This window comes from Callorhinchus milii, unplaced genomic scaffold (assembly GCF_018977255.1).
Source record: "Callorhinchus milii isolate IMCB2004 unplaced genomic scaffold, IMCB_Cmil_1.0 Scaffold18, whole genome shotgun sequence".
Lineage (NCBI taxonomy): Eukaryota > Metazoa > Chordata > Chondrichthyes > Chimaeriformes > Callorhinchidae > Callorhinchus > Callorhinchus milii.
The window spans coordinates 7,586,268-7,658,356 of NW_024704759.1; the positions used below are offsets into that span (position 1 = coordinate 7,586,268).

A 72,089-nucleotide genomic window follows, 5' to 3' on the forward strand; every position below is an offset into this window, starting at 1 on the left:
GCCATCAGAGGCGCTTCCCCAAACGGGCGAAACAGACATGTCCAAAGTGTCTGAAACCTACGTTCAGGAATGTCCCGGTTTACGTGATGGAGACGTGTCTTGTGCCTCGCAACTCGGTCTCTCACAGCAGCTCTCAGAGCCGGGCTAGCGGGAGACAGGCCGAGCCGAAGCCCGGCACTGACCCATGTTTCGGGTCCCCGCGATCGGACTCGGAAATATTCTGCGTTCCCCTGAAACCCGCTAAGACCATCCCAAATCCCAGTGCGACGGTGTTGTGTAGCTCCCCTCAACCCAGTGTGATGAGGTTCCGCAAATCTCCTGAACCCGGTGTGGTGACTTTCTGCACCACCGCAGATCCCAGTTCGGCGGTCTTCTGCGCCGCTGCTAAACAACCGAGTACATCCACCATCTTCATCTCCCCGGAGATGTGTCCTTTCACTCCGAACCCCACTGCAGAACCTCCCAGCACTTCAGGTGATAATTACTCCAGAACATGTCAAATCTAAGGTACAAACTGCCACCAGAACATTGGGCATCTGCTCTGAACCTGACCTCAACTCAGAAGACACATGTTGGATGAAACCCGGGACAACATAATGACTTGATCAGAACAAGGCTTCCTCTGGAAGGAAGGGAGATATGTCAAAAAAGCAAGCGTTAAGCCTACCTCACCGTGGGACAAGGCTCACATGTATGCCATAGTTCCGAGAAAGATGGTCTTTTTGGTACTTGGATTGCACTGAAGGAAGCAGGCAATTTCTGAAATTACTGGCAAAAATTACATTAATTTGGAACTGGAATTAAAAAAAAATCAGAAACTCGTCAATTGAGCCATCAAAATAAAAAGCAAGCTTGAAGTTTATATCGGTTATTCAAAATGAGTTCATATTTATTTACTTATTCGCTTCTCCCCTCTTTTACCTGCAAACCCAATCGGAAGAAAAAAAACCTAATGCAATGCACGACTGTGGGCATAACACTTGCGATGTTCAAATCAAGTTCAAGTTCTGTTAAATGTAAGAGTTAAGTTCTTAAAGTGCGCTCCTTGTTGCGCATTTTACAATCCTTCTGTACCACGCGGCTCAATATAAATGAAACAACCTATTTTTTTCAACCCTTGTCTGTTTTGCCCTGGATAATGTGTACGCTACATTCAGACATGTATTATTCTTGCTGTTTGCTATAAAAAGGTTTTCTGGTTTTATAAATATGTTCTTAATCCAATAATAAGCCAAATGCCCTGATCTCAGTTGCCAGTGTCAAGTGCTCTGGGTGCTAACCTGCATGATGGGTGCTATATAAAAGCAAGTTATTGTGGTTATTCATAAGGTCTACGGTCAGTTAAAATATTGATAAATAAAAGGGCACCAAAATTAAAATCAATTTACAAAATTCTCCAAGAGAGCCAGAGAAATTAATACTTTCAAATTAAATTAATTAAAACAAATGAAACAAAATGAAGGATAAACGATTGGGAATTCAGCGGAACATTAAACTGTGATTTGTTTAAAAAACAAAACAAAAAAAAGCACATAACCCTTCAGCCTACCTTGTGCCCACTCATTGGATTGATGTGCGTTTCTCATTAGTGATGTACACTACAATGTCCTCCTCGCCGGTCTCCCCAGCTCCACTATGCCAAAAATCCAATTAATCCAAAACTTCTGCATTCTCACCCACACTAAACTCTGTACCCCCATCACACCAGTTCCAGCCACCGGCTTCCTGTCACCGAATGGATTGATTTCAAGATCCTCACACAAATCCCTTCCTATCCTGGCACCTCCCTACCTCTACGACTGATTTTCTCTTCAACCCACTGCCCGCAGCCTCCGCTCAACTGGCTTCGGTCTCTGGCTTATCCCTCATACCCTCCGTCCCACCATTGGTGGTTGTTAGTTCAACCACTACCCCCCGAAACTCTGGAATAATCTTCCTCTATCCCTCTGCCTTGTCCCCTCCTTCCCCATTATCAGGTTGTACCTGAAAACCTTCCTCGTTGTCCATGCCCAGGGTCACCCCACGCCCCCCCAACCACCCCCCCCCCCCACCCCGGCTCGGTTTGGGGGTTCTGCATTTATCAAGTGCTCTGGGACTGTACCCTACAATAAGGGGCAGCTGCATAAATGCAAGTTGTTGTTGCTAAGGATGACAAGTCAGTTAAACTATTCATAAATAAAAAAGGCACAGACGTTAAAACTGCTTTCCAAAACCCTCCGAGAAAACGAGAAGTAACGCTTTCAAATGACACTGATTAAAACAAGCGATCGGTTTCAGTAGCCGTTCGCATTATAACTCTCTGAACGTAATTTGCGGGTTGAAAAATTGCTTTAAATTGATCATCTCAGTGACTGTCATCACAGAGGTCTATGAGGCGTATGTGACTTCACCTTTACAAACCCGTGTCGTAAAGAAAAGGCTTTGCCCCTCTCTTGCCCTCCTCCTTTCAGAAAGCCATGAACCTGTGACTAAGTGTAAAGTGGGTGAACTATGCATGATGATGATTCCAAGATCTTCTTCGGCAGGGACTTTTCCATTTTGGCGGACAACGAAACTCTCCAACCCAAACACCCAAACCCAAACGGTGGGAGGGAAAACTATCGGCTGTGTTTGCACCTGGGAGACATTGGGGCGGAAAATGTGAAAATGTCTGTGCAGAACAGCGTGGTGACAGTGGCCGGGCATCTGTCGGAGATCAACGAGGACGACGATGGAATGATCAGGGAAAGCTTCCACGGGTTCTCCAACGAATTCCTTCTCCCTTGCGGCGTGAATCCGGATACTCTGACCGCCAACGTGATGGACAACCAGACCCTGGAGATCGAAGCCAGCTACTTTGCCCCCGTTTGCAATCGTCCGGATAACTCGTGCGGCGTCGCTGGAGGACAGAACCAAACCGGTATGGATTTCAGCGCACTCCCAGCGGAGGCTTGTGGCTTGCAACTCCAACCCATGGCCAAGGGATGCAAAAGAAAGCCGGGAAACCTCACCATCAACCCCAGTTGCCCGCTCAACCCCTGTCAGCGCAATTCTGCCGCACAACCGTGCGCTCAGGGAGCTTCCATGAACACCTCCAGTTGTCCACTCAGTCCCTGTCAACGCAGCGCCTTGGCTCCACCGTGCGGTCAGCTGAACACATCCAGCTGCCCAATGAACACATCCAGTTGCCCAATGAACACATCTAGCTGCCCAGTCAAACCCTGTCAACGCAATGCCTTGGCTCCACCGTGCGCTCAGGGAGCTTCTTCAATGAACACATCCAGTTGCCCACTGAACACATCCAGCTGCCCAGTCAACCCCTGTCAACGCAGTGCCTTGGCTCCACCTGGCAACCAAGGAACCTCCATGAACACCTCCAGCGGTCCTCGCAGTCCTTGTCCCTGCAGTCCTGCAGCAAACAGGACTTTAATGAACACCTCCAGCTGCCCACTCAGCCCCTGTCAGCGCAATGCCATCACGGCTCAACCAGGCAACCAAGGAAGCGCCATGAACACCTCCAGCGGCTCCCGCACTCCTTGTCCCTGCAGTCCTGCAGCACAGGGGGCTGCAATGAACACGTCCAGCTACCCACTCAGCCTCTGCCAGCGCAGCGCCATGGCACAACAATACAGCCAAGCAGCCACTCAAAACACCACGAGCTGTCCGCTCAATCCCTGCCAGCGTAATGCCATGACTCAACCAGGCACCACCATCATCGGTGGAGCCCCCACCAACTGCAGCTCCTATCCGCGCAATCCATTTAACGACCAAAGTGGTCTGGGAAGCTCATTGTCCAAGCTCAACTCCTCAGTTATCCAGAGATCACGAAGCGGCATGGGATCTATTTTTAACAACTCCGCTCCTTCACTCGATTTCCTTTCGCTTGGTCGACCAGAAGGACAAATCAACCAGACCGCCTCTCTACATGGCAACCCTTACACAAGGGACCAGCCAGCTGTCCCTCTGAATCAGAGCTTGGTACTTGGGCCTTTGTTATCCGAGTTCACTGTTTCACCTCGATCCATGTTGAAACCTGGCACACGCTGCCATAGCCCTAACACTGCTTGCGCCCCACTGGTTAACTACAAGATACCTGGTACACGTTGTGTGCCTGCAGCACACAATGCGGATAGCTGCAAATTAGGAAACCAAGCACGTTCCCATTCGTATCATGGAGGCATTAGCAGTGTAGACGCCCCCGTTAATTGAAGCGAAGGTCTGCCTCTACGGAGGCTAAGCCCATCTGCGAGCTGCAAGATGTTATGCACTTCAATTGCTCTGAATGAATGAGCTTTCGTAATTCATGAAATAGCTTGACAAGGTAGAATGGTTGCTCAGCGGTGATTTCAAACCAGAAGCAAAGTATATCTTCCAATTGTTGTCAACGGGGCAGATAGCTTGGTTTGACCTAGAAAAAAACGAGCTTTACATTAATTTAGAACTTGAAGTGGAAACTCCTCCAATTTACAGCTGTGGAATAAAGTTCAGGCTTGACGCTTTGTATCAGATCTCCAAATCAATGCACAATCAATGCATAATTTTATTACTCTAATGAGCACAGTAAGAATATGGTGTAATGAAAAGAAAATGCATGCTAGGCATTCAGTGCTTATCCAGAAGTTTCCCCTCTCAAATAGTAAGAAAGTAGGAGTAGATTGTATAAACACATCCAATGTTCCATTCAAGCTATTGGGTTTTTCAAATACAATGTATGTATTTATTCAAAAATTTACAACATAATAATGGATTTACCACACATTGCATCATAATAAGCAAACCATGTTATCTATTATTGGTAATTTATTTCAAACTCTCAACACTTTCTTTATATCAGCATTCACTTAATACAAAATGCAGTATTGTAGTTTTAAGCCTGACTGAGTATTTCATTCCTCACATAGTTTACGTACACACAGGATTGAACAAATTTTATTTTCTGTTTAAAACAGAAATTGAAAACAGTTTCTAAGCTAACAAGCCAGAAACACAGATGCAGCTTTAATCCTATGAAAATTATATACCACATTATTGTCAAGCAGACAGATTCCTTTTTTTTCGTTTTGTGAAATTTTGGGTTCAAGCGTTTGTCAGAAACCACACCAAGGATATTATTATAATGTTTTATTAGCAATTATAAAACTACACAAGCATAAACAACACAATACACCCGACGCATTATCATTACTCGCCGCGCTTAAATGACTACTAAAGCACTATCTGAACAAGATACGTTACTAAAGCACAATCTTAACAAGACACACTCAATACTAAAATTCTAAACATATATAAAAAAATGATGTGATGTATGAAATGTGCCTAAATCATCTCTAACTGTTTTGTATGTATGTTGGGTGCGTGTTTTAGTAAGTAGGAGAGATACTACCAAGCAGGCAGGAAATCGTGCCGAAATTCTAAGGCTGGCACAAAAATTAAACACTGTCCCTGGTGAGCTGTTGGCTGCAAACGTCTCTGGCTTGCTTCTAGCTGCAAACATCTAAGGCTGAACTTGTCCTCTTTGCGGTCCACTCCGGCGAGAGCTGGACTTATCCTCTGTCCGGTCCACTCCCTCCTCTCTCTCCCTTTCTCCTCTTTCTACCTTTCTCCTCAGAGGCTCCACAGAGGCTCCTTAAGAGACTCTCCTCTTATTCCATCTTATCTAGCCTGACCAAACCACGTGACTATGTCCCTGAAGTTTCAGTCCTTTTTTCTAACTCTGTCCATGGGACCTGTTCACTTTAAGTTTTCCCTGTTTTAATTACTAGTTTGTATCCCATCCATTCTCTTGGTCCAATTATCCCAGGTTCCTATCTCTCCTGCCTGTAAGTCACATGTCCTTGTAAGCGCAGTTGGCCTACCATCCGTTCTCTAGATCCAGCTATCCTTATCTTCCCTGGCCATGGGATACATTCCTGTAGCTCAGTGGTTAGAGCACTCGCTTTGCAAGCGAGAGACCTGAGTTCAATTCCAAGCAGATCAGGGCGAAACCTTGGGCAAGTTTCCTTACTCCACACGCCTAATAATAATCCCTCCAAAAACCAAAAACAATAATAAAATTGGTCATTTTCAATCTACGACTGTTTGTGGGAAATTGCTGTGCACAATTGGCTGCTGCGTTCGCCCATAAATACACACTTTACAGTGTGTTCTGTGAAGCGCTTTGGGACGTCCTCCCGACGTGAAAAGCGCTATATCAAATGCAAGGATTATTAATATTATTATTATTCCAGTGTACTCCCTAGCTCGGTGCCTCTTTAGTAGGACTGTGTGTGTGTGTGTTGCATGGCAGTTTTTATTTCTTTAATTCATTCTACTTAATTCATCTATTCACTAAATGATCAATGCTAATAATTCTTATACTATAATCCCAACTATTTATACTTTTAAACTTTTGCATTAAATTGCAGAGAGACATCAGTGGAAAATTGATGCAAGCTGTGTGGTATTAACTGGCGAGACTTCAACAGTGCCCCAATGCACACTCCGGAGTCCTCAAGCTTTGGTTCTTATCAGCCTGTGCTTAGTCTCCATGGAATTAGGTCATGAGGAATATATTGCTTCAGAAGATAGTATGCATTCTATTGCAATACATAAGAATTTCCACTTGTAGGTGAAGGCATGGACACACCCAGAATGTGCGTTGGGTTATTGCTGGAGTTTAACCTGTAAAAATTGCATAGTTTGCCACTAAAATCACTACCTGCCAAGATTTCCCACCGCTCATCCAGCTCGGACCACCCAATCCATTCAGGTTTGGGATTATAGAGTTAGCAGGAGCTGAGTTGGAAGAATCCCTGTCTGCAGTGACTGGTCTGCCCCTCCAAGTACCAACTAATGAGCCAGACTGGGCTGAGATCAGAAGTGCCGTGAAGCTCCTGGTCCTCACCTTCAAAGCCCTCCATGGTCTTGCTCCCCCTTACCTCTGCGACCTCATAACCCCCTATCATCGTGCTCGCTCCTTCCTCTCAGTGGACTCTGGCCTGCTTCACGTCCCCCGCCTCGCTCGCCCCACTATCGGTGGGTGGGCGGGCCTTCAGTTACTCTGCCCCCACCCTCTGGAACGCCATCCTGCAGTCCCTCCACCTTGCCCCTTCCTTGCCACCTCCAAGACCCATCTCAAGACCCTTCTCTTTGACCGTGCTTTCGATCTCCCTGCTTCCCCCCGCTTCCACCCTCCCCAATCCCGACCCCCAGCTCGGGTCCGAAACTCTGTCTGTCCAGCGCCTTGGAACATCTTCCTGACGTGAAAGGCTCTTTCCAAATGTAATTTTGTTGTTGTTGCCCTGGAATACTGAGGACCTGGCAGGCCCAGGAACCGAACTGAAAGCATTACAGAGGGTTGATTCAATTCCGACATTCCGTTTCCAGTTCAGCCCCAAGGAAACCCCCAATCTTGTTTCGGTCTTGTCACCTTCTGGAATCCTCTGGTATCATGCTACCCACTCATGCTACCTGTATGAAGATTGCTATATAAATGCATTTTGTTATTGTTGTCATCTGATAACTGTGCATCTTGCTCCAAATAATATAATGTTTGCAAGAGAAAAGAAAACGCTCAGAAGAAAGTTTCCATATCCCCAAACTATCAATGTATATGCTGGTAAGATTTATTAAGACTTCATTTTGGTTTTATTGCTTTTAGTTTGTTGTCCTACTATTCTCACTGGGGTCGTCATAGAATCATAGAATCCTGCAGCACAGAAGGAGGCCATTCGGCCCATTATGCCTGCGCTGGCTCTTTGAAAGAGCTACCAACCAATCCCACTCCCACCCTCCTACTCCACAGCTCTGCAAATGTTTCACTCATGAATTATACTATAATAATAATAATCCTTGCATTTGGTATAGCGCTTTTCATGTCCACAGAATGTACTGTAAAGTGAATGAACTGTATATTTGTGGGCGAAACGCGGCAGCCAATTGGGCACAATAGTGTCCCACAAACAGTCCTGGCTGGAGTGACTAAAATATAATTATTTTTCTTGAGGGATTATTATCAGGCATGTGGAGTAAGGAAATTTGTCCAAGGTTTCGCCCTGCCGGGAATTGAACCCAGGTCCCTTGCTTGCAAGGCAAAGTGCTCTAACTACTGAGCTGTAGGACTCCACCAGTCAAAGACTCATTGGGATTACTACACCCGTGCATTTCTGCACTAAAATCCTTGATCAGTAAGTTAGCATTTAACTTTGTAATTAAAACATTATATTTTCCTTCGCAGTTATGTTATAATTGATAGATAATGGAACTCGATATTGAATTAAATGTAACAGAAGACTATTGAAGGTGTTAATATTCAGCTTCAAGCACTCTGCGATGCTACTGTGCATGAAGGGCAAAATAAATGCAAGTTGTTGTTTGGGCCAACATAAAAACTGGCATGAAAACTCATGATCGATGGTCTGCTCATTCATACTTCCAAATTGCTTATCAAAATAAGTTAATAATAGCAATAATCCTTGCATTTAATATAGAGCCCTTTTCATAAAGAAACCCAAATGAAGTTTGGAAAAGGTGAGCAAACATTTATTTTATTGCCATATCTCAGTGTAATAAGGAAGCCTTTTCTGCACTGAGATGCAATGACAGCAATTAAACAACCCACCGTGACATAAAGATCTGCAAAGGGAATGACCTCCTGATATTCATCTAATACTATGCTGCCAACGGTGTAGTAACAATATTAATAAAGGAGAATAACCTCCTACTGGGTCGTGATGTGTTCAGAATACACGGCTCACACAATGTTCAGATCAATTAATCCTGGCTAAACTTGCCTGGGCACTAATAAAACACTTGTATGTGTGTGTGTGTGTGTGTGTGTGGGGGGGGGGGGGGGGTCTTTTTAAGTGAAATTGGCCAATGTTCTTAACCGACCTCGTGGGTTTCAAATAATAAGCGGATCAGTCACTGGTGGGAAGCTCAGTGCAACGTAAGCAATTATAAACGTGCAGCCACACAGCAGTGTTAATTGAAGGCCGGCAGCTTCGCCAAAGGAAGCTTCGGTGTGCAGTCTTAAATAACCATCAGAAGTAATCAGCCTTCAAGTCCAGTTAGCAGAGTTTTACGCACATGCTTTAGCTGCATTGCGCAAAGCTCTTCTCCGGGCCACGGATAGACCGCAGGGATCGGGAAAGATGTTGCTGTGACCCCTCAGAGAATATCGCTGTTAGAACCGATAGCAGAAGACTAACCAACTGGGCAAGCGCACAGCCAGCTATCCGTATTCGGAGACAGACGGTCTTTCCCCCATTAAGAGTCAATGGGTTAACGAGAAGTCTTACTGTGGAGTCCTGTAGCTCAGTGGTTAGAGCACTCGCTTTGCAAGCGAGAGACCCGGGTTCAATCCCAGGCCGGTCAGGGCCAAACCTCGGGCAAGTTTCCTTACCCCACACGGAGCCTGACAATAACCCCTCCAAAAAACCCCCCCAAAACAATAACAAATCGGTCATTTTCAATCCACGACTGCCTGCGGGGACACCGCTGCCCGCGATCGGCCGCCGCGTTCGCCCGCAAACACACGCGCGGCCGATTCGCTTGACCGCGCGTTCCCGCGAAGCGCCTTCGGGACGTCCTCCCGACGGGAAAAGCGCTGTACCAAATGCGAGGATTATCATCATCATCATCATCATCATCATCATTATTATTATTATTATTTGTTCCTGACCCCCCCGGGGGTTCAAACCGCTTGAAAATTCACGAGGGCCGTATGTGATCTCACGCCTACACACCGGCCACGTACTTGCCCCCCACCCCCACCCCCCCACCCCACCCCCCGCACCCACACCCGCAAACCTTGCGTACCCCTTTTTTTTTGGGTTGGGAGTCGAGAGCCAAAAAGTCGGGGACGTTTCGTGGAACAGAACAGAAAAAAAAAAGTCGGGGATCGGAACCTCAATCGACGTCTCTCTCTATATACAATAATATATATATTATTATTATTATTTTTTTTTTTAATTTTTTTTTTTGGGGGGGGAGGAGGAGGAGGGGGGTGGGGGGTGGGGTGGGGGGGGAAGGTATGAACGAACATGGATCGGCCCCGTACAAGTTTTACATCTGCCTGAACCTGGGCAACATCTCCCCGGAGAACGTTCAGGCGTTCATCACCGACCGGATCGTGGACATCGTCGGGAAGAGCGAGCAGGTGACCGAGGAGGCGGACGGGATGATCCGGAGGAACTACCACGGCTTCTCCAACAAGTTCGGTCTCCCCCCGGGGGTGGACCCCGACACTCTGCTGCTCACGGTACCGGACGGCAGGACTCTGATCATCGAAGCCGACTACGTGAAGTACGAGGACTCCCTCCTCCATCACCACCGCCGACACCATCACCATCAGCAGCAGCAGCAGCAGCAGCAGCACCGGGTCCACCCGCCCCCGTCCCGAGTGGGCACCGACGTGCCGGTGTCGTACTGCCCCGCGCCCCGCGTATCCGCGCACCTCCCCGCACACCCCACCGCACCCACCGCACCCACCGCACCCGCCGCCGCCGAGAGCTGGAGCTTCGCGGCGTCCGGGGTCCCCCCCTCGTTCCACCCGGTGCCGGTGCCCCGCCAGAGCCTCCCGCCGGCCCCCGAGTGGTGGTACCACACGTCCACTCCGGTCCAGTCCAGGACCCGGTCCAAGAGGCGGCGCCACCACTCCTACCACGAAGGAGGGGCGGCGGCGGCGGCGATGGGGATGGGGATGGGGATGGGGTGCGACAACCCACCGCCCAACATGAACCAAACGTTTTAAATAAACCCCTCACTTCACCCCCCACACCCCCCACCCCCACCCCCACACCCCCCGGAAAAAAACACAGACAGAAAGAGAAAAAAAGGAAAAGAAAAGAAAAAAGAAAAAGGAAAGACTGCAGTGGGGATGGATGGAGAGGATGGAGAGGATGGAGAGGATGGAGGGGATGGAGGGAGGACACAGCCTTTGGTCACACAGAGAAAACACGGCTCCTCTGCTAAGCGACTTGGAGAGAGGACCACCTCTGGCGGTGGTGGTGGTGGTGGTGGTTTTTTTTTTGCAGAAGATAAATAAAAAGAAACGTTTCTGAAATGTTGCTTCGAGCGTAAAAGAGAATATAGGTTTTTTTTTTCTCCACTGAACATCTCTCTCTCTCTCTCTCTCACTCTCTCACTCTATCACTCTCTCTCCATCCATCCCCCCCTCCGTGTGTGTGTGTGTGTGTGTGGAAATAACTCTCTCTCTCTCTGTAAAACTTTTGGTTCGATTAAACAAAACCAAACCAAACCAAACCAAACCCCCAAAAAAACCCAAGAAGACCAAAAAAATGCTGCATTTGCATTGATTCGAACCCTTCCCCGAAAGCGGCCGCTGTCGAGGTGCAACTGTTCGATAAAATTCAGCCCAGATTTGTGCTGCGGGTGGTTTTAAATCGATTGCCATCCCGGAGGCAATGCATCCGCCTACCATCAGAGCTTTGAGAAACAGTCACTAGTGTTTTTGTGGAGTCCTGTAGCTCTCAGTGCTTAGAGCATTGCAAGCGAGAGACCTGAGTTCAATCCCAGGCCGGTCAGGGCCAAACCTTGGGCAAGTTTCCTTACTCCACACAGAGCCTAATCATAATCCCTCCAAAAAAACCAAAAACAATAATAAATTGGTCATTTTCAATCCACGACCATTTGTGGGACATCGCTGCGCGTAATCGGCTGCCGCGTTCGCCCACAAACATAGTCGATTCACTTTACAGTGTGATCTGTGAAGCGCTTTGGGACGTCCTCCCGACGTGAAAAGCACTATATCAAATGCAAGGATTATTATTATTATTATTATTAAAAGGTTTGGTAACCGAGGGTTTTTGCAATCAGTTGTTCACCAAACATGAGCTGGAATAGATTATTGTTGTTTTTTTTAACGTGGTATTTATAACACAGCACATTCTGATAGAGCGTTTGTAGTATATAGTGCGGTTGGAAACGTGGGTGAGTCCTGGGTGACAGCTGTCAGTCTCCACCCAGCAGTGTTCTGGCTCACTTGAGGGTTCATGAAATAACACGCCTCATCAACTTGAAACACTTAAAAAAAAATCCCTTTACAGTAATTACAGTCAAGTGTCGCGACTGTGTTTTGTGAGAAAACACGACAACAATTTAGCACCAACAAGGTCTCTACTCCTGTAGTAATAATGGGTAAAGGTGTCACTTTTTGTAGCTCACTAATTCTTCAACTTTGTTGGACGCACAGTTCACCCAAAAAGTAAAGGGACTTTGCAACAAGGGGGAAACATCTCCTGCTGAATTGCTCAATAATCCCTAACATCTATATAGAGAGACACTTACCAGTATTGCCTTCCCATTTTATATTTTAGAACAGCTGCTCAGATGGCTGTCTAGAAGTAGATATTTTGCACGGAGATTCACTTCACATGACATCATGAACCTTTTTGCGTGACATTGTCAAGGATCACAGCGAATTAGTTGATCAAGATAACCGTGTGTTCACATTTTTCGTGCGTCTTCATATCTTTTTTCGTGTTTTCTGGTTGATCTTTTGATGACTGTGGCATTATCCAATGATAAAAGAACTAACTTTCCTTGGGAGAACAACCAATTTCGTTGCATTGCCAATCTGTTCATATACTTGGTTGCAAATGCAAAGATTGTCATTAGCATACTTGACGCTTAGTGTTATTTCACTACTCGTTGAATTGTTTTCTTCGTAGAGCCTTCTGCAAGTGGTCACAAGTGACAAATGTACCTCGTAAGGGGGAGATGTATCCTTGTAGGATTCTGTCCCGTATTACAGAAGAGAGATACCAGGAAAACCTCAGTCACTCCTTCGTCCCTGCTTTAAAAAACTGCTGACTCGAGGCAGTTTAGGAACAACAACAGCAACAACAAGGTTCCATTTATAGGACGTCCCAAGGCGCTGGACAGTTGGGTCAGGAGCCGAGCAGGGGGGAAATGGTCAGGGCGAGGGGAGGGAAGGGAGGGAGCGAGGAGGGGGTAGAGAGTCGAGAGGGGAGCTGAAGGCACGGTCAAAGAGAAAGGTCTTGAGACAGGAACACCGGCTTTGAACAGAATCCCCCACCAGTGACACTGTGAGGTTCTGCACCAGTGACGTCATGAATGAGAATACTACCTCCAATCCATTGTTTAATTCATGACATATGGGTTCACAGCTTCACAAAATCTGCTTCCGCTGTGCCTCTAACAATCACTTTTTTAGCAGGGAATCAAGAAGTGACTGCAAAAACAATTGGTAAGTGTAAAGATATCTCCCCATCAAAACGAAATATCCAACCTACAGAATGTCGACCCTACTGTACTCCCAAAGAGGTGATAAGGCGCTATATCAAATGCAACGATTATTATTATTATTATTATTATTACAGCATCAAAGTGTCTCTAAAATTCTGACATCCTGGCCTCAACCACCCTTCCTGGATTTAATAAATAATAATAATAATCCTTGCATTTGATATAGCGCTTTTCACGTCGGGAGGACGTCCCAAAGCGCTTCACAGAACACACTGTAAAGTGAATTGACTGTATATTTGTGGGCGAAAGCGGCAGCCAATTGCGCACAGTAATGTCCCACAAGCAGTCGTAGATTGAAAATGACCAATTTTTATTGTTGTTTTTGGTTTTGGAGGGATTATTATTAGGCTCTGTGTGGAGTAAGGAAACTTGCCCAAGGTTTCGCCCCCTGCCTGGAATTGAACTCAGGTCTCTTGCTTTCTTTCCAAATGACTGATGAATTGTGTGAACAGGAGATGACAAACAGACCTGGTGGAACACTGCTTGTCAGGTTCTCTTGAATGTTTTTCTGCCCAACTAAAAGGCTCCACTATATTATTTTATTTTTATATACTCGAAAGCAATTTTAAAACCAATTTGTGCTTTTAGATCCTTTCAAGTTTTTATTACCACTACAGATATTTTAAAAGAAAGAACTCACATTCTGCAGTTGTATTGCATGGAAACATCCCATTCAATCAATTACATCAATTTTTATCAGATAGCAATTTGTAGCTTCGTTTGGCGGCCGTGTTTTTGACCAGCAATCCTGATTTTAAAATGTGTATTTACAATCCAAGTGTAGAGACTAACAATGTTGCTACAACATTCACCTGGTTTAAGTTGTTGTAGCAAGGAGAGTGAAGCAAACTGGGGTATAAAATTTTAAAGTTTCCCACTGCCCCCCCAACCCCAGCCCCCACCACCAAACAAGAATGAAAATGACAACTTCAGCAATATATATTCATCTCCCAGTGAGAAATATCTAAAATACACATGTCATCTTTTTTCATATGCCATTTGCTTTCAGGAAAATGAACCTGTGAATGATGCAAAGTTTTTCTGCAAAAGTTGCTTCGGAATCCGGCCCAAGATCAGGCGTTCAGACTGAAGGCATAAAGAAAGATAAAGAGGAGATAAAGGGAAGTGCAGAGCAGGCTGCAGCACCATGTGGGATGTCGCAAGAGCCATTTTCCTTCTCTACCAGTCTCCAGGGAGTTTCTCCAGAGAAGGTGGTGGTGAAGGTTAAGGACAGGCAGGTGTCCGTCTGTGGAGAACACATTGAGAGGAAAGAAGCTGATGGAATAATCAAATATACCTTTCATGGCTTTTCAACCATATTTGACCTCCCACTGGAAGTAGATCCGAATTCTCTAACTGTCACTGTATCAGATGGTGCAACTTTGAAGATTGTTTCCCAGCAAGTCACATCATATGACACCAACAGCAATGGAAATGATGCTGATGCTATGACCAGTTGCTCTGCAACTCTTTCTTTGGATGTAAACCCCCCAATAACCACTGCAGATTCAGAAATTATCCAAGTATCTGCCAAAGAAACAAACATCACAGCACAAAATGAGCTTGAGGCAAAACGTATCCCGATATCAGTTCAAGAGGCACAGATCCCTAAAGGCACACTCCCTAACCCGTTACCTGCCACAGAAGAACCTTACCCCCACACACCTTCCATTGAAACAGTTATAGTACCCACTCTGCAGACACACACTACTACAACACAAACTGTGGACACATTACTCACCCCAGCACGAGCCACAAACATAAGCACCATCCCAATGTCTGCTGTGGAACTGCGCACCAAAATGGTGAGTGAACCTGAAATACTTACCAGTCTCATTCTTAACTTGCGGGCACTGTTATCCTCTTCTCCTGAGTCACAAAGGAACATTGCACCATCCATCCTTGAAGCAGATATCAATGCACCCATTCCTGAAGTCCATACTATCTCAGTAACTACCCAGGACCCATCCCCTACCCACGTATCTAACTCAGAAATGCACAACATCCTGCTATGTTTTTCTGAGGTTGTCCCAGGTGATGCTCCTGAGACACTTACCTACCCTAAATCACATATCAACCAAGCAAGTCATCCTGAGACTTACAGAAATACTCTGACACATATGAATGAGACAGGTATAACAGTAGGCATCCCTGAGATGCATACTGATACAAAACTAACTCTTAGAACCCACGATACCAAACCATTGCTACCCTCCGAGGCATCCACCACCGCAATACCTCTCCCAAGGAAACGGAACATCAAAACAGCAACTGCTCCTGAGACAAGCACCTCGCTTTTAGCCGTCCCCAGGAACCAAGATCCGTCCCTGGTGCCCACCTTTGAGAAACGCACAGCTCCTATACCTGCCCCAAGGAAATACAGTATCTCCCCAGCATACACTTGTGAGAAACAAATGTTACCGATACCTGCTCCCAAGAGATATAGTGTCTACCCCGCATACACTCCCGAGACACGCACTTCTCCCAAACCTGCCCCAAGACGGTACAGCATCACAGCAGTATCCACTGCTGAGGGAATAACAATTCCTGTACCTCACCCAATGAATGATGAAGCTCCCCTATTAGCCACTCATGATACAAGCATTGCTTCTATATCTAACCCTGAGAAATGTAGCTCCTCATTACCTACTCCTGAATCTAGCATCTCTGATTTACATATTCCCACAAAACAGTGCACTTCCCCAACACCACCTTCAGAGTCTCACCCGTCTATATCTGCCCCAAGGAGAAACATCTACCCAGCAACCACTCCTGTTCCTGCTCCGAGGAAATATATCAGCTCCCCAGCATATGTTCCTGAGATACTCACTCTGCTTGCAACTCACTCAGGGAAACATGAAGGATCCACTCCTGATATGCATATCTCTCAAAAGCAAGCCCCAAAGAAGCACAGTTCCTGCACAGCATCCACTCCTGAGAGATACACCTTTCACGCATATACTCCAAGAAAATACTCCAACTCCCCAGGACCCAGTGCTGAGTTACAAACCTCTCCAGGTCCCATCCCAAAACGATACAGTACCTCTCCACCCCAAGTTCCTGAAACCTCTCTTGTACATGATCCAAAGCCACATGAAGCTTCACCAGTCTCTATTCTTGATACAATCACCTCTCCTAGACAAACCAAGAAGAAACACATCTCCTCCTCAACACCCGTTCCTGATCAACAGTCCTCTCCCAGATGTGGCCAGAGGAAACGTAGCTTCTCCCCAACACCCAGTGCTGAGGAACACACCTCCCCGAGACATAACCAGAGGAAATGCATTCCTTTTCCGGAACCTGGTCCTGAGGAACACACCTCTCCCAGGCAAACTCGTAGGAACCAAGTCCGCTCCCCAGTATCTGCTGCTCAGCAACACATCTCTCCCATGCTCACCCCCAGGAATCACAGCCCCTCCCCAGCAGCCAGTCCTAATGCAAACACTTCTTCCATACATTCCCCCACAAGACGCAGCCCCTCTCCGTTATCCACTCCTGAGATAAGTGCATCTCACATATATTCCCCCAGGAAACACAACACCTCCCAAAAACATAATTTTAATACAAGTATCTCTCCCGTTCAACAACCCCCAAAACGCAGCACCTCCCCAGTATCCACTGTGGAGTTAAATACTTCTCTTATACATTTCCTCAGGAAAAGTAGCAACTCCCCAGTCACCACTCCTGGCACGAGCCCCTCTCCTGTATCTACCCCAGAGAAAGAAAACACATCCCCAGTGCTTACTCCTGAGAAAAGCACCTCTCTTATATACATGCGCAGTACATCCCCCTTACCACCTCCTGAGAAAATCTCTCCCATATATACACCATTGAAACGCAGCACCTCCCCATTGTCCACTCCTGAGTTGAGCCCCTCTCTTTTACATTTCCTCATGAAACACAGTTCTGCAATATGCAATCCTGACCCAAGCACATCTCCCGTTCATACCAGAAAACACAGCCCTTCTCCACCACCCACTTCCGAGACAAGCGCCTCTCGCAAACATACTCCCAGAAATCGTAGCACCTCACCAGGGTCCCCTTCTGGGGCAAGCACCTCTCCAAAATTCTCCAGAAAGTACAAAACTTCCCATACTTAATACAAGCGCTGGTCCCTTGTACACATCCAGAAAATACCGCACCTTTTCCCCACCTTAACCTATTACTACCCTGAGATGAGCTTCAGAAACACTTCCAAAGCACCAGTTTCTGAACTTGGCACCTACACAATACCAACTCCTGAGGCATGAGCTTGGCCAATTGCTACCTCTTCTGGATAGGTAATAATTGAACCCTGTATTATGTACTAACCCAATTTTCCAACCTAGGAAAATCTTTGGAATCCGAATCCTACCTTTGAAAACCTAATTTGATTCATAGGACTCTGAATTCTTCATGATGCTGCTTCCAATACCAAGTGCAAACTAATTAGTTAGCAACTATAGTACTGGTACAATATTACCCCATCTTAGGCACTGACTGCAAAAGACTGATTGACTGGCACCAGAATCTGCCCACCATGAGCTAATATCAGCTAATTTCAGCAATTAATGAAATGCTTTGGATGCTTAAAATGTGCTGAAGTGAACAGTTGGCAACTTGTGGTTTGACAACGTGCATAACCTTGAAAAATTAATTTGAATCGCCCAACAAACCAAACATTCCCAATCTGTATCTCAGTGCGATTGCTGAAGAAAATAGTTCTTACAACTTGCAGGTGTGGTTTGCAAAGGCAGAAAACCTGGCTTTGCAGTGATTTGCATCCAGAAACGTCAATCAGTAGCTATTTAATAAAATTTAGAATTGATGTTGGTGCAGTTGTCTACATTTGTTCATATACTGTGTAATGATGTCCCTAGAATCATACGTTTTATCAAGAGGAAACTAAATGTCTGACACATGCAGAAACCCATCATTATGCTTAAGTGTATTCCAAACCAAGCTGAAATTTCCATGCATCCCATATACACATGGAAATTCCAGAGACAGATTGTTAGAATAGAATTCCCTGGAGAGACACATCCTGCTTACCTAATTTTAAATGTATTAGGTATAGATTGTCAAGAAACAAGGCTTGGGGACCCCAGAGTGTGGTTGGGGTACTGCCGCAGTCCAACCAGCTAAAACTTCATAGCTTGCCATAGATATCACTGTTTGGCAAGCTTTCCGTCTGTTTGTTCAGCTAGGACCACTCTACGTGTTAGCGCAAGCAAGTGATATAAGTGAATTAATTTGACTAAATAGAGCACACATCAAATTTTCATTTTATTACCCAGTCCCAGTTCCAAACTGTCAGATTTCGAGCTCTGTTGTGACTGACAAGCACATCTCCAACGATTCAGAAATGTTTTCTTTCAATACAGCTAGTTGTTTGACGCTTCTCGTTCAAAATTAACGTAAAACTACTTTCTGTATCGCCAAAATACGCCCAACGCTTGAAACTGTTTTCCTTTAACACTTTCGATGTACCTAAAGGCCTTGTTTCTCTTCCTCATTCTGAAATCAGCGCCATTGGGAATGAGGAGGTAGAGTTTGGTGCAAGGTTGCTGAGTCAGTGAGAACGTCATTGAAACTGATTGAGGTATTGGGACAGATGGTTCCGGGTAATGGATGATGACAGTGAGTGGCCATTTGGGCTGTTTGACCATTGCATCGTGTTCCTGGAACTGGCAAGAAACAGGGAGTCCAAACAAAATTAGCCTTTGTGCTACCTTTCACGTAGTCGGTGGTGTATTTTAGAAATACCGGGACCTTAGTAGGGTCAGATTGATCCCCATCCCAAACCGTCTCCTTCATCTGCACATGGTCAGGGTAGCTGGAAGCTTCGACTGTGATGATTTTCTCATCGATGATTGTAGCCGTCAAGGTCTTTAGATCCAATTTGGGAGAGAGTGGCATGTCATTTGAGAAACCGCAATAGTTGTATCTACTTATGCCAGAGATGTCCTTAACCTTCTGGAATTGCTCTCCAGAGACATTCAAGGTTCTCCCAGTGAGTGTCACTTTCACGTGTTCTGGATCCGTACCTGCCAGGTGCAGGGAGAGCGAAAAATTGCTGGGTTTCCTTTTTCTCCTCCCATCAATGGGTTAATTTCCAGTTCATTGTTGTCTCCTCTAAGATCTGTGTAAGATCCATTATCATCCATAATTTACAGTAACATAACTTTCTGAAAAGGCAGCTACATGAAACAGATGTTTCCTTACAACACTGACTTGTAAGCATGACACATGCTTGAAAACCCTCTGTGATGAAATTGGTTATACTATATAAACTTGCGAAAAGTTACGAAATGTATTCACATAGTTTTCATGGGCCTCTGAGTAAAAAGGTTGTGGTTTCAACCCATGAACTTGACATTCCAATGCAGTGTTGGGGGTGTGTCGTATTTTTGGAGGTTCCATCCTTCCGATGAAAGTTTAAACTAATCCCGTCTGCCTGTTCAGGTGGATGTTAAAGATCCCATGGCAAGATTCAAAAAGAGAAGGGAATTTCTCCCAGTGCCCTTGCCAGCAATTCCCCAAAATAAAAATTGGGTCATTCACTCCATGGCTATCTGCGGGACATTGCTGTGTGCAGCTGGTTGGCTGCCTCAACTTGTCCGCAAAATACAAACATCTCAACAACGTGATAAGGCGCTGTATCAAATGCAAGAATTATTATTAAGTAACCTTCTTTGGGGCAGATACGGAGAGAGATTCTTGCCCCCCGGAAAGTGATCCACTAATTGACTAACAACCGACTGGTTGTTACTTACTGCTACATAAACAGGTGTGCGGAGGAAGGAAACTTGCCTAAGGTTTCGCCTGCCCGGGAATCAAACCCGGGTCCTCCAGCCTGTGAGGCGAGCGCTCTAACCACTACACTATGAGACTCCAAATCATCATTATTTCCAGGTTAGAAAGTAACCTACTTAAATAAACAAAATACTGACTTTTATACCAGGTATGGGATATAAGAGAGGAACTTAGCCAACTGGGAGAAATCTTGAGGATGAAACTTTATTACAGCTACAGATCAAGCGGTTGGTATCTCCGGCTCAAACAAATTATGTTCAGCTGGCGATTCTTGCTTTAACACAGACAAAACCCACGTTCCGAAATCATTTCCTTAACCTCGGAGCATCAGCCCGGCCAAGTCAACGGTGCTTCTCGTTAACGTTCGGGCGTGTCCGCGCGCGGGCGTGGGCGTGTGCGTCCCGCGGTCGAGCGACACGTCGGCAAACAAAAATCTCATCCTTTTTTTTCTTCTCTCACGTTGTCCTCGGGCGGGCGGGCGGGCGGGGCGGGGCGGGGCGGAACCGGTTTCTCAGCCTAAAGTCCGCGTTAATCCTGGAGTATCTCAAGAGTTCCGCGTGGTCCCAAGTGAAAGGAGCTACACAAATGTAATCTTGGGTGGGGGTGGGGGGTGGGGGGGTGTTGTTGTTGTTGTTGTTGTTGTTGTAGTTCGACAGCTAGAAACAGAGGGACTTGGGTGAGGACTCAGGAGATATCTCTGAGCAGAGCCAGGGAGTTGGGGCAGAAAGTCCCGGGCAAAGAGTGGTCGCAGACTCTGATGAGGTCGGACCTCGGGGAACCGCAGAGGGTTCCTGGCGCGGGCCAGTGACAGGGCGTCCAGAGCACGGGCTCCTCCACCAGAGAGATGGAGTCGGGAGGGTACTGGAAGACGATGGGGACAACTCGAGGTGGGAGCCGGTCATCGTCCCGGTCCTGGATCTCCAGCAGAGCGCCCGTCCGGTGGTAGGAGGCTCGGACCGTGATGACCCGGTCGTCCTCGATGACCACGGCCAGAGTGGTCGGGTCCACGCTGAGGGGGAGGCGGAGTTGGTTGGAGAAGCCGCAGTAGTTGTACCTGCTCACTCCCCGGCCCTCCTGCACCCGGCGGACGTGTTGGCCGGAGATGTCCAACGTCCGGCCCCTGACGGCGACCTTCACGTTCCGCGGGTCGACGCCCGACAGGTTCAGGCGCAGCGCGAACGCCTCGGGCGGAACCGGTGCCGAAGCGGAACCCTTTCCCGTCGGTTCCATCTCAAAAGGGCGCCCCAAGGGGAGGGGGGGGGGGGAGAAAAAAAAGTGGGGGGAGAAGGGGGAGGGGGGGTGGGGGTCGTAGGTGGTGCAGTTGGACCTCTCCTTGCGCGCCCCGACACCTTGGTTAGTGGGTGAGATGACAACGCGTCTCTGAGGCGCCTCTGTGATGACAATTTGCAAATGTAATCATATCGCAGTTCACTTTCACTGTGTGGGGGTGTGGGGGGTGGGGTGGGGGTGTCATGGTAACCCCCCCCCCCCCCCCACCCCCTCCCAGGGGTTGGATGCTCAAGTCAAGAGGTGAGGCTCCACACCGGTTTGGCAAAGGACACTATTATTTTCTTTCCTTAAACATAGGGGAAGAGGCTGTTGGGTGAAGGCTAAGTTGCTCGGAGATGGCCAAGGAAGTGGGAACACAAGTACACTCTATCTGGGATGAAGTGGTCTGGATGGTACGGGGTGGGTGGGGGGGGGGGGGGGGGGGGGGGTTCCAGGAAGGGATGTGAGGAAAGATTCGATGGTCATATTTTTAATTCAATTCCGAATCGCACGCCCAATGGGAGTTCGCACTTACTGATCCCTTCCTCCTCTCTCCCTTGGCTGCCAGTCGGTCCACTGCCATGTTGTTCTGGTTGGAGATGTCTTGACACATCGTGAAAAACAGTCTGGAAGAGTAGTAATAATAATAATCCTTGCATTTGATATTGCGCTCTTCACGTCGGGAGGACGTCCCAAAGCGCTTCACAGAACACACTGTAAAGGGAATTGACTATATTTGTGGGTGAATGGGGCAGCCATTTGCACACAGCAGTGTCCCACAAACAGTCGTAGATTGAAAATGACCAATTTATTATTGTTTTTGGTTTTGGAGGGATTATTATTAGGCTCTGTGTGGAGTAAGGAAACTTGCCCAAGGTTTCGCCCTCTGCCTGGAATTGAACTCAGGTCTCTCGCTTGCAAAGCAAGTGCTCTAACCACTGAGCTACAGGACTCCACAAAGAGTAGAGACACATGACAGGATAGCAATAATAATTTGCATTAATATAGCATCCTTTACACGGGATAATGTCTGGGAGTGCTTCACAGGGATCATCGGCAGACTGGCTCTCCAAAAGGGCTCGGGATTGTCATTTGCAATTCGGCGAAATTGAAGGAAAGCCATCCTTGTCAATAATATTGTTATTATTAATAATAATATTATTATTATCCATAATCATCTTGTAGATCGATGACAGGTTGTTAAGTTGATCATTATGGTGTTGTACTGCTGTAAATTTTGCTAACCTTTGTAACCTTGTTAGACCTGATTAATGCATGCTGTCTTGCCGTTATCTAATGTCCTTGCATTTGCTGGCGCAGTCAATTAGAAAAGGAATGCGCAAATGTGAGAAGTAAAACAAGAAACGGTATCTGTGAGACAAACCAGCTGGCGTTGTGGATAGAATTGAAGGAAGGCTAAGGAAACAGATCAGGTATAAATGTAGCCAGTGTAGCTGTTGCTTGTTAGACCAGACTCAGGAAGAAAGCACAGACACCACTGTACCTCTGTTCTCCAGATTAGGTAACTATGCCTTTTTCTGTACCTTTGCAGTGCCGATAATAAAGTATAATTCACTAAAAACTGCCGTTGTGAGTTTGGTTATCTGGTGTCTGAAACCATGAGACACAATCTTTAGAGTCAACAATTTTAAATTTGTGCCCTCTGGATGCTGATTTGCCAATCAGGAATAATCTATTATTACTTAAACTATCAAACCCTTCATAACCTTGAAGTTATGAAGTTCTCTTAAACTTCTCGGTTCTAGTGTAAAAACAAGTCTCTTTTCACAAATGAAATTGCTCAACCCTGATAATGTCCTATTCCTGACACCACAATAGCATTATTACTTTATGGAAGGTCCTTAGCTTGATGGTGCACAAATTTAATCCAAGAAGTACAGAATATCTTGGTGCTCTATAGCCTTGCTCCTCCCTACCTCTGTGACACTCTATCCGCTCCTTCCGTTCAGCAGGTAAAGCAGGGTCTGCTCCATGTCCCCCGCCCTGTCTGCCCCACAATCGGTGGTCGAACCTTCATTCACTGGCCCGTGTGACGGAATTGTATAAATATGTTTTGACTTTGATATTAATCAAGAGTGGACCTGGGCTGATTTTTTCCAGAGTTATATGGGGGCTGAAGCCAACTCAGTCCCTGCTTCAGCTCATTCAAACCTTGATAAGTACACTATGGGGCTGAGAAGCACACCACGTAACAAGTAAGCCTTTAAGAAAATAAAATATTCTAGCATTGGTTCTCTTGAATAGTAGTATTTCTATCAATGAAAACACTCCAAAATAAATACCCCGAAAGCAAAGAAAAATAGTATGTTTATCACTTAAGGCAATTTGCAGCGACTCATCACATTTATGTTACCGGCAAACCAACAATGACATGACCTCTCTGTGTGGTTTCATTCAATTATTATTTGATCCTCTCATTAATTTTACTACAATAATAATAAACTAGACGCACAAACATTCACAAAACCACATTTCCTCTAAGATTGTTAGAACGCTTCAACACTCGTACTATTGTGACATTTTAGAATGCTCATTGTCCATTTCCATGGACGTGTTATTCTGGTCAGTGAGTTACAAGCCCTGATGACTGGACATTGATCTTCCATGGTGAACTGAACAGGAAAAAAAAACCACTCGCCTTGAAATAAATAGATTGCGTTCGGGTTCAGACACTTTAAGCTGTAATTGAATTGAAAGCATTATTCTGTGGGAATGTTCATTTCGGTAAGTACTACTGATATTACCTATTGATGATAATTCCAACATGCAGCTTTGAAATCTGAGTTGTCAAAGGTGTTAGGGTTAATTGTGCCTAGGTAAACGGAAGTCGTCTCAAACAGTACAGGTTTGAATTATTATATTTGTATAACCACTGTATCAGCCGAGGAGACTTAAAAACTATGGTCTGTTTCACAAGATGTTAAGATATATAACATGTCATAGTTCAGTGTCTGCTGGGGAATTTTGTTAATGACATGTAACATTTTTTTGACTGAAAACTTATCTTTAAGACCAAGAAAATAATAGGAAACTAGTCAGTGATATCACTGTGACATTGTGACGTCACACCAATGGAGATATGATTTGCATCCTGACTGATCTCTCCACACAAGAGTGAAAACGGAACGTATAATGTTGGCAACTGCTCACAACATTCTCAACTTCACTGGGAATATATTTTTCCTAATAATGGAATAACAAATAAGGGAGGCCTTGAGGTGAGTAAAAAGACGATGGTGCTCAAGTGGCTGATAAATGAAATGAGTTATTATTTTGCCATGATGGTTAGGCTTCAGAGAAATATGTGAATTAAAGATTAAATAGTGTATGAAAGCACTAAAGCTGATGCTGTGATAAATTTATAATAACATGAGGTAGAGAATTATTTTGTAAGCGAAAACAGATTGGTAGGGTTTTTGACACCACTCATTTTATTATATAGTTGAGAAAAATATCCACTTTTATACCAACAGAATTGCTCAATAAAATTAATATCTGAGATTTAGTGAAAGCCCTTTGCTCATGATCTTGTGTAGTGAAAACTCTTCATGTCCATATGGTTTCTCTTTGACCGTGCCTTCAGCTCCCCTCTCGACTCTCTTCCCCCTTCTCGCTCCCTCCCATCCCTCCCCTCACCCTGACCATTTCCCCCCTGCTCGGGTCATGACCCAACTGTGCAGCGCCTTGGGACGTGAAAGGCGTGCCTCCTGACGTGAAAGGCGCTTTATAAATGGAATCTTGTTGTTGTTGTTGTTGTGGTCAGGTGTTTTTTGGTCATGGTATAATTTTTATTTTTTAATTAAGACGTAACTTTCAAACTTTATTTTTGGTCTGACACACAGATTCATAGAATGTTACGGCACAGAAGGAGGCCATTCGGCCCATCAAGTCTGTGCCGGCTCTTTGACAGAGCAAGTCACTTTCACTAACCCCAATCACCAGCTTTCTCCCCATAACTCTGCAAACCCGTCTTCCCCAGATACCTGTCCAGTTCTCTCTTAAAAACTGTTATCAAATCGGACTTCACTACCCTTTCAGGCAGATCATTCCAAATTCAAACAACTCGCTGAGTGAGAAAAATTCTTCTAACCTCCCCTCTACTTCTTTTGGTAGATATCTTAAAACTGTGACCACGGGTCACAGACACACCTACCAGCGGAAACAGCTTTTCCCTATCTCGCCTGTCGAAACCTTTCATGATCTTGAAGACCTCTATCAGGTCCCCACGAAACCTTCTCTGCTCTAATGGGAAAAGTCCTAACTTCTCCAGCCTGTCCTCGTAGCTAAGGTTCCCCATTCCTGCTATCATTCTCGTGAATCTCCTCTGCACTCTTTCCAGTGCCTTAATGTCCTTCCGGAAGTAAGGTGCCCAGAACTGGACACAATACTCCGGCTGAGGCCTAACCAGTGTTTTGTATAGATTAACCATAACCTCCCTACTCTTATACTCTATGCCCCTACTAATAAAGCTCAGTACACCAAATGCCTTTTTTACTGCCTTATCTACCTGCCCCACTACCTTTAATGATTTGCTTACTTGAACACCCAGATCTCTCTGTACGTTCACCCCCATTAAGATTGAGCTACCAAGTATATATTGCCTCCTATCATTTTTCATACCAAAGTGTATCACCTCACACTTATCCACATTGAAATCCATCTGCCACATGTCAGCCCATTCCACCATTCTGTGTATGTCTGCTTGCAGTTGGTTACAGTCCTCCTCACTATTTACTACCTTACCTAACTTTGTATCATCTGCAAACTTGGAAATAGTGCTCTCTATGCCCAAGTCCAGATCATTAACATATATTAGAAAGAGCAGTGGTCCCAATACTGATCCCTGGGGGACACCGCTGCACACCTCCTTCCATTTCGAGAAACACCCATTAACCACCACTCTCTGCTTTCTGTCACTCAGCCAGTTCCTAATCCAAACGGCTACTGTTCCCTTAATACCGTGGGCCTCTAATTGTTGTATTAATCTCTTATGCGGTACTGTGTCAAAAGCCTTTTTTGAAATCCATGTAAATAACGTCCACCGCATTTCCCTCATCAACCCTCGCAGTCACCTCTTCAAAAAATTCTATTAGATTTGTTGGCTGTCTCTAATTACCTCATGTTCCTTTAAGTAGAGATTTATTCTGTCCCAGATTATGGTCTCCAGTAGATTTCCTATTACCGAAGTTAGGCTGACTGGCCTGTAATTTCCGGGTTTGTCTTTCTGCCCCTTTTTGTAGAGGGGGGTAACATTAGCCACTCTCCAGTCTCTTGGCACCACTTCTGTGTCCAATGAAGATTGAAATATAATGGCCAAAGCCTCCGTTATTTGAACCCGTATCTCCCACAGCAACCTTGGGTGAAACCCATCTGGTCCTGGTGGCTTATCAATTTTGAGCCCACATGCAGAAACCCATCACCATGCTAAGAATTATCCAAACCAAACACTGTTCGTACTTTGCTGCACAGTTTATTCAACCTGCTTCATAAAGCACTTAGCCAGCTTTCGCACCTCTTCTTTCTTCTACAAGCTGATTCTTTACAACTTGTAAGTGACCCAGGTTATGCTCCAAGTAGTTCAGAGCAGTTATTTTGTTAAAATAATCAATAAAGCTTTTGATGTAGCACTTTTAGTGTCAGAACATCTCAACGTGCTTCATGAACAATTGCTGTTAAGTGTATGTACTGTGTATTTGTAGGCAAACATGAACTTAATTACCATTGTTGCCTGGCATATTTGAAAAGTCATGGAATCTTTAAAGTCCACCAACAAGCAAATGGGACCTCAATTTAATGTCTCACATGAATATGATTTTGCTTTTTATTCCGGCTTGGCCAAACCCCATTTGTGTGCTTCATGTGTGCTCAAAAATTTAGTTTCCTGGTTCTGAATGCAAAACAAATCCAAAGGAAGAATATACTTCTTGGATTGACATGAAGGATCAATTAATTTCAACAATCTATCACTGGAATTTCCACGTGTAGGTGGGATGCATGGAATTCTCAGTTTAGTTTGGTTACTCTTAAGCATGGTGATGGGTTTCTGCATGTATCAACCAAAAATAAAGTTTGAAAGTTATCTTTTAATTAAAAATTAAACTATAGCAATACCCCATAGGGTAATTATACTGAGTAAAAGTTTTTTTTTGTTTTAATAAAAATATTGTTATAATGGATTCATTGTCTTTAAACTATGTATTTTTTATATAGGTGATCATTGGAAACAAAATCCGCTCAGAACAAATTCAGTCAAAGACCACAAAAATTTCCACTAGTTATCTACGCACTGGTTTATGGAAAAAAACAACCCGAAAAACTAACATCAAGACCTGTGGAGAAATAACACAATATTCTAAAGACTGATGCACCTTTCATACACTTCGACAAAAACAATTACTATCAAATGAATCACTTCCCTATACAAACCAACATGGAATATGCAGGACAGCAGTGGGAGCAATGGGGAGATTATTACCCCGAGATTTATTCCCAAGGATTTTACGAAGGGTATTCTTTCAACGGTGTTCTTGGTAATCATGCAGATTATTTTCATCATCAGAATTATTTTAACCATCCTACGATGTCATTAAGCAGGAGGTCACAGAATGTTCTCCTCAATCACGAAACATCTCATCTGATAGGACATCAGCAGGTAGAACGCTATCAACAAGCAAACTCTTTGCAAAGAACAGGATGTCCTAGTGGAAGTTTCTCATCGACATCTCCGAGGGTGCTTATAACTTCCAGATCTGTCTTGTCTACTAGTGCAGGTGAAACAGAAACAGCAAAGCAGAACGAAACACCCAAGATGTGCATCCTTGCTCTTGCCATGATGGTCGCTGGTATCCCCACAGTTCCCGTGCCCAGAGTTAAAGCAGAGGACATGATATTGGCAGCTCAAAAGTTTAGAGCTGACAACCCGAATTTAAGCAGCGATATAGATAAAATGATGAAGGATAGAGAAGAGAGAAAGAGATCCTTTTCTAAGGAATACGTGTTCTCTAATAACAGTACAGAGGAAAGAATCAACTGGAAGAGAACAAGAGAAAATGCAATCCGTTATCCACAAATCAGTGTCCTGGTATTAGAAAGTGATGATCAGGCTGATGCAAAGAGGCATAAATCTAATGACTTGGTGCTTACATAAGCACCAAAGATTTTAAATTAAGTTACTAGTAGGGAAATGGGAATCACAAGTATTGCAATGTATACAGTTTATAAATGTACTATCATTATTTTTTTTCCTGTGCATTTGCAAACAGCTTTTCAAACAACAACAAAATTACATTTGTAAGTAATATGTATGTGAAATTATTATCGTAAAGAATGTTTACGTTCAATTTGAGTTCTTTTAAATTATGCACTTAATTGCCTTTCAAAGTACATTAATAGAGATATGTTTGAATCATTTTTCCAATATTTCTGTAATTTATGATGTCTATTACAGAACAGAAAGTCTGTGGTTGCAAATAAAAATAAAGCATAACGTTAATTCAAGTGACTGATGAGAATCATGGTAGATAGAACAATTTTCTGCTATGTATATACAGTATATCCTTTTTGCTCCATCAGAGGGTTTCCTCATTTTGTAAAAATAGATCAAATGTTGTACCATTTAATGTTTACACATTATATTAAAAAAGTGGGATTCACCATGTGAGGTGGGTCCAATTATACTAGGTGTGAAAAATTATTTTCCTCTTCGCGTATGTTTTCTGTTCTCATCACCATCCTAAATAATGATCATGGTAATGTCATAACATAGTTCTGCAACAGTTTCCTGAATTTCAGGAAAATAATTAGAAGAGTTCTTGGGTCACTGTGGGAAATTCAAATATATTAGAATTTTGTGATTTAAATATCTCATTAAGTAATCTAATATTTATTAAATATTTGAGATATCTGATAGTATCCTTATGGATAGTGTTCATAGATACTAAGTAATAAGATTATAATTTGCTAAAATTTTAAACATAATTCCTCGTATTATATTATACTTCAAATGTTATTATTACAATTCTAGGTAATTTTACTGAAAAAGTAGCTGAACAGTGAAGCTTTCCTGTACTGAGACGCCCACTGGGTGAAGTTCTACTCTAGTTTGTTCTAATGAATCTTTCTTTATTGTCACTTCTTGAAAAGTCTTTCCTTTCACTAAGATCCTTATTCAATCAACTGTTCGGCATGTCAAGTGCTAGTAAAAGAAGACATTTTGAGTCCTAGTTTGGAACCTCACACAATAATGCAAAACTACTTTTATTTGTGTGCATTGTCTTTCAAATGAAGCACATAACAATATAAGACTTACAACGATGTTCTTAATCACAAATAAACTTCACTGCAATTCTAATTCAGCTTGGTGTCACTGAGATCCAGTCGAACAAACACTTTTGAGTAAACTTGCCTTCAGCCACGATACTCAAGATCAGTCCCAAGCATTAACATACCCTAAAAAAAACAAATGCATTACTAATAGAATCACAGAAGTATACAGCACAGAAGGAGGCCATTCAGTCCATCGTGTCTGTGCTGGCTCTTTGAAAAGAGCGATCCAATTCAATCCTATTCACCCGTGCTTTCCCCAGAGCCCTGCAAACTTGTCCTCCCCAAATAATTATCTACTTCTCTCTTAAAAGTTGCTATTGAATTGGCTTCCACCACCCTTTCAGGCAATGCATTCCAGATCCAAACAATTTCTTCTTAGCTCCCATCTGTTTCTTTTAACAACTATTAAATCAGTGTCCTCGGGTTACCGACCCACCTGCCAGTGGAAATAGTTTCTCCTTGTTCACCCTATCAAATCCCCTCATAATTTTGAAAACTTCTATTAAGGCCCCTCTTAATCTTCTCTGCTCCAAGGAAAATAATCCCGGCTTCTCTCGCCTCTCCTGATAACTGAAGGCCCTCATTACTTGTACCATCCTGGTCAATCTCCTTTGCACCCTCTCCAATACCTTGACATCCTTCCTGAAGTGTGGTGCCCAGAAGTGAACACAGTCTCTCGCTGAGGCCAAACCAGTGTTTTATAAAGGTTCATCATACATTCCTGACTTTTGTGTTCTGTGCCCCTATTTATAAAGCCTAGTATCCCGTATGCTTTTTTAACAGCTTTATCTACAGTTTTAGAAGATGCAGTGTACCTTTCATGTTCCTTTCCAACTAATCATCTAAATTACAACACATATTCGTCACCAAGTTTATTCACTCGGGAGTTTGCATCTTTCCCATAGCATTAATGAGTTTTTTTTGTCAAATTGCCAACAGGACACATTAATGAGCCTTGTGATGAAGGCAGAATGAAAATATTTATTTATTTATATGGTGTTGCTTCAGACTGATTATTTTGTGTTCTTTCTCTACTACAGTATAATAGACATATTTATTGATCTTTGTTCTTTTAACATAGTTTAGGGATGTCATCTCGATATCCTTTTAAAAAAGAGAAAATGCTACTTTCACACCAAAGTCCATTTTAAAACATGAATTAAAGACAATGTTGTTCATATATTGCAGCTATTTAAATTATTTTGCAGGTAAGGCAGACAGCAACAACATTAGTAACACTAAACCAACTTTTTTTAAAAAAAAACTTTTATTAAATTTAAATACTGAAACTCTTGTAAAATATGAAATTGTTTATAATTTATCACACTGAACTTTTATTTAGTCTGGTGGCTTTTTGCTGAAATAGCTTCTATTTTCTTAAAAATGACATTTTAATTTAATATTACTCATAGTATTCAACCGTTAATCAGGTGTGGCAACTTTACACAAACAAGCCTTCAATGTGAGTACTTATGAGTTAAGAAGAGGTACATGTTTCTCTTTCTGAATAGCAATATAAATATGGATTGATTACCTTGTTAATTTTAATGATTGCATTCGGCAGTGATACTTTGTGTAAGATTAGTAGGGCCTTCCCTCTGTACAGTGACACTAGAAAAATGGGAGAAGACACAAGAATTTTATTTTTAAAACAATTCTTATTTTTATATGGTTTCTTTTTTAAAGCTATTTGTCAGCATGAACTTGGTAACAATTTGCTGCCAACATTTTTTCACATAAGAGCATACGAATTTGCTAGATGAAAGAAGACCAAAGTCTATCCAGTTCGCCTTCCGTCATCCTGGCAGTCGCATTCACATGTCATGTCTCAAACTATATACTGTATCCCAAGATATTTTTTCCTGACATAAACTTATCCTATTTGCCTTTGAAAGAATCAACACTTTCAGCTTCCACTGACTCCCTAGGTAGCCTGCTCCATGCATTTACTGCTCGTATAAAAATCTATTTCCTAAAAAAAATTCCGAAAACAATTACACTTCAAGAAAATGCAGAACACTTTACAAAAGAAAATTCTCTTTTATACTTACTGTCTACAATGGTGCTGGTTCAAAATGCTGAAGAACTAAGATATAGTCTATTATGAGACAATTGTAATACAAATTGAACATTTAGGATTTTCTCACTCAGATGAACATACCATTTAACTTTGGAAGCACATTCTTCTTAAATACAATCGTTAGAATCGTATCCAATGCCTTCACCTGTGTGCAATCAGAGTAAATAACTTTGATAGAGTATTCAACGCAGATATTCTACACGTTTCTCTTATTCCTGAATAATTTTAAAATAATGACTTAAAGAAACAATCGCAGCAGCTAATTTTAGAAATACTTCTCTATCAATTCTTCTTTAAATTTAAATTATTGCAGCGAGTTAAAAGTGATAATGTAAATAGTTCCATTGAATAGTACTCACTTGAATATTCCCCACTTTTGATTGTTTCAAAACTAGATCAAAACTATTTTAAAAAATAAGAAAATAATTTTGTCACATTTAATTTCAGAAGTCAATAGAATCATAGAATCGTAGAATTATACAGCACAGAAGGAGGCCATTCGGCCCATCGTGTCTGTGTGGGCTCTTTGAAAAGAGCTATCCAAATCAATCCCACTCCCCCGCTCTCTCCCCATAGCCCTGCAAACTTGTCCTCTCCAAATAATTATCTACTTCTCTCTTAAAAGTTGTTATCGAATCGGCTTCCACCAGCTTTTCAGGCAATGCATTGCCGATCCGAACAACTCACTGTATGAAAAAATTTCTCCTCACCACCCTCGGTTTCTTTTAACAACTATTTTAAATCAGTGTCCTCGGGTTACCGACCCACCCGCCAGTGGAAATAATTTCTCCTTGTTCGCCCTATCAAAATCCCTCATGATTTTGAAAACTTCTATTAAGTCTCCTCTTAACCTTCTCTGCTCCAAGGAGAATAATCCCGGCTTCTCTCGCCTCTCCTGATAACTGAAGGCCCTCACTCCTGGTACCATCCTGGTAAATCTCCTTTGCACCCTCTCCAATGCCTTGATATCCTTCCTAAGGTGAGGTGCTCAGAACTGGATACAGTTTGCAGCTGAGGCCTAACCAGTATTTTATAAAGGTTCATAATAACTTCGTGACGTTTGCATGCTATGCCTCTATTTATAAACCCTAGTTCCCCATATACCTTTTTAACAGCTTTATCTACGTGTCCTGCCACCTTCAAAGATTTACTTATATAAACCCACTTCATCAAAAAACTCTATCTGGCTCGTTAGACAAGATTTGCCTTTAACAAACCTGTGTTGGCTGTCCTTTAGTAATCCATATTTTTCTAAGTGAAAATTTATTTTGTCCCGGATTATAGTCTCCAGAAGTTTCCCCACTACTGACGTTAGACTGACTGGCCTGTAGTTCCCAGGTTTATCCTTCTGCCCTTTTTTGTACAGAGGAGTAACATTTGCAACCCTCCAGTCCTCTGGCACCACCCTGGTGTCCAAGAAGGATTGAAAGATTGTGGCCAGAGCCTCCATTATTTCCACCCTTACTTCCCTCAGTAACCTAGAATGCATCCCGTCCAGACCGGGTGACTTATTTACCTTGAGCACCGTCAACCTTTTCAGTCCTCTTAGTTTATTCTTTTCTTATCCAATTTCTCTCCCCTCTCCTCCAATACTGTGATATTGGCTCCATCCTCTTCTTTTGTGAAGACAGATGCAAAATACTCATTCAGTACGTCAGCCATGCCCTCTGCCTCCATAAGATTTCCTCTTTGGCCCCTAATTAGACCCTCTCTACCTTTGACTAAGCTTTTATTCTTCATATGCTTATAAAATACCTTAGGTTTCCTTTTTATGTTACCCGCTGATACAATCTCTTTGCCCCTCTTATTGAATCCCTCCTTACCCCATCATCAAATAATAGGAATCTGGACAGTAGCAACACCTGGGTATTATGAAATCATTTTTGTAAATTTTTTTTTGAAACAACTTAGAATACAGCCCCTCTCCTCAATTTTGCATTTTTGTGTTTGATATTTTACATAGTATTTGAAAAATGAAAATAAAATTATGAGCTTATAAACTACAATTTTGAAGTTGTCTGTATTATTGTGCACCCCTGAAATAAGTGGGGCTTTCCAGAAGTTTTCTAACTTATTCAAAGCTTGTCAGAACTAACTTTTATTGATTGCATATTTGCTCTAAAACAAAAACAGTAATACACTTTACAGTATATTCTGTGAAGCACTTGGGAGACATCCTCTTGTCATGAAGTTATCAAGTCTCAAAAGAAGTGTGGTTTCTGTGCGAGCTGTTTCTGTTTCTGTTCTGACCTGTGTCACAAAGCTTTGCTGTGTAAAATACAACAACAACTAGATTACATTTGCATAGCGCCTTTCACGTCGGGAGGACGTCCCAAAATAGTTTCATGGGGTGGGAGTTCCCAGTGAACCAGTCGCTTCGTAAATCCCAAAATCTCCATCGCTTGAGCTACAGTGGAGTCCTGTAGCTCAGTGGTTAGAGCACTGTTTGTGGGACGCTGCTGTGTGCAATTGGCTGCCGGGGTTTGCCGACAAAATAGAATCAATTCGCTTTACAGTATACACTGTGAAGCACTTTCAGACGTCTTGAAGAACATGATAAGGCGTTAAATCAAATGCAAGGATTATTGTGGAGTCCTGTAGCTCAGTGGCTAGAGCACTCGCTTTGCAAGCGAGAGACCTGAGTTCAATTCCAGGCACAGGGCGAAACCTTGGGCAAGTTTCCTTACTCCACACAGAGCCTAATAATAATCCCTCCAAAACCAAAAACAATGATAAATTGGTCATTTTCAATCTACAACTGTTTGTGGGACATTGCTGTGCGCAATTGGCTGCTGCGTTTGCCCACAAATATACAGTCAATTCACTTTACAGTGTGTTCTGTGAAGCGCTCTGGGACATCCTCCCGACGTGAAAAGCGCTATATCAAATGCAAGGATTATTATTATTATGAAAGACAGATTATTATTATAATTACTATAGATTGTGTACTCTGATCAGCTAATTATAGCAGTTTACTAATCTGAGGCAGTAATAGCAGGAACTACATTTGAAAAAAAATGTATTAACGTTTACCTTTTCAGATGCACTGATCCACGCAATCTCATTTCTGATATGTACACCTGAGCTCCTACACTGGCTGTCTAGGATCAAATATAAAAACTGAATGTATCAATCTGTTAAAACGAAACTAATTTGAATCCAAATTTGGTAATCCAATAAATTGTGAAATGTTCTTCAACTCAGGTTGTTTTCCATCTTTAAATGTTGAACACATTTGGATCAGACTTTGCTCAATTTGACATCAAAACATAGGAACAGGAGTGAGCCATTCAGCCACTGTTCTGCCATTCTATTAGATCATGGCTGATATTACTTGTTATACCACACAGCTCATGAGAATGCTCCAAATGTGTGGATTTCTCACTGAATGTGAAAACAAAATTCTCTTTATAACTAAAATGCATATTTATATATTTTTTCCTACTTGCTAACTCTTTGGGTGCAGGCCACAATACCACACATTTTTTTTTGCTGATTCTCTCCGGAATGGTACACTGTAGGTCTAAACTGCAGTTACTCACACAGTGAGCTCTTGATTTCAATCATGCTGCTACAAGCAGTTGTCATGTGAAGCTCAGGCAGTTAGCCACAGCAAGAGGAAATACATTGCAGAACAGTCTACAGACTTTCACTTTTAAGAAAACTGGGACATTCAGACAGTTGTTAAAAATCCCAAGGAACTACCAAAGATAAGGGTGTTTTTTCCAATGTGCTGTCTTAACGGTCCTCCAGGTAAAATTGCTCATTCACTTCATGGCTGGTTGTAGGACATTATTGTGCTGTCACGTTTGCCTACAAAACACACAGTTACTACTTTCTACAGCAAAACCTGTAAAGTGCTTAGAAAACACAAGGATTATTATATTAAAGACATCAATACTCACAACACCCAGTGAAAATAGTTCAGATAAAGAATTATTAGGTAGGATTGCAAACACATTGGCTGTAGCAAATAGATCTGCAGTGAAGTTATCCGGAGTGAGGGTAAATAGAGGCTGCTTTGTAGATTTCATCTCAATTTTCATCAACATGTTGGGGTGTTGCCTGCCAACCTGGTGGGAACCAAAGGCATTTTTAACTGGACCAATAGCAGAAGGTGACAATGTTTTAATGGAAAATATGTATTTGCACAACATCACACAAGATAAATGAGAAAGAAGGTTGTGATAGTGTTGTCATAATATTCTGTACAGCATAAATATGACAAAAATCCCTTCTTGGGAAATATATTTTCAAATAATCTCAATAAAATTAATATTGATATCATCTAGAGGACATTGTTTGCAAACTGGTACTGTAATGTGCAAAGAATATTTCACCTGTTTGAAGCTTCCAATAACATAGAATGTGCTAAAGAATGTACGTAATAATATTTTACACTTTCAAAATGTGGGAACATTACACATTTCCTATTAGGAAATACAGTAAAACTGACATAAGTCTGATCCGTATAAATCGTATAATTGCCTAAATCCCATTCAAGAGTTTATATTCTATGTAAATTCGACATAACTCATACTTTGCATAAGTCATATTAATGTATGATCCCAACCTACATGACTTATGTGAAGTTTGCTGTATTACATATTAGACCACAATGAATAAATAAGAGTGAAATGACTAAATGCAAGAAAAAATAAATGGACAAGTTAAGTAGTATTCCACCACTAGTCATCATAATAAAACTGAGTGATCTAAAGAATTCTGAATGAATTTCTTGAGGTCTAAATTGAACTGACCTCAGGCAACAATAATGACAGGTTGGATGTGTTCAATCGAAGGGATATGTCTTCTGGAAGCTGAAAATAAGACAGTGAGTTGTAAAATCTAAATGAATGGGAAACTGAAGAAAAAGTCCATTTGGCCCATAAAACATCTCCACCCACAACCAAACAAAGTCGACCCTATTCATAAACTACATACCACCTATTCTACATCCTATGGAAAAATTCTGCATAGATATTTTCTGAACCACAAAGATAATGAAATGACAATTCTAGGAAATAATAATCGTTGCATTAAATATTAATGTTCACCCAACCTTCATCTCCACTATTCAAACCTACTGATCTTTCTTCAACAGAAATCCTTCAAATCACAAAATAAAGAAACAATTTTACGCTTTGGAGTGTTTGTTTTTTCATGAATTCCATCATTGTCACTGATGGCATGGCAGGAAACATGGTCCCAAACAGCATTCTGGTCAAGAGTTTGCAAGATTCACGCTAGGTTGTTGAAGAAGTTCTATTGATTGGGATTTGAACTCGCAAGTTTCTGGTTACGAGTGAAATGCTCAGCTACACCAGGCTGCCTCATTAATTACTGCACCTTAACAGGATAATTCACTTACCTTATCATCAGTGATGTCGATTTGCAAAGCTCCAGCTACAAAATATGCAAATCCCATTGTGTTGAGGACATCCTCCGATACTCCAACGTACAACATTAAATCAGTGATATCCGGGAGATTAAATGGTTGTACATCATATGGAGGTGGCTTACGATGCTGACGATCATAAACTATACCCTGAACAAGAAGCAATTCAATGTGTTAGTAATTCAAAATGAACTGATCAGAAATTAAGTGAAAGTCATAAAAGGATAAGAGCACATTTTACATTCAGATTGTATTAAACTTATGTTTGAAATAGATTATAATTTTTTAATTAATTACATGCTTACGGAATTAATTTTGGAAGAAAGGTTTGGTGTCAGTCAGAGAAAAATGGAAATGATTGATTCACATGTACACAAGCAAAAAGTGCTTCTCCAGATTCCAGAAACTGTGACAATTAATGTAGCCCAACATTTTGCATTGCAATTTCGCAACTCTACCTTAATAGGCCACTCAATGGAATTTGCTGTGATCACAGGTTCTCTAACCAAAGAATAATCAAATGCAACATAATGGTCCACTTGCTGTAAGGCTGTGAAATAAAATGATAAAAAAATTGTAAACTTGTACAAGATTGAAGGTGTAAATTTACACAATGCATTCACACAAATGTGATGGGTTCGTCCAATTAGCTTACCAGTCTGATCCATGGTTTCAAGCCTTTCAATCAAACTTACAAAATGTGAACACACCTGACAAGAAAACAAAATGTGAGTGATAAAAGTAAAATGCGAGAAGATTTCGGAAAAGGTTTTGGAAATGCTCTTCGCATAGTAATGACATGTTTGGCATCACCTCCCAATATGTATGCTGTGGGCGAAACATTTAAAGCTATATATTATTATTCACCATTTGATACTTTTCCTCATTTCCACTATGGGTGAAAAGTCCAGTATAACATCTTTTCGCTAAGTTTTAAGTTTAATTTGTTTCTCAATTGCTTTTCCAACTGAATGCTTAGTTAGATGTAAAACATCCTATCAAAACAATTGAAGGCATCTTCAAAATTCAACCAAATTGTCAGCAGACACCATCTCCACACAAAAATTAAACTACTTTTTAACTCAATTTTTATAAAGCTGTCAGTAAGCGCTCAAGTGATACCCTTTCTATTATGTTTGAAAGCTCTATCCATTTCCTTATAGTTACATTTTTATTTCAAAGATATGTGGAACCTTTCTCCTGGTTTCCCTTAATCACATTCCCCTCTTTAATGCAAATTTATCCAAAATTCAAGTTAATTGAGTACATTGGTTGCCATTATTGCCTACCGTTATTTTATGTGAAAGGCTCCATATAAATGCAAGTTATTATTTTAATACAGACAACTGACAGGGGCTGCTTTCTGTTTACACACTTTTCTTCCCATTAGACTGAATAACATCTAGACCTAGAAGGAAAAAATCAAGAAGCAGTCCAAGACATACCTTCTTGGAAAAAGCTTTTCTGATTTCACCTTTTGTTCTTTCAATGAACATACGATGAAGCCAGCTGGGAAAAGGAAAATATAAAATGTTAACATCTGGAATATGACTATTATTCATGTGGATGATTTTTCAGTCTCTAACCCAGAGGCATGGAGAATGACTGAAGCACACTAATTTCTGGTTTGGCTGAGATCAGTTAACCTCTGGTCTGAATGTGCCATGGAGGCGTATTTTCACTAAAAAGTATGTCTGAATGCATACTTTTACCAAAAAGACCATTGAAGAAGCTATATTTAAAAGTTTAACTGTAAATGAATGCTTCTCTTCTTGTCAACAAGAGAGAACTTCATACTTATGGTTTAAGAGTTCAAAAGCATGGATCTACAACATACAATTTAATATAATCCTTCCATGCATTACAATTTCATTTAAAATTCATTCAAAACTGCCTTCTTTCCAAATGAAACATTTTATTGAAATACTCTATATAAAGAAGCATTGCTGAGATTCAATTCATAATGTCGCCAGTGGAACACATCAACACATTATATGGAAATAACATTCAAGAGGTACAATCTTGCAAGCCACAAGGAACATACCTGCTACTTCCATGAAAAGTAATTTCAAAATCTTTCAATGTTGAGTTACAACTAATGGGTTTAACTGTTGGTCGACCATCGTTGTGTAGGAATCCAACAACAAATGTTGCTGAAAGCATACTGATGTTCAGGTTAAAAGTCCCTGCACTATATCTATTGAAAGATGAAACAGCAGAGACGTTAACAGAAATAGTTTGATCCTAGTTAGACTGCAAAGCAGCTTTTCCACATTTAATTATTGTCAAGCTTAAAATATGGAGATGGTGTCAAAAAGTCATCATCAATAAGGACCAGCGAAGAGCATTTTAGGATTTTTGACACATATATTGATGAATAAATTAGCCTGTGTAATTCTCCCTAACCTGACAATTTATTTTAGGAACCAAGGAAAGCAGGTGCAGCCTTAAAAACTGTTCCACCAATTTATTCCATCTTCACAAATCGTTTAATTCCACATCCTTGTCCTTTCACTATAACTCTTAAGAACACTGCTACCCAAGTATTTATCTCTAACTAGGTCCATCTATCTCTCTTTTAGATGCCCCTACTGATTCTGCCCCATCAGCATTCAATACCTATGCAACCCTCTCTGTAAAGAAAAATATCCTGCCCCCAATTCTGTCTTAGGTCTGAATTTTTAAGGCATTGTCATCTTTTAAATTATGTCTATCTTCTTTTCTTTTGAGGTGAAATCTTCCTTCCTAATCTGATGGACATGCTCAACGGTCTGATGGTACATAATAAGCATTAGATACCAGTCAGCAATCATCAAAGTCGTCTGAACCATACTACAAAATATAAATGTATTCTAATTGCTTCAACCGGAGTCAAAAGAAGTCAGAACAACTTACAGTAGTCCCAATGACACCTCCAATTCTCCAACCAGGCTAACGGAAACATCGGTTGAAAATCTGATACCGATGTTGGGAATGAACTCTGCACTGGAATTGGGCAATCCAACATCTATAAGTTGTAGCCTGGGATAACAAATAAATAATTTACATCTGTCTTGCATTCACATCCCTATATTCTCAGAAAAAGGAGCGATTTCTACATAGTGATTTAATCTGTTCAACCCTCCTCCCATTTTATCTGGCCCACCCATACCCTCCATAAACAGTAAATGTTATGTTTCACGAAGGGAAGCACAACAATATTGCTTACGTGTCCTTTCTCAAATAGGGCATCCAGCCCTCAGCAACCTAGAGGTTGAACCACCCTGACATAAGTTATGTTATAACTTCTTATTGAAACTGTGGCTACAAGAAGAGTGGCAACTGCAATATGCAACCCAGGTTATTGTGTGCTGTATTTAAATTTTACATTATTAATGGTTTATTGCAGGAATCAAATGTGAGAGACACTGTTTCTGTTTTATCCACTGGGTACACTGATCTCACCAGAAAGCAAGATTGGGAATTTCAACTGTATTTGATGGCTTATCAATTGATGAGTCACTTTTATTGATACTGTTTTTCAACGTAGTAAAGCTGCTCAGGTAAAGTGGTTGAGTAACCATTTCTTGTTTGCCTTCCAAGGAATAAGCCCAAAGTCAAAAGCAATACAGTAGTACAACACAACAAAATCCTGGTATATTACTTCCATACATACCTTGATACTTTGTAATCTAGCCATCCCATCAGGTCTATTTTCCCAGTCTCATCTGGCAATTGAAACTCTTTAATCTTCTGCTCAAGCAAATTGACACCAATTTTTCTGGCTAATGATATTGCATTATAGGTAATTAATACACATATAGGACTGTAAAACATATTTGTGTTTAGCAAAAGGAGATAGTAAAAGATGCAATAGATTTTCAGCATGGATGGTTTTAAACACCTGGAAGATTTTTTTACATAATATTGGTAATAGTATGTTAAAAGCTATTTAAAACTACATAGTGTACTGAAAATCATTCATTTTACTTCTTAGCACAAAGTAGAGATAAGCACCACTAAATGTGCACTTACAAATTCATTGAAATGTATTTATTTTTAATGAAACTTATTTTTTNCTGTGTAACAGACCCAATATAAAATCATTCAACACGTGATGTAAAAAATCTGCATACAGACAGAAGTGACAATCCTTATCCAATTCATATATTGATAAGGGGTTTGCGGAATTTACATAGGATTACATAGTCTGTACGGAAACAGGCCATTTGGTCTAACTTGTCCATGCCTGTGTTTATACCCTACATGAACCTCAGTTAACATCTTCTGAAAGAACACAAGCATTCACACCGTACTCACCATATTGTAAACCTTTGTCCGTAATTTTAATTTTCATTCCTGGGTTAGCAGCAAGCCTTCCCATCACAGTAAAAAGCAGAACAATAGAAGCACAAATTGACAGGAGCATGTTTGCCAGACACAATCAATATCTAGGTCAATGGATATACCTGCAAAACAGCACACATTTTGTATTTTCGTATCAAACGGCGGTGTTTAAGTGATACTTAAATCATCCATCCGTAACATAAAAGGATCAGGAACACATTACTGGAAATCATATCTTCAGTGACCTCTAAACAAATTATTACAACACATTCCAAACCTAGTTGGTGTGCACTATGACATTTGTCAAATGCTTGTCAAATGTTCTTTAATGTGGAAGGAGCTGTATTCATGTAAGTTGTTGTCACTACAATATTTGGCATCATTTCTTGTCCAATTATTGTTTCCAAGTACTTTGCTGGATTGACAATATTTCAAGCAGTACCAAACAAAGCGAGTGATTATTGCAATTTCAGTTCAGAGAAATTTCTCTAACACCAGCTTTCATAATAAATAACATTTACAAACACAACTTGGATTTTTCAAAGATCTTACTGTATAAAATTTATAATATACTGTGTTATGTTTTAACTGGTCTTCAACATTAGTTTGTTGCTCGTGTACTGTCCATTCAGTGCCTTCTATCCTGGGAATAAGTAAAGTGTAAATACATATGTAAATACATTATCTAAGCCTTCTAACTGCATACTTTCATATGGAGTATATGAATATTTTTGTAATAAGTTTTGCTATACGTCAATTGTAAAACCAACATATCAAATACGTAACCAGAAACAACTTACCTTTGCTGCAGGAAATTACCCTGACTTCACATGTGGCTACTTGTTAGATGTGGAAAGAGGAAGATGTCAGAACAAATGCAAAGAAATCAGACACTGTGGGACCAACTGCATCGTTTATAACACCCAAAATTAGCAAAAAAAAGCTACAATAACAGTGAATAAAATAGGACCTATTAAAGAGACATTAAGAATGGTGACAAAACAGAACATTGCGTTATGTTTTAACTAGTCTTCAACATTAGTTTGTTGCAAGTGAACAGCTTTGTTTTGTTGAAGGACTGGCCACAAAGGGAAAAGAGGAGCTGATAGTTGAGCATGTACTGTCCATTCAGTGCCTTCTACACTGAGAATAAGTAGTGTGTCAAATGACTTGAATTCATCCCTTGGCATCCTAAATATATAGGTTACAAGTTACATAGAGTCCCTGAGGACAGTTTTCAATTTGCTCTTTGTCAACCCTGCTGCGGACTCCACATTTCGCTCTTTGTCATATATATTTAATGAAAACCAGAGTCCCTGAATCTGCATGAAAGAGCATTTTAGTAGGATTGGATACGACAGTAGTTACCAAATTTACTCGACAAAATTAAAAGCAGCAATAGAATGAGGTGCAGGTCTGAAGAGGGGATAGGTGTCAGCCCAACTCAGTCACTAGCACTCTTGCCCCTGAATCCACTGCCCCGATCGGGTTTCCATGCCACCCAGAGAGCAGAAACAGCCCTGGTCAGTAACAAATGACATTCTGTCCATTTGCGACCATGGCTCCCTCTGCCTCCTCGTTCTTCTTGACCTCTCTGCTGCCTTTGACACCGTTGACCACTCTATCCTCCTCCACCACCTCTCCTCTCACCTCAACCTTTATGGCTCTGTTCTTGACTGGTTCAGATCATACCTTTCACACCGCCTCCACTTCATCTCCACAAACAGCTTCTCCTCTAGCCCCCGGACCGTCTTGTGTGGCGTTCCTCAGGGCTCTGTCCTTGGTCCACTCCTCCTCAATATCTATATGCTCCCTCTTGGCGACAACATCCGCAGACATGGGGTCAACTTCCACATGTATGCGGATGACACCCAACTCTACCTCTCTGCTCCACCCTCGACTCCAGGACCACTGCTGTCCTGACAGAATGTCTGTCAGACATCAAGTCCTGGAGGAGAGCTAACTTGCTTCAGTTGAACATAAACAAGACCGAAGCTCTCCTAATTGGCTCCAGTCAGTGCCTCCTCACCTCAGGCACTGACAGCATCACCGTCTGTGGTTGCACACTCCACCTTGCTAAGTCAGTCTGGAACCTTGGGGTCTTGTTTGACCCTCAACTATCCTTTCTACCCCACATCTGCGCCATGACCTGCTCTGCCTTCCCCACCTCCGCAACATCGCCCAGCTCCGCAACTGTCTCACACCGCAGGCTGCCGAAACCCTTATACATGCTTTCATTGCATCGAGGCTCAACTATGCAAACTCTGCTGATCGGCCTCCTCAACTCCTCCCTCCACAGGCTGCAGATCATCCAAAACTATGCAGCCCGTGTCCTCTCCCGAACCAGGCTCCGTGACCTATCCCCTCCGTCCTTGACTTCACTGGCTTCCCATCACACAGAGGATTCAGTTCAAGATCCTGGCCTCACCTTCAAAGCCCTCCTACCTGTGCAACCTCTTAACCCACCATCCTGCTCGCTCCCACCGCTCAGACTCTGGCCTGCTTCACTTCCCCTGCCTCGCTCCCTCACTATTAGTGGGCAGTCCTTCTGCCACTCTGCCCCCACCCTCTGGAACTCCATCCCAGTCCCTTCTCCTCACCCCCTCCCTTGCCTCCTTCAAGACCCATCTCAAGGCCCTCCCCTTTGACCGTGCTTTTGATCTCCCTGCTTCCCCCCCCTGCCCTCCACTCTCCCCGATCCCGACCCCCAGCTCGGGTCTGAAACTCTGTCTGTCCAACGTCTTCCAACATGAAAGGCACTATACAAATGTAATTTTGTTGTTGTTGAATTCGCCCCACATTACGACTGCAAACTCAGTCTAAGCTGGTTCTCCAGTGCAATGTCAGGGGAAGTGATAATAATAGTAACCCTTGCATTTGACACAGCGCCTTATCACTTCTTCGAGATGTCTCAAAGCACTTCACAGAATCTATGAAAAGTGAACTGACTGTATATTTTGTGGCCGAAACGTGATTTGTTAGAGGTGCTGTCCCTCAGACGAGACATTAAATTGAGGTCCAGTCTGCCTGTTCAGCTGGATATTAAAGATCCCATAGGTTTTATTCAAAAAGGGAAGTTTTGCCCGGTTTGCTGGCCAATAATACCACAGATAAAATTGTTTTTTCACTTTGTGACTGCTTGAAACATTACTTTGATCAAATTCACCAATAAAATGCAGTCATTACACTTTACAGCAAAATATAGTCAATTCACTTTACAGTATATTCTGTGAAGCACTTTGAGATGTCTTCAAGACATGATAAGGCACTATATCAAATGCAAGGATTATTATTATTATTTATCCTATGAAGTGCTTTGAAACGGCTCAATGACACAAGGTGCTAAGTAAAAGGCACGGATTATTTTTATATCATAATGTATTATAGTAAGCAGAAATGCTAATTCATTTTTTTAACCTATACAAATGTAACGAGGCTTAGTTTAGAGAACTTTGCTTTGGATTAGAAGACTGGTCTGAATTTGGGACTTGAGCAGGATTTGAGACTAGTGCAGTGTTGTCAAACCCAAATCTCAATTGTTCATCGAGAAATTTTCATATTGTGACAAACAAATGTCTGAAGCATTTAACAATGTGTTGGAGTGTGATTGTAAATGAACACACTAACAACATATTAACCAATAAATACATGAATCTGCTTTAATTGTTTTATTGTACAGGTAAACATTCATGCAGTATTGAACTGTTCTTTTGAGGTTTACTTTTAATCCTCATTAATGTTTCTAATGAATTTGCTGTTGCTCAAACAATATTTTTTCTACTTATTTCAGAAAATAAGTTAAGATTTACACAAAATTGGATATTAGCACATATTTTCCTTCACCTGCAGTCTCAGGAACTGAAATGACATTATACAAATCTGATTCACCTGTTTCACCTAGCCATCAATGTCTATTCTTGTCCACTGCTAGCAGTTTACTGCAATTGCTGTGTTGAGATCAATCTTGCTGAATTCTTCAGTGTGGTATGACAGACAGGAATTCCCTTTAAACTTTGAGAATTAGCAGCTGTTATCTGAAAGAGAAAATGCACGATAATAATAACAACAAATTGCATTTACGTAGCTCCTTTCACATCAAGAGGAGTCAGGAGGATGAAAATGTAATTAACCATACTATTAATAAACATAGTTGGATATATTGCATATTAATAGTTTTAAGCATTTGAGGTTCCCCTACATTAAGATACGTCCAGGTTTATTGAGGTATGCACTCAGAGCCTTGAATACATGGCCAATTTGAATGTATACAGCCGTCTTTCAGGTGGAAGAACATTTCCAAGTGCTTTACAAAGTCAAAGCTCTGCTTGGAGGGCAATCGGGAGGGGGATAGCGAATGGATAAGTATTTAGATGGGATTAAAAGGATTGAGAAAGCGTGTGAGAAGGAGGGATATCAGAAGACAGTTCTGGAGAGCGCAGCACCGTGACTGAAAGCTCACCCAGATTGTGAAATGATGCAGGCAGGAGAAATGAACCAGAGCAGAGTTGATGTAGCAGAAAGCATGGACAGGGGAGCAGGATCATAGAGGTAGGATGAGACAAGGCCATACAGACATTCGAAGATAAGAATGAGGGTCTTAAAATTGATTCGCTGGTGAATAGGGAGGCAGTGGAGAACGTTTTATTGATATTCTTCATGAAAACTAAAACACTTATTTTGGTTCCGTATTTTTTCCAGACCCGTCTCAGCAACATAAAATTGAAGATATAAAATCAGACATCCTGCTCCACATGGCTACACTGGTAGGAACAATAGTGTAGACCGATAAAAGTCTGTTGAGTTGACCATTATGCTGCTGTGTTGCTATGCAGTTTGCCTATAATGGAAAATTACAGTACTGAACATTTGTACTGCTGTACCTTCAAGTGAAATATTGTTGATAATTGTATTCATGTGACTTTTGTAACCTTGCTGTCTTTTCCTTATCTAATGTCCTTGCTTTTGTCTGGTGAGGTTGTGTGGGAAAAGGGATGTGTAATCAGATGGTCTTGGTATGCAGATGTAAGACAAAAACAGTGTCTGTGTGTAAAGTTATGAATGTAGTAAACAAGTGGATATAAACGGAGCTCAGAGTAGCTGCTGCTTTGAGAGGAGACTCGAGAAGACTCTGCTGAAGCCACTGTCCCTCTGTTCTCCTGTTTAGGTAACTATGACTTTACTGTACCTTTGCAGTGTTGCTAATCAATTGTTAAAAACTAAAATGGTCTCTATCAGCTTGATTAATGGTGCCTGAAACAATTGGCCTCAGCCTTTAGAGTCAACAGTAGTTTTGCTTATAGCAGTGTCATGACTAAATTAGAGTGGGTCAATCAAATTGCTGCCACAGAAATAAGGCATTAATGGAATAAATTAGATTTAGGGTTCTCTGTATCATTCAAGTGGTTGTTTGGACACACACCCTTGCCTTTGTACTTACCCTCATTCCAGGTGATAAGCACCCAGCTGCTAAATCATATCTCTTAAACAATAACTGAGAATTGAAATATCTCTGGTAAATGGGTGGTGTATATTCTTCAAGTTATTTTTTTTGTTTAGTTGCTATTACTTAGTGAATAAATTCCGCGCTGTAAATTATGTTTGTTTTGTTTGTATTTTTTTCTAAGAATTCTACACAATTTGATATAATTTCACAAAAAGAATACAATTCAAAAATGAAATATTAGCATGCAAATAAGTGGTTTAAAAATACAATATCTTAATGGCCATTCAAGCAAAATGTCACTTACTTGCACTAATACATAATCTCCAGGTTTGACAGGAGCAAGCTGGCCAGATGATTGGTTACATGCTGTATCAACATTGGGAAATATTACTTTAGTGTTACCATCATTCCTTCCGCAAAGTTCCTGCTCGGACTTCTTACTAAACTGGAAAAAAATAACAAATAAAAAATGAATTGATATACAGTGGTTTTATGTATGAATCGGTGATACAATATCTGAAGACAGTTACAAATACAATACACTGCATCATATTTTACTGTATATTAAGAAAACATTTTAAGAGCTTTGAGACATCTTCCCCACATGAAATTGCATTATTTTGTATTTTACATTAGATGTCATATCTCCCATAACTTCTTAAAAAAGATGTGTTCCTGAACTAAATCTATTATTTTAAAATCTAAGTTAAAAATAGAAATGTGTGCTAGTTTACTTTTATCTGGGCCAATTAGGGTTAGTTTCACATAAAACAAATGAGGGTCATTTGGGTTTGAAAATCTGACATTTTTTTCAAGGTCAATAACATCTTGTACTCACCCCTTCCACTAACACGAGTTGCTTACTCCCAATAAGTTCTGAGTTGATTTTAGCTGCTTCTTCTCGGAAAACACTGATAAGTTCTTGCAAACGCCTCTGCTTAACTGCTGCAGGTACATCGTCCTGCAACCTATGATGTGCATGAGTTTTCTAGAAATAATAAGCATCAGTCATGAAGTTCTTACAAAGCACCTTTTTTATTTTAAGATTTCTATATCTAACCGTTGACATCTCAGAAAGGGGAAGGAGAGCCTATGGAATTGAATTTTACAGGATTTTAAAATGGACATACCAGAACCCATTTAGTTAAACATCACCCTTCATTGTTACTTATTTTTATCAGGAAAATATTCTCTTTAGGAACATTCTTGTTCTTCAAACTAACAGATTATCACCAACAAAAGTTTCAACACAATAAAAAGTGGTACACTTTAAATGTGCAATGATAATTCCCATATAATGCTGATTTTTTTTCCCACAAGCAATATTACATTAACCAGTCAATAACTTGCAGCTTCTCTCACATCCTTTTCTGAATACCAAGATAGCATTTGCCTTTCAGGTATACTTGAATGTTTAAACAGAGCTTCTAATAATACTTCAATAGGGGCCGATATTACTTTATTTTTGAACAATGAGCATCAATTTGGGCACAGGTGAATAAGAGGTTTGTAATGTATAATGAGTATGTGACAAAAGGACCCAGAATTTTGCATTACTAATAGATTGCATAGCTCACCTTTCTCATGCTGTAGGCAAACAGAAATCCTATGTTATATTGAACCAGTCTAAGAACAGATATCGTTTGCAAATGATCATCTTCAGTCTCCCCACAAAATCCAGCGATGAAGTCACTACTTAAGCATACACCTATGGTTTGTAACAGTACAATTGTATATTACATATAACAAAGTGTACATTGCTATTCCTTAACCAATTACAAGCAAAGATCACATACATTTCCCCATTGCCCATAAATGTATGTGTCAGGAATGTAAATTCAAAAACTTAAGTTATCAGAACAATGCAAAGGTGCAATATATTATCTTATCATTTTTGACTTATCAAGACTAGTTAGTGCTGATGAATAAATACGTCTGTCTGTGCATCGACGCATTGGCTACTTCCAGCTTTGTGATTCTCAAAAGGAGCTCAAAGAACACAATAAATAAATTTCTGCCCAATTTATTAAACGTACAAACATTATCATTACATTATAATGGGAAACATCCCTTCTTCAACATGTGAAAGAATATGCAAGTTTGGATGAGGAAGGACACTAAATTTCACGCAAGGAACAGTTAATGTTCAAGGAAACTGCATCAGAAGACTGAACAGGCAGAATCAAATGGGATGTTTAAAAAGGATATAGCTACTTTGGGAGTAATATTATTATGTATGGAGAAAAATTAGGGAAATGGGATTAGATCTGACATGATCTAATAAAATAGCAGATCAGCCTTAAAGGGCTGAATAGACTCCTCCTGTTCCTATGTTCTTAACCTAATCTTTCTGCTCTAGAACAGGAAATTCTAAACTAGTGACAAAAGAAAGGCAAATGTTCTTATACGCCTCAGTGTTAAGGAACAAAAAAAATGACGTTACCTGGGATTATTCTATGTACGCGCTCAACAAGTTCTAAGTATGATTCTCTGGTATATCTATGAGAAAGAAAAGTAGAAAAATAAGGAACAAAAGGAGCTTACTAACAAAAACAGGCAGTATCCAGGAAGGAAAACATACTAGTTTGATGCTAATTTTTTTTAGATGTAGCAACTCGTTCGCAGATTTCCCCCTTTATCACTGCTGAATAGCCTTTTTTTTTAATGAAATGACAAGTCTGCATAACGGTTCAAATGGTAAAAAAAATGTTTTCCAAGGAAAAAAATGAGAAATGTACTCAATAAGAAATTTATTTCTTTGCCCAACCAAATTACTTTAAAAATGAATTAATTCTATTGAATGTAAATTACGGTCATCAAAGAGAATTTTCTGGGATAAATGATCTTAGATAGATAAATTGTCTACAAAAATAGTCACTACATTTCACTGTGTAACCTATGAAGCAGTTTGAGATGTCCCCATGACATGAAAGGTACAGCATCAAATACAAGGATTCTTATTAATATTAAAATTCCTAATTGCTTAGTAAATATATTTGTATGTTAGCCTCATTACAATGCAACCATGCAAATTAAGTAATGTGTGCTTCAGTTATATTAATGTGAGTCAGCGCCTCGGGATATTCTCCCGACGTGAAAGGTGCTCTATAAATGTAATTTTATTGTTGTTGTATTAATTGCATCCTAAATCTACTTATGTCTGAATTACACATCCTTATTATATGATTAAGTGCATAAGTAACCACTTTATTAAATGTTTTAGCTATTTATAAAGCAACATTTCTAGGAGCAGCATTCAGTGTTTCAAAAAGTAAAACACATAAGGGTTGTTAATGATAAGTTTCTTCTGAAAAGGGATATTAATTTTGTTATCTTAAATCTGCAAGCCAAAAATATAAATGCTGTGGAACTCCATTGCCTGAAAGCTGCTTACCCTCTTCTCATTGCTTTGAGAACCTGTGAACTGCCACTCTGTACTGGCAAATGGAGGAGTTTACAAATGTTGTCCCTGTCTTCGATAACATGTAAAACCTATGTGGATGGAAATGAAAAAAGCAAGTTAAGAATTTAATTTTAAGGTTCATCATTGTATTTAATGTTGAATAAATGGTTTTATTAACTGGAAACAGTGCTCTCACTAACAAAACCTGAATCAATATATAGTTTTGACTTTATGTTTATTATCAGTGAATATATGGTGTTTATTAACCTGGAGTGAATGCTCGGTTCATCATTGTGTCTAATGTTGAATCATGCATCTCATTTATTTTTGAAGAAATGTATTACCGGAACCAATTGCAGCAAAGATATAAAAAGGTGGAGAAGCAATAAAAATATAAGCAGATTTGATTACAATAATAACCCTTGCATTTGATACATTGCTTCACATCTAAACTCCTCAAATCGCTTTACAATAATTACTGTTAAGCGTTGTGATTATGGATTTGTAGGCAAAAACAGCAGCCAATTTGCACACAGCAACATCCCATAAACAGCCAGAAGGTGAACGATTAATTTAATTTGAAGACTGTTGGCCAGGACACCTGGAGAAACTCCCATCTCTTTTCAAATAGTGTCTTCATGAGTTATTTTACGCACATCTAATCAGGCAGACAAGATCTCACTCAGCACTTGACCGAGAGGTGAGAATGCTACCAACTGAGCCAGGCTGACAGCTCCAAATTACACAAACCGTGTTTCACACATTCTAATGTTAAGCATTTCATTGAATTGGAGTACTACGCAAACATTTACGGATTTTTTGTTAGTTGTCATTCTTATCTTAACCTGACCATGTCCCCTTGTTCTGCTTTGCCTTTGAAAATTGAAAGTCCAGGTTCAGAAGGCTAAATGGTCACAAGTAATTATAAAAGGATGCATTGGTCCTATCCCATCAGGTTTATATTGGTTATCTGGAAATGCAGAATAGAAGGTATATTTCTAATAATAAAAAATGATGATCATTACTGTACCTCATCTGGGAAATCTTTGGGATGAGGAGACGTAAAACGGATTCTCATCTCTGGATTGATTGTGGAAACCTGATCCAACAAATCAGCAAAACGTAAGCCTCCAAGTTTGCTTTTGTATATGGTACGAAACCCACGGCTCAGATGAGTAGGTTCTTTTGTGTGAAATTGGACTTCAGAGGTATCACAGTAGCTGTTGACATTCTGCCCCAGTAACGTTACCTCCTTCACTCCCTGTAATCAGAAGTACATGTCCATTTAATCAGACTCAACACACCATTCAGCATACAATCATTGCTGCAAATTCCATCTTCACTTATTTCATTAATCTTCTTTCTTCTCTGACTAATTCCTTTAAAATTACCGTTTTTTCCCCAAGTAAATAATTCATGTTTAAAACCTGACAGTTTTTAAGCGATATCTCTCAGGTTCCTTTCCCTTAGTTTGCATTTAGGAATGCACAATATTTCCAATTTTTAGATAAAATGCCTCCTCCAACAAAATATTAAAAAGTAAGTTGTCCTCCATCAAAAACAATTTCCAATAANTTATTCACATGAATGAGATCCATCTGATCAACTATGTTGATTGAATCCTATTTTCTGACAAATCATGTGTGATTAAGATCTGAGGTTTAATATCCGTAAGTATTCAAAAGTGGAATTACCTGATCTGAAAGCACCCTTACTTCCTCTAAAATGGAAGAAACTGGCCTGCTTCTTTCACGCCCACGAGTGAACGGAACGATACAATAGCTGCACATATTGTTGCATCCCCGCATTATGGAGCTGGAACAGAAATATATTCTTTTAGGTGCAGCTAATTCAGTCTCTTTCTTCCGGATGCTAAATAATAATTGCTCACAATTCTATGTATCGCACATTCTCCAGGAGTACCACAAAGCGTACATATACTATATGACTGTGTTCATAAAATAAATAAACTTTATCTAAATTGTAGGTTCATAATATCTTTCCTCAGTTGATGACTATAAGAGAGGCTAGAAGTTTATTGACAGCGAGTAAATTAGAGAAGCAAGTTACACAAAAACATTCTCAGCCATCTTCTATTGTTCAACTCAGCAGCAAAATTTGTAAAGGCCGGTGAGTAAATGGAATATTCCGTTGCCACACATTTGGCAAAGGAATGTTACAAAAGCAAAAAAAGGAAACATATGATGTATTAAACAATACTGGCAGCTTGGAGAAGAAGGCAAAGAGGAGACTTCAATAGGAAAAGCCTTCAGCTACTTTGCCATACTCTCTGGAACTCTCTTCTGGAGTCCCTCTGCCTCTTCTAATCCGCATTCCGAAACTACCTAAAGACCCATCTCTGATAGCACTTTTGTCTATCTCTCTTCTAACCCCCGACCAGCTCTGGCTTCCACCTAGTCTCTGACGAGCACTTTGAGACATTCTTCTAACGTGAAAGGCACTGGTCACTATAAAAGTGAAAATTCTGATTATTTCTTCCAACCCTCAGTTCAGATTAGTAAATTCAGGCTTTACTTACACAAAAGCAGACTTAGTCTTTGAGTTGACTTGAACTGGCATGACATCTGCATAAGTCTCATCCAATGACAGTAAAACATTCACAGCCTTTTGACCAGCTTCAGCTACAGTCAGGAGTCTTGGAAGATCACGGTATGAATCGGGCCCAGCCAGTACATCTACGAGTTTCTCCCTTTCCAGGATCTCCTCTTTCAGTCTCTCAGCCATACATCCTATTACATCAACAGAAACAATATCAGATCCATTTGTAATGGCTTATCACTTAAACCTCCAAAAAGAGGTTAACCATATAAATCAACATACAACTCTTCAATAACAAGGTTACTTTAATTGGAAATGGATAGTTATATTAAATGCATGCAAATGAACAATAACAACAAAATTACATTTATAGAGCACCTTTCACATCGGGACGAGGTCCCAAGGCGCTGAATGAAAGTTGAATTCCAAATGAAAGTTGATATGTACAATTATACTCCTAATATATCAAGTTTTCTATGTACTCATTCATTCAACAGGCAAATTAGTAGGTCTATATTTCATATGCTGCTTATGCCACTCAACTAAAAAGAAACGTACGGTGTTTTAGAAGAATATATTTGATTTTGTTTTCTATATCAATTCTAAACAGTCAGTAGATAGAGACCACTATACCTAAAATTCCTATTTTAAGTGGAACTTGGGACTTTGTCCGTTTGTCTTTTAGAGTCACAAAGTGCTTCAGCCTGTTCCAAATGGTCTGCTCAGCTTTTTCCCTGCAAGTTCAAATGATTAAACGGAATTAACTAGTGAAGCATTATGGGCGAATTGACTTAGCATAAAATGGTGCTTGACATAAGTTGTTTATGATGCATTATGTGTGTGCTGTGGTACTGCTATGCATTTTATCTACAATGGAAAATTACTGAACATTTGAACTGCTGTACCATAAGTGAAATGCTGCTGATGATTGTATTAGTGTAACTTTTTAATTTGTGCTAGAAATATGTAATGTCTGTTTTATCCTTATCAAATGTCCTTGTTCAGTTTGGTATGGTATTGAGGAAAAAGGGATGTGTAACCAGATGGTCTTTGTCTTTTCCTTATATAATATCTTCTCATTGTGGTACGGTAATGAGGAAAAAGATATGGGCAAACAGATGGTCTATATTATGTGAGATATAAGCCAAACAAGTGGTGCCTGTGCTTAATAGTTAGGTGGCCTTGTCCTTATCTAATGTCAGTCATATAGAGAAGGGATGTTCAAATGAGATGGTCGTTGTTAGCTGAGAAGTAAAAACAAGAAAACGATATCTGTTAGACAAACCAGAAGGTCTTGTATTTGAGAATTAAAGGAAAGGTCGAGAAAAATTGTTTGTTCATGTGTATAAATATGGGCCACTAACAAGCCTGAAGTCGGAAAAGACCAGGGAAAGAAGACAGGAAGGTACCACTTCAAGAAGTAGAAACTCTTGTTTTTGAAAAGGAAAATCAATAATCACTCTTTACAATCACTGTAACATTTCGAGCTCTAATAAAATTATTGTCATTAACTTGCACAGGAGGATTACATATACTGTAAGTGTGTGTGTGTGTGTGGGGGGAAGACTATGAGACCTCTACTCTGCTCCTTTAATACATGTGAATAGTGTTAACTTTCACATAGAACAATTAGTAACGCAGTCTATGGAGAATGGAACTGAACATTTCAGTCAATACAAGAGGGAAACTGAAGGAAACAATGTGAATTATAGAAACAAATACATACAGTACCTGATTGAACATGTTACCAGCAAAATTACATCTGCCTGTAACAAAAATAAAATCAGACTGTTTCTTAAAACGATTCTTTTTTTAATAAGTACAAGAATCTCAAAGTAGTAATATATAAACTTAGAATCTATTCACAGAATGATAAACAGTTTATTGCACTGAAAGGGGTCATTCTGCTCTTTCTGGCGGCCCTGGGGCTATCTCTTCCACTGGCAGGACTGGATCTGCAACAACTTGCATTTATATAGCACCCTTTACACAGGGTAGTGTTTTGGAGCGTTGCATAATAACGGAGCCAGGAAGAAAAGGAAGGTGACACATTAGGCACAGTCAAAGAGGAAGGTCTTCAGATACTTTCTGAAGATAGGGAAGAGGTGCAAGGCAGTGGGATTGAGGCAGTGAGCTTCAGTTTTTGTGGCATAGTGGCTGAAAACAAAACCGGCAATGATGGAGCAAAGGAGACAAGAGGTAGAGACCCACTACAGTTCAATAATTTATCTTGTGAATATGCTAGATTGCGTGAAATGCTCAATATGCATAATAATAACGCAGCGAGAAAAAATAAAGTGAGCCAATGATATATCTTACCTCCGTGGAGCTGTTTGTTCTCATGTAGCCATTATCTCGGAGAATGGACCAAGCAATGTCAGTGTCATTAACATTCATCTGACACCCATAGGTTTCGAAGTACACTAAAAATTACAAGACATTTGATATAAGAAAGCACAAAAATAACATAAAACAGCATCATTAGCACCAACATCCATACATTTGCTTTCAATGGAGATAAAACAATTCTGTTCTGTTTTGCTAATCGACTGATTTAAATTTGTTCTGAAACTTGGGCCACCCTTCTCACTTATTTTTAAGAAAGTCACATAATTGTGGTGCAGTCCAACCCAATTCTGGATTTTGCACAGTGAAACGAGTAGATAGTCCAATGTGAAAGGACTCATAAAAATATTTTTTGTGTTGTCCATCCTTATTCATTGTTGTCCCTCTGCCTTGTCTCCTGCCTGAACACCTAACTTTGGTTACCTCCTGCCCATAATTAAGGGAAGAGCTTTACTATCAGATGCCAGATGTTTTCAGGTGAGACATTCAGCAGACTTCATCTTAGTCGATCCAGTGGATTGAGCTGTGATCATGTAGCCATGAACAAATGGAAGCCAGCACCTGCGCTGCATTTGGCGATTTGAGGTCCAGAATTAGAATGGGGTTGTGTGAACTGCTTTGGCATTGCACTTTTGAGAGCGGGGGGGGCAACCTCGCTCACCAGTATAAGAAAAATAAGAATTAAACAGGTTTGGGTGAAGGTTACAACCCAACCATACAACTGCTAAGAAGTGCAGGGAGCTGGTGTCCGGGCCAACACTCCTCCCTCATCGAAATCCACCAAAACAGATTAATTGCCCTTCTATTGCCATTTGTTTTGCTGCACGCGAGGACAAGGGGGGGGGGGCTTCGTATTCATAAAACACCCAAGGGAAGGGTCCTGTAAATAATCCCTTCAAAAAAAACTAAATAGTAATTTGGTCATCCAATCCACAACCGTGTGCGGGAGGGACGCCGCTGTGCTGTGCGCGTTTCGCCAACGACGCGCGTGTGTGTGTGTGCGTCCAGTCGGTTCGCTTTACGGTATATTCTGTTTGGAGACGTCTCGAAGACACGACGGGGAACAGCATCCAGTGCAGGTGTTATTATTGTGTAAAGTTACATGGTGGTGAGGTGGGGGGAGGGGAGGAGGGGAAGAGAGATGGAGGGACGCTTGGACTATGTGATTCCAAGTCCTGACAAGTGGGAGCTTGAACCCATTGAATAATAATCCCTCCAAAACAAAAACAATAATAAATTGGTCATTTTCAATCCACGGCTGTTTGTGGGACATTGCTGTGCGCAATTGGCTGCCGCGTTCGCCCACAAATATACAGTCAATTCACTTTACAGTGTGTTCTGTGAAGCGCTTTGAGACATCGAGAAGACGTGAAAAGTGCTATATCAAATGCAAGGATTACTATTATAACCCTTTGACTCCAGAGGGGAGAGTGGACGGGAGAGAGAGTGGAGGGGGGGCAGAGGGGGGAGGGGGGGCAGAGGGGGGAGCAGAGGGGGGGGGGGGGGGCAGAGGGGGGGGAGGGGGGGCAGAGAGGGGGGAGGGGGGGCAGAGGGGGGACAGGGAGTGATCTGCTGACTGACACACACCAGACTTTGGGGGAGAGGGAGGGGGGAGGGGGGTAGTAACCGGGTGGAGGGGTTTTCGAGCTCCAAAAAACCTATTGTAATGTCTGTCAACCCCCCACCACCAGCCCCACCCCCACCCCCCGGGGCGCGCGGACCTTTCCTGCCGGAGCCCAGGGCCGGGTCCAGGCGGCCGAGATAGGGCGGGGGATCCTCGGGGCTCGAGGCCCGGCCTCTGTCCCCCTCCTCCTCCCTCTCCTCCTCGGTGGCGTTGCGAACAAAATGGTCGGGCCCGGCGGCCAACCCGGTGCCGCTGCCCCTGACGGGCGGCGCCGAGCCGGGGGTGGGGGTACGGGCAGGAGGGACAGGCGGAGCCGCCGCCGCCGCGCTGGCGACCCGCCTGAGGGCGACTCTGGGGCCGTTCCCGTTCCCGCCGCCGTTCAACCAGCACCGCGCTGCGACCCGCAAGCAACGCATGGCGGCTCGCGCCTTAAAGGGAAAGTGTCCCGCCGGGGGGGCTTTCTTAAAGGGCAGGGAACACACACACACACACGACACACGACACACACGCGCACGCAGCGGCTCCTCGTGACATCGCGAGACTCGCGCGGGCTGGGGGTGCACGTGATCGTGCCGTGATGCCGCTCCGCCGCCATCTTTGTAAAGGAGCCTTATTTTAAAGAGACGGTGATGATGAAGATGATGATGATGATGATGATGGTGGGGGTGGTGGGCTGGGGGCAGCCACTGTCTTCCGGTCCCGTCTGACACTGGGATTTGCCGGGGAACGTTTTCGACTCCAAAGTGTGGAGACCTTCCTCTTCCTCTCGGGAGGTCCTCCTGACGTACGAGGCGGCGCAGCACAAGTGTAATTTGTTGTTAATCCTTTGTTGACCAGCGCCTCGGGATGTCCTCGCGAGGTGAACGGCGTTATGTCAGTGTGATTTGTTGTTTTTGTGACTGTGGTCACCTTCCCCCCCCCCACCTCCCTCCCTCCCCCCACCCAAGCTCCACTACCGTTAAGCACTCCGAGACGTCAACCCAGCTGAAGGTCACTGGCTGCATATAGATACTAAAATGTGGGTCAGCCTGGCGAGGTGGACGGGCTCTCCCCGCCCGAGTTAGAAGGTTGTTGGCCCAGCCAATGACCCTGTTTGAAAAGAGAAAGGGAGTTTCTCCAAGTGTCCTGGTCAACGATTGCCCAAATAAAATTGGTCACTCAATCCGGCAACTGCTTGTGGGACACCGCTATGCTGCTGCCTTTTTCGCCCACACAGTATATCCTGTGAAGTGCTTTGAGACGTCTCAACAGCGTGATCAAGTGCGACATCAATTGCAAGGATTATTATTCATAATAATGAAAGTTGGCGTTGGGCTCCCAAACTTGAAAGCTGCATTGTTCCAGCTCCAGGCAATCCCTTTGTGGTGTGTGTGTCTGGTGCATGGAATCTCCAACCGGAATCACCACCAGGTGGTGGTCTCGCACATGATCAAAAAGACACGGCGAAGAAGCGTTAGAATTGCATTGCATTGAGTCCTAATGAAAATGAAACCAGAAGTACGTAGTATCTCACACATCTTCGAACAAAAATATAAACTTTAATGTTTAAACTTCGGTAAATATCACTCCTTCCTTTTGTATTTTTTCAGCACGTGCGAGGCGTCATCTAGTGGCGATTGACTAGTTGGAGATCTCTGTTTTTTGCGACTGTGCTGTTATAATAACAATACAACAAAATTACATTAGTATAGCACCTTTCATATCAATAGGACGTCCGAAGGCGCTGGACAGTCAAAGTTTCGGACCTGAGCTTGGGGTCGGGACCGGGGAGGGTGGAGGGTGGGGAGGGGTAAGCAGGGTGATCAAACGCATGGTTGAAGAGGAGGGTCTTGAGATGGATCTTGAAGGAGGCAAGGGAGGGGGTGAGGGAGAGGGACTGTGGATGGAGTTCCAGAGGGTGGGGGCAGAGTGGCAGAAGGCTTGATCGCCAATGTGGGGTGGGCGAGGCGGGGAATGTGAAGCAGGCTGGAGCCCACTGAGCGGAGGGAGCGGGCAGGATGATAGGGGGTTAAGAGGTCGTAGAGGTAGTGGGGAGCAAGACCATGGAGGGCTTTAAAGGTGAGGACCAGGATCGTGAACTGTATTCTCTGTGAGATGGGAAGTCAATGGAGTTGGATGAGGATGGGGGTGTTAGGGTCACGGAGCCTGGTGCGGGAGAGCACATGTGCTGCAGAGTTCTAGATGATCTGCAGGAGGAGTTGGGGAGGCCGACAAGCAAGGAATTTGCATAGTCAAGCCTCGATGCAATAAATGCATGTATGAGGGTTTTGGCGGCCTACCGTGCGAGACAGTTGCGGAGCTGGGTGATGTTGTGGAGATGGGGGAAGGCAGAGCGGGTCATGGCACAGATGTGGGGTAGAAAGGATAGTTGAAGGTCAAACAAGATGCCATGGTTCTGGACTGGTTTACTAAGGTGGAGTGTGCATCTGTGGATGGTGATGCTGTTATCAGATGTGGAGGCGCTGCTGGGAGCCACTCAGGAGAGCCTCGGTCTTGTTGACGTTGAACTGAAGAAAGTTAGCTCTCATCCAGGACTTGATGTCTGACAGACCTTCTGCCTGGACAGCAGTGGTCCTGGAGTTAAGGGTAGAGGCAGAGAGGTAGAGTTGGGTGTCATCTGCATACATGTGAAAGTTGACCCTATGTCTACTCTGTCATCAAGAGTAGCATATTGAAAAGGAGGGGACCAACGACAGAACCCTGAGGAAAGCAGCACAAGATGATGCGGGGGCTAGAGGAGAAACCGTTAGTAGAGATGAAGCGGAGGCGGTGTGAGAGGTACCATCTGAACCAATCAAGAACAGAGCCATGAAGGTTGAGGTGAGGGGAGAGGTGGTGGATGAGTATAGAGTGATCAACGGTGTTGAAGGCAGCAGAAAGGTCAAGGAGGATGAGGAGGCAGAGGGAGCCTTAGTCGCAGATGGACAGAATGTCATTTGTCACTTTGACCAGGGCTGTTTCTGTGCTGTGGGTGGCACGGAAACCCAACTGGATGGGTTCATGAAGGCAGTGGCAGGAGAAGAAGTGAAGCTGGGAAGCAACAACTTGTTCCTGGACTTTGGAGAGGAAATGGAGGTTGGCGATGGGATGGTAGTTTGAGAGTAATGTTGGGTCCATGGAGGGTTTTTTCAGGATAGGAGTATTGACGGCCATTTTTCATGGGGTGGGAACAGCATCAGTGGACAGGGGGAGGCTTATGTTGTCTATGAGTAGAGGGGCAAGGAGGTGGAGCTTGAAGGTAAGGAGAGGGGTACGGATGGGTTCGAGGGAACGGGTGGTCGGTTTCACGCGAGTTGTAGTGGTGATGAGAGAGGAGTAGGAGACAGGTTCGAAGATGTGGAGGGAGGGATGGGTAGGGGCCGGGGTGAGAGGGGGAGATGGGGAGGGGGTAGTCGATGGAAGGGCAAAGGCACCTGAGCGGATCGCCTCAACTTTGGATTTGAGGAAGTCCAGCTTCACCTCGCAGTTGGCATTGGAGGTGAGGATGGGTGAGGTATGAAAGGTTAGGCGGGGGAGCTGGTTGGTGATGGAGAAGAAGAGCCTGGGGTTGTCCTTGGCCTCCAAGATTGCCTTGGAGTAGAATGATGATTTGCGGATAAGATAAGGTCCAACCAGTTCTGTCGATGGACTGTTAAATTCAATTTAAGACAGGTACGTTCAGCGACATGCACCTGTGTTTTGAGGGAGCGGAGGCGGCTGGTGATATAATAATAATCCTTGCATTTGATATTGTGCCTTATCGTGGTCTTTGTTATAGCTGCCTGTTGGGGAGATGGGGAGGTAGAGATGGACTGTGCTCAGTAAAACTATTTAAATAATCAGATAGAGGGTCCTTTGTCATCACCTGGGCCAATTGAAAAGTGCGGATGCAATTTTTCTGTGGAATCCTCTATGAATAACACCCTCCACTATAAACCCGCTAGAAAATTAAGTGTCTGCCACATGGGCGTATGCTAGCTTTTCACTCAACGTCACTGTGGGCAGAGCGGCTGGACGCAGTGTAGAGTGACACGGACCTGCGAGAGACCAGGAGTCAATACTTCCCATTGAATTCACAGTGAGGAGTGGACCTATGAGGAACGATCCCCAACGCTACTGTGGGCGGAAGGGCTCCAGACATCTGGGGCCTTCTTAGAGCTCTGGGCCCTAAACCACGGTTTACATGTTTATTGGTTAATCTGGCCCCTGGCACTTAGTCACAGTCTCCTTCCTTTTCCCTACACATGAATCTATACGTTATCTAAATTGGAAACTTATCAATACAGAGGGATACAAATTTTCAACATGGACGTTTGCGCCGAGTGGCCTGTTTCCATGCCGTACATTCTTTGCAATTGCTTTCGGTGACCCTGGGCTAGAGAGAGGGAAATAAACCCTTGTTGGAAATGTGCACAGTTTAAGGTGGGGTTTGGTCAGATCCTCCACTTGAGATATACTGTGGGACATTTTGACGTGTTGTGACATGCATTCTTGAGAATATTTTCATATTTATGTCTAATGTAGTTTAAACAAAAGGGTCGAAAGTCTGGAGTTATCACAACCCCATCTATGTATACGCCGCAATGGGGGATTATTATAACAAAGCCTTTGATTTATTTAATATAAATCAAAACCCAAACCAGACATTGAGACGATAACTTACTAATCTCCTCAAACATTGCAGCCTGCATGAATGTGTTAATACTGCGCCTTGCATGACTCGCCTTCCTGGCCAGGTGTCTGATGTCTCGTTTTATTGTTGAAATCTTGCACACCTGCAGACGTATCTGAAAATCTATATATGATCTTGCGGAGTTCTGAATCACCAACCTTTCTTTTTGTTACAGTGAACAGCTCATTCACTTTTAGAGCTTGTGCCCCAAATAGTGACTGAAGAAAAACTTAACCGGGATTGTTAAGTGCCAATATTACTATCTTTTATCCGTTGCAAAAACACTTTAAAAAAATGAAAATACTTTTTTTTAAAATTACACCAATGCTTTCTAAAGGCTGTGAATTAGTTACCAAATAGCCCGGCCTTATACTAATTGAGGTGTGTGCTCAGCGGCTTCAGTGAACTCACTTTCTCCCCTGGATTGTGAGATGGATGGCATCCACAATAGGTATTGTTGGCTCTTCCCTCTGGTAGAGAGATCAATAATAAATAATAATCCTTGCATTTAATATAACACCCTTAACGATGGGAGGAAGTCCTGAAGCTCTTCACAGGCTTCATTGTAAAATGTAGTTATTGCATATTTTGTGTGTAGAACTTGGCATCCAATCTACACACTGCAGTGCCCTACAAATAATCATGACATGGATGACTCTTTTTAATTAGTGGATCTTTGACCCAAATACACTGCTTGGACTCCGGATAAAATTGGTCATTCACTTCATTGCTATTTGTTTCGCAATGTGGTGTGCAAATTGGCTGCTTCGTTCACCTACAAATACTGTCCAATAAATCCTGTGGAATGCTTGAGACGTTCCAACAATGTGATAAGGCAAATGCGTACCAAAACAAACCCCTGCAAATTATTCTGTTATGGTTTAAATGTAGATTTACGAAGGTTCTGACTTAAAGGTTTCCTACACTCCATGATAGACATCAGCAGCAGTGATTGCAAATGTGGCATCCAGGGAATTGGAATTTAATTTAACTTAGGCTTCAATTCAGCCTGGAACTCTCCTCCGCCTCTCGCTGCAACTCAGATAATCACAGTCCAAAGTCTGAAGTGTGTCAGTCATCAGTAGAACAGTGTGTACTGGAACAAATAGAAAGCCAGACATATGCTTATATTAAACCATTAGGAAACTCAATTACATGCAACCAAACAACTGGCAGGGCTCTCAGATATAATGCTCTGCACGGGAAGAATATCCTTACCAACTGAACCACCAAGAATCTGGCCATGTTTACCTACAAATACATAGTCATTATACTTTACAATTGAAAACATGTGAAGTAGTTTGAGACATCCTCACAACATGACATAATAATAATATTAATAATCCTTGCATTTGATATAGCGCTTCTCACATCTTCGAGACGTCTCAAAGCGCTTCACAGAACATACTGTAAAGTGAATTGACTGCATATTTGTGGGCGAAATGCGGCAGCCAATTGCGTACAGCAGTGTCCCACAAATAGTCGTGGATTGAATGATCAAATTATTGTTGTGTTTTTTTCTTGAGGGATTATTATCAGGCGTGTGGAGCAAGGAAACTTGCCCAAGGTTTCGCCCTGCCGGGAATCAAACCCCGGTCTCTCGTTTGCAAGGCGAGTGCACTAAGCACTGAGCTACAAAACTCCACATGAAAGGCACTATGCACTATTATTATTTATTTCTTGGATCGAAGATAATTTGATCATTTTTTTCGGTTTGTGTTCACTGAGTTCACTAATCTTTAAAAGTTGGTGGGGGTCGGGGTGGAAAGGTAATCAGCTAGCCTGACTCATTGGCAGGACTTGGTTGCACTGAGGTAAGGAATTCTTCCCATTCAGCTACTGCTCAGCCTGCAAGCAAAGCCCACCCCCAGCGGGTGGGTTGGTGGATTGCTGGAGTCTGACCAACTAAAACCGCATAACTTGCCATTGATATTGATGGGATAGCATCAATACCTCAGTTGAAGAAGAAGGAAAAATTCCTCTCCTGATTGCTATGCAGTAACACATACTTGAAAATACATACAAGTGGACATCATAAGGATGGTAACAGGCTCAGCTGTGATTCCCCCTCTCCCTGACGGTCACACATGTAGAATGGGCACTTCAGAAATTCCATTCAGTGATGCGTACAGACGTTGATGTTCAATGAGATTTCCTTGTTCCACTGTCTTCATAAACTGCGACTGGAATTTTAATCCACAGCAGAGGAGGCCGACATTTGTTTTTGGGTGTGGTGGAGTGGGGGGGGAGATATGTTAAACTTTTAATTTTATCCAGAGGACACTACCTTCTCCTGAAAACTCTGCCGATGGATCATCAGCTGTCTCTATGTGTACTGTTGCTTTTGAAGGTTTGTAGCAGGCAAATGAAAAGAGGAGTTAAACAAACAGAGCGGACAGGACTGCCACAGAGGATTTATGAGATATGGCGTGACTACATGCAAATTGTCCACCCTCCCAGCTGCCGTACACCATCTCTCTTGCTACTTTGCACCAATGCTCCCTTAATTCCTTTAATTCTCCTGCCAAGAGTCTACAGGCTACCATGTAATCACAGTCGGGGAGTCCTGCTATGAAGAGACAGACCAGGTAAACATTACCCACTCTTTACTTGAAGAAATGTTGAAATCAGAATGCATTTCCTAATGGACTTTCATTAATCCTTGGTGCATAAAGGTTAAAATGTATGACAAAACCAGGTATGAAATTCATCTTTATGACTTTATTTGTGTTCTTGTTAGCTGTCAAGATACGGTATAGGTTACATATTTTGCAGCGGTGCAAGTTGAGTTTACTTTCAAATCGTTCAAAATGAACTTGCTTTTAAAGTTAAAGTAAAATACGACTTGAATTTAACTTTGGCTCATCTTAAACTAATGCTGTATGTTTCAGAAGTTTTAGTGCAGAAACTTGTCGGATGGAATAAAAAGGGAGTGGCAAATCTGATTCACTGAAAATTCTTCCATGTTTGACACTGAGCCTATAAAAGTAGATCGGAATCGCTGGACAAGCAGCTAAAGCTGAATTGATTACTACAAAGCACTGGTATTTCAGACCCAATTGGATTCAGACTCAATCTGGGTGGGGGGGCAGGGCAAGGCAAAATGTCACCTAATTTTAGCTGTAAGACCTTTTTCCCTTAAAATTAATAATCACGTAGAATCTGTGGATTGTTCTTAAACTCAGTCTTAATTTGATAACTAGAGAAAATAGCCAATTTCCAAATAAGAACTGAACTCCACAATTGTTACAGGCGAGGTGGAATTTTGTCCGTCTGATTCTAAAAGGCAGTCGTTTATTTCACAAGATCACAAGATTGGTTTGGCGGAAGAAAGCCATTTAGCCCATCCAATCTCATCGATCCAGACCATCCACTTTACTGTTCCTCCTATCACAGCTTTATGTTATTTTTTTAAATGAATTGCCAGCCAGTTGTTGAAACTGACATCTTTTTGGGTGAACTCTGCCAGTATGTGGATTCCTGCAGCTCAGTGGTTAGAGCACTCGCCTTTGCAAGCGAGACACCTAGGTTCATTTCCCGGCAGGGCGAAACCTTGGGAAAGTTTCCTTACTCCACACGCCAAATGATAATCCCTCCAAAACAAAACAATAATAAATTGATCATTTTCAATCCACGACTGTTTGTGGGACACTGCTGTGCGCAATTGGCTGCCGCGTTTTACCCACAAATTTACAGTCAATTCACTTTACAGTCTATTCTGGAGGAGATTATTTCCTGACTTTCACAAATTTAACCTGTTCCGATATCTCTTTACAAGTAATATTCTCGGACAGGAGAGTTATGGATTGGTTTCACACCATAAGCTCAGATAACAAGAAAAATAAATTGGAACACAATCCAGGGAGATGGTCTAAATTCAGCAATGGAAGAGCAAAGAATCAGAGATAAATGAAAGCAGACTGGTTCCTCGCTTCCTGAATTGTGTTCTCTTGACTTATACCTTATAATGCAGTGTGTAACTTCTTTATATCACATTATAATGTGGGTTGTTCTGTATCTCTTGTTTGATATGAATGACCCTCCCCTCCTCAATGAGAGCGAAATATACTTTCAGGTCATCAATGTGAACTCCTGCAATGATTTTACAATGCAAATCTACATTGACAGTTTACTCAGCGACCCATTTGTTAAAAGCATGACTTGGAGTGAAACAGCCATCCAGAACAAGAAAATGTGGGGATAAATGATTGTTCTGAATCATCTCAGTTTAGACCAAACAGCCTTGTGCCAATTAGGATGTACGGTCCTTGCCATTAAAAAGATGTACTGTTTATAATGATCGGGGTAAAATACGCTCAACTTTTAGGCTAACAGATCTGGAATAGTCACATGGGGTAGTTACCAGAGAAGAGAAAATAAGAGGGAGGCTAAAGCAAAGTGTTTCACCAAAGATGTATTGGTAATTAAAATTGAATAATGGTTTCAGTGAATTCACATGTCTAGAAACAAAGTTTACATTTCTCTTTATGTTTGTTTACCAAATATTTACAATAGTTCCCCCACCGCCTCTTGAATTAATAAGTGAGTGTCTTATTAATAAGTGAGTGTCTACTTGATTGCTTGTTTCAGGTTTCATGTACCACTCCGAATCCAGGTGATCGTTGCAGTCAGTCAGGTGTCTTGTTATGTGAAGGCCTTGAATGTCCTCCTGCCAGCCCACCAAAGCTTAGAGATCAGGTTTCTGACAAGCTGCAGCTTGTGCCTCTGTTCCTTCTGCAGCAGCTTGTGCTATTCTACAGCATGCCACAAAAAAAAACACTGGCTGGATTTTTATCTCTACAAATGGTTTTAGAAACTTTCAGTGCCTGCTTCCTTCTCCATTCATTCTGATATTTATTATCTTCCATCGCAGAGATGATTATACATTTGTCGTGTGTGGGCAAATGAGAAAGGTTGCAGTTTAGACTGAGCACTAGCTATGACATGATCATAGGAGAGGTTCACTGGGAGAGGATGTCTTCACAAAACCCTTGCTTTCAAAGCCCTCCACGGCCTTGCTAATCCCTATCTCTGTGACCTGCTTACGGCAGGTTTCCTTACTCCACACGCCTCTGTTCATCTCGTATAAGTAGGAACCCAGTTGTTTAGTCGATTGTGTGGATTGCTTTTCTGGGGGTAATAATTCCTTCAAAAAAATAATAATAAATGGGTCACTCAATCCGCAACTATTTGTGGGACACTGCTGTATGCAATTGGCAAAATATACAGTCAATTCACTTTACAGTATATTCTGTGAAGCGCTTTGAGACGTCTCAACAATGTGATAAGACGCTATACTAAATGCAAGGATCATTATTATGATAATCCTTTATAATAAAACTCTCCAGCTCATGTTGGCAATATTGTATAGTCTTTGAGAGCCAATTTAAACGGACACTTAATCTTTCAACAAATTCTTATGTCTTCCTCAAGAAAAATGACTAATCACATCCCACATAAAATAAAGATCTGACACATTAACTGATAATTCTTTCAGACTTGAAATGAGAAAGATATAGGATCTGCGTCTCTTGTATCACTCAGCTCAACTGCAAAAGGTGACACAACTGCCTTTCATAGTACCTCCTTGATCCCTCCCACCTGCAGTCTCTTATTCCAGTATTTCTGCCAGAACTGCAGTTGAGTTTTAGCGAACGAGAGACACTGGACTTGTAAATTATGCTTTTACAGATTGCCTGTTGTTAATCGCCTGCCAAGAACACAAAGAAGACACAGTTTTAGCGAGGAGGGAAAAAAAACACTGCAACCTTGGCAGCTGAACAGTAAGTACAGTACCTGTCCAGTGTTTGCTTATTTGATCAGAGTTGTACCCAATATAAGTGGGCAGAAAGGGAATTAATTTCTGTTCACCTGTGTATTGCTGGCTGGAGTATTTACTACATGTGTTGCAACCTTTATAGAGCTTGGGAGGATTGTATGAAAATATAAATGCTTGCATTTCAGAATAACATTTGTACAACAGATAATGTATTCCCTGCTAGCATTGGTATGCATTGAAACTGAAAATTCCCTTAGACACCAGCACATTGCTGTACCAGCACAAGCACTCCTGGATTCTACACCGTGTGAAGAGCGCTATATAAATGCAAGTTGTTGTTGTACAGGTTGAAGGAAGTACTATGTCTCAAGAAACTGGAATTATTGGCACAAATCTAATACTATTTGTGCTTATCTCAGGCTGTGGCAGCATTTAGATTTGTGGGGGATTTTAAAGTTGGCCTCAGAGACTGTGCGTCTGTGTTTACCTGAGCTCAACTGTAGGACAGCTACTGCAATGCCGTGTGAGTTGAACAAATAGATTGCCTTAACTTATCAATTGGTGCAGATTCTTTGTTGCTTTGCCTCTATAACAGCATTCGCTTCTTTTCTTAATTATATTTTGTAAAAAAANGCTTTGAGGTGTTATTTTTACATGAAAAGCACTAAATAAATTCAAGCTGCTGCAATCATCTGCTTTTGAAATGTATGCGGTCTCCTTTACCACCATTCTACCTTTTTTGTATTCGAAAGAGCTGTGTGTCCTGTTATACAGTCCTATCGGCTCTTTCCAACCAAAAAAACAAACCTTTGTAGTCTGTTTGTTCATGGAGCGCACAATTTTGGGCATCACATTCACCTCCCACTGCATGAGGACTGCACATTTACAGATATAGAATCAGAGCTGTGTGCTAGTGCTGCCCATGCTTGAACTGATTTCATCTCAAGGGCTTTTGACCATTATTTCATTGCCCTAGGCACTGTAGCACTGGAATATTGACAAAGTAAAACATTTCTGTTTTACATTGCAAATACATCAATGGCCACTGTTCATGTCAATCCGCACGACAGAAAATGGTTAATTATGAATGGAAAAGTCATAGGAACATTCCTTACGTAACTCAGGATGTTTGGGGCACAGATCTATCCAATAACAGAATCTCTGTGCAAGTCAAACAGGTGTGAATAGTACATTGGTGAGCAAGAAATGGCATCGATGTATGAAGCAGAACATGGGGATATGAGATTATTTGGTTGGCTGGAAGGAGACAGCTTAAATGTTGAATGACTTTTTATTTTTGGCCTCGACAGTGCAGTATGTGTCTCTGTGTTGTCTGAGCTCGACTTCCTTTTAAGGTTGGAGCCACGTGTCAGCCTGGCTCAGTTGGTAGCACGCTCGACACTGAGCCCCTTATTAGGAATTTGAGCTCATAGTCTGGGCTGACAATCCAGTGCAGTTCTTGGGGATTCCTGCATTACCGTAGTTGTCGTCTTTCGGATGAGATGTTAAACCGACGACATCCTATCTTACTGTTCAGGTGGACATTAAAGATCCCATGATACCATTTGAAAAGAGAAAGGAGTTTCTCCCAGTGTCCTGGTCAACATATCCCCCAAATAAAGTTGGTCATTCACTTCATTGCAGTTTGTGGGACTTAAAATTGACAAAACACACAGTCACTATAATTTATAGTAAGTTCTGTGAAGTGCTTTGAGACATCCCCTTGATATGCTGGATGCCACATCAAACGTAAGGATTATTATTGCTGGATTTTTATTACCTCTTTTGTTTAAGCATGCCCCCTGCCAACCCACCCCCACCATGTGCTCTTGCCACTTCTCAATAGAAAATCACAACCAATATCCCTTTAGGCTTACATAGAATCGGTAATATTTGACCTGTTAAGGAGTGAAATCTATGATTGCTTGAAGCTCGAATTGCTTAGCTCATAAGTTTTATTTAACATGTGAGTGAAAAGCTGAATTTCTATTATTATTTTTGTGTGGATCTATTGTATTTTAAGGTCGGAGAGAAAATATTTTGGATGTGACAGAGCTGCAGGGTTTAAGAGGTATGCATGATCCATCTGCAAATATTAATTACCATTTCTCACCTATCCTGGAGTTAATTCTAAGTTTTGCCAATGTATTGCTTGCAAGCTTTGTGCTGTTTGCCTTCAAAGTATTCCTTATCATGAAGTCAGGGTGAGAAAATCTAATCAGTTGATATCACTAAGTCATGCTTTAATTCAAAGCAAATTCAAGGTTTTTTTTAAAAAAATGCTGCCTAAAGAGGTTGTAAATTGTTAATCTTTGTTAACTGTGATGTAATAAAATACATTCATCAGTTTTTGTGTATGTTGTAATGCAACAGGAAATGACTCTAGCATTTATATTATTTTAAAACAACAGTAGCTTTTCCCCTCCTTCCTTATACAGTTCGTTATTCCAGGTAATAATTGCTTTATTTGCTCAAGCATGTTACGAACATCAGCCTCGCCTTCTGCATACAGAAAACTGTAGCTGTTACTTTCCCACAATTGGCTGGCATTAAAGGAAACTCTCAGTACTGCCCAAACTGGACCTACTTGGTTCAGATTTGGGAAATGAGACAATTTATTGCAATAATTGATCTTATTCTTATTTTTATATATTAACTAATGTTCCTTTTAAAACGTAATTTGGCAGTAATAATGCCTCCATTTAATATAGCAGCTTTCAAGTTGGGACGACTTCTCAAAGCACTCAAATGTTTTACTGGAAAGTGTAGTGACTGTCTATTTGCAGGCAGACATGACAGCCAATTTGCACACAGCAGTGTCCAATAAACAGTCGTGAAGTGAATTGCCTATTTAATCTGGGGGATTGTTGACGAGGATACGGGAGAAACTCCTTTTTCTTTTTTGAATAGCACCATGGGATCTTTAATGCATGTGTCTGCTTCACAAGCATACAGATTATTTCGTATTAGACGTCTCTGGTAAATAAGTCTTTGCTACCATCACAAGTATTCACATCGTAAAAGCAGATTGGAAGAAATTCACAGTTCACAGTTTTCTCAGAATAAATCTACCTTTAATTCAGATTTTGTTGGTGCAGAACTGTTACAGTAATCCTGGAGAGGGAATCTTTAAGAAATGGATCACCACTCTACCCAGCTGTTGTTTTTGGAATAAAATCATCGCACTCATACCATGGAGACAATATTCCCAGTGTTACCAAAAGTGGGCTGAATTTGTCTAATCTGTACTGCAGCCAAATGCATTGAAATTCCTCACAGTCGGGATTTCTGCAAAAGAAATCGACACAGACAGCTAACAAGCAGATTGTTCGGCATTGATCTGAAGAATGCTGAACAATCTGGGCTTTCACTCTCTAAATCTACCAGTGCATCCTTAGGTGTCTTCATCCTTAAATCTCCCTCTCTCTGCTCAGTGCTCTCTAAGAATTTTGAGGCGTTCATCCTACACGAAAGGCTTTAAGGAAACGAGTCATTGTTGATTATTTATCAAGATGATTAATTCCACCCTTTCACTCAGACCCCCAGCCTGGTTACTAAACTCCAGAACAACATGTTTGTGAACGATGTCTCCTCTGTTCACCTGAGCAAACAGGTACATAGAAAACAATCAACATCAATGGCAGACACTGTGCTAAACTCAAATAGATTTACACCATTGAAGAATGGGGAGACATTGATCGTGCCATAAATAGGTTTGTTTATATATTTATATTATATATATTAAACTAACCATGGAAACATTTTTCATAACGATTATAGCTGTTAATTAAAATGGGGTAACTAAAACATCATATTCAACTGATTCAAAGAATAACAGTCATTTTCCATACTGTTGCCACATCTGTGTGTGTAATTGCAGACTACTAAAGGATACAGTTAAAAATGGAGCGGTCGGGGCTGTAGTACTGAAATAAGGAGTGCCCTTGATGTTTCAACAGTGTTTCAGATGAAGCTTAGTGTGCTGCTTAGTGATCCTTCCACACCTTGTCTATTGGAGAAGGGAGTGATTCATATACTGCACCTTTTCAATGTTATGACTGGAGGCTACAAAGTTTTGGCGGGTGGAAGTGAAATCAAATGCAAGATTAGATCGTTTGCTGCGTGTTATGAATCACCTATGTGACGGAATGCTTATAATTTGACACGCACCAAAACCGCAGACACTTGATTTTGTTTCATCGGGACGGCATTATCCATCTCTCAAAGGGCTATCCAAAACCATTTTGGTGATTTTCACAAAATATTTTGTGATGCCCAGTACATTCTGTCTATTCTGTTGAATGCTTCGAGAGGCGCTATATCAAATGCAAGGATTTTTATTATTATCACAATGAAATTACAATGGTGGTACATTGAGTTCTATGATAACTCACACAATACTAAAAATAATGTCCATGCAACACGGCAGTATAATTCTCTATCAAATGAGCAGAGTTTTCTCTTGGGCATGTGTTAAAGCGTTTATTCAATAGGCAGGCGAGGCTGTATATTCAGCTCAGACAAATGAAATGTACAGTTAGGAAGATGCTGCAATGACAGCTTAGTTGGTTGTTAGCAGACAGGAAACATGGATGCAAGAGTGAGTTGACATCATTATGTCTTAGAGAATGTTTGACATGAATGTAACGGTTGATCCGGTAATCAACTAACAAGTAGGTTCCTACTTACTGTTAGGTAAACGGAGGAGTTGTCATAGGAGCATTTGTTCGGCAATGAGTGATGTCTTTGCAACTAGAAATATGTTGAAAATGCAGTTATGATTTAATTTTTCATTTTTTTTTGCACGGCCAACAGAATCCTG

The 72,089-nt window shown here is 41.7% G+C and overlaps 2 protein-coding genes across 2 annotated transcripts; both read right to left on the reverse strand.

Moving 5' to 3' along the window:
- Positions 1-29,739: 29,739 nt before the first annotated feature.
- On the reverse strand, positions 29,740-41,544 carry LOC103172930 (bactericidal permeability increasing protein). The gene is made up of 14 exons (XM_042341940.1): positions 41,436-41,544; positions 40,792-40,900; positions 40,032-40,157; positions 39,181-39,333; positions 38,582-38,645; positions 37,792-37,846; positions 37,595-37,686; positions 37,110-37,286; positions 36,499-36,558; positions 34,772-34,839; positions 32,098-32,140; positions 31,820-31,883; positions 31,193-31,269; positions 29,740-29,781 (listed from the first exon to the last, which is right to left on the reverse strand). The coding sequence occupies exons 1-14, from the start codon at positions 41,542-41,544 to the stop codon at positions 29,740-29,742; spliced, it is 1,239 nt and encodes a 412-aa protein (XP_042197874.1).
- Positions 41,545-45,095: 3,551 nt separating this feature from the next.
- Positions 45,096-57,253, reverse strand: cdk5rap1 (CDK5 regulatory subunit associated protein 1). Its single transcript, XM_042341941.1, has 13 exons — positions 56,935-57,253; positions 55,187-55,290; positions 54,599-54,633; positions 53,501-53,601; positions 52,848-53,058; positions 52,003-52,123; positions 51,339-51,569; positions 50,300-50,397; positions 49,349-49,404; positions 48,483-48,613; positions 47,744-47,893; positions 47,210-47,350; positions 45,096-45,496 (listed from the first exon to the last, which is right to left on the reverse strand). Exons 1-13 carry the CDS (start codon positions 57,251-57,253, stop codon positions 45,398-45,400), a joined length of 1,797 nt encoding a protein of 598 aa, XP_042197875.1. The 3' UTR covers positions 45,096-45,397.
- Positions 57,254-72,089: the final 14,836 nt, after the last annotated feature.

What these genes read in the sequence shown, in the direction of transcription:
- LOC103172930 (XM_042341940.1), bottom strand. Translation starts at nt 41,544, where the DNA reads ATGCTCCTGTCAATTTGTGCTTCTATTGTTCTGCTTTTTACTGTGATG. An exon ending in GGACAAAGGTTTACAATATG is followed by an intron (nt 40,901 to 41,435) that starts GTGAGTACGGTG and finishes CAATATCATTAG; the next exon opens with CCAGAAAAATTGGTGTCAAT. An exon ending in GAAAAGCTTTTTCCAAGAAG is followed by an intron (nt 37,847 to 38,581) that starts GTATGTCTTGGA and finishes TTTTCTTGTCAG; the next exon opens with GTGTGTTCACATTTTGTAAG.
- cdk5rap1 (XM_042341941.1), bottom strand. Translation starts at nt 57,253, where the DNA reads ATGCGTTGCTTGCGGGTCGCAGCGCGGTGCTGGTTGAACGGCGGCGGG. An exon ending in AAGACTAAGTCTGCTTTTGT is followed by an intron (nt 52,124 to 52,847) that starts GTAAGTAAAGCC and finishes TTTCTGTTCCAG; the next exon opens with CTCCATAATGCGGGGATGCA. An exon ending in AACTCGTGTTAGTGGAAGGG is followed by an intron (nt 47,351 to 47,743) that starts GTGAGTACAAGA and finishes ATTTTTTTCCAG; the next exon opens with TTTAGTAAGAAGTCCGAGCA.